The following is a 72,089-nucleotide window of genomic DNA, read 5'->3' on the forward strand; positions in this document are numbered from 1 at the left end:
AGCTAGCTAACCATAGCAGCTAACGTTACGCCGCTGCTATAGCAGTCAGCTACTTTAGCGATGTTTAGCGTTAGCTACATAACGTTAGCAATATATCTTGTGTAGAATCCAGGACCGGCAGAGCAGAGGGAAGTGTCAGGGAGCAGAGACAAACTATTTAGCTAGATGAAGTGAGCTGGTTTGACCATTGAGATGGGATATGCTTGCTTAGCTTCACCGCAGTCGTGTGTGGCCGTGCACTAGTGCGGGACTGCGGGTTAGAGGTCGAGGGGTGTGGCAATGACATCATCGATACGATAAATATCCACAATTCCTCGAATAACTCGAATAATTCGATTACAAAATTCATCGAAGCAAAATTCTTTGCCTCGAAGCTTCGTTAAATCAATGTAATTAAGGTTGTACGGCTCACTGTGTTTCCGCACGGAGGATAATTACTAGCGCACACAACAGTTTGACGCTTCTGTGGACACAAGACCGTTTATATACTGTCTATGCACGAGACTGACGGCCCAGATTACAAATGAAGGAAGACGAAAATAGCGAGGGTCTAAGAGAAGAGACAGGCGAGAGAAAACAACAGAAAGTTTGGGATAATTTTAAGCTGCAAACATGCTACTACATCATCTTTGTAGAAAACATCCAGTCTACTCATCCATTCCACGGAGCAAACCCGACACCAGGTAGCTAACTAACGTCTGCTGCTCTCGTCCACCGCGCTGTTTTACACAACTAGCCTACAGCATGCTACTCTGCAAATAGCGATGTTTTACCAACCAGCTAAAACGAGAGCTGTCGGTTTGTAGTCTAACTGTTTATTAGTTTGCTACTAATCTTTGGAAACTTAGCTGCTGCCAGGAGACAAACCGGCTCCTCCGTCACATTTACCCTCTGGTTAGTGAACAGCTCTTTTGCATATCCAGTGCAAAGAGCCAGAGGCAAGAAGGGGAAGGGGGTGAAAAATATTAACATTTGGGCCACCAAAAATATACTTGGAAATTGGCAATAAAAAATGTTGCTTTTTCAAAAAAAAACTGTCTTTTGGATATAAATATCCTTTTTTTTAGTACACAGCAATAATAAATATTTACTAATGCTGTTTACTAAGTATTTCTTACTAAGTATTTCTTATCCGATTAATCGATGGAATAATCGGTAGAATACTCGATTACTAAAATAATCGATAGCTGCAGCCCTAATCCAGACGAAGCCAAAAGAGAGCCGTCTCAAATTTTTTTCACCCTGGGACCCGGTTTCAAAAAACGTGCGTTTACAGGCAGTGCGTTTACTGGATTCGTGTGGACGAGGGGCCCAAACGATGCTAAAAATGTGCGTTTGCACCAAAAAGCGTCTCCGTGTGGATGGCTCCTAAGACATACTTTTGTTTTATTGAAGAGCAATAATATGAAAGAGTGGTTTTATTTTCAGAAAAAGCTACATTTTTGTTACCTAAATTGCATACAATAATATCTCTCAAAAAAACTAAACCTATTTAGTGCAGTTAAGTGCCATATTACATTGTTTTTAAAGAAAACATTTTCTGAAATTTTCTGCTGGAGCTGCTACCCCCGCGACCCGACCCCAGATAAGCGGATGAAGATGGATGGATGGATGGATTTTCTGAAATGCAATAACAACCTCAAACTAAGGCATACATTAAACATACACATTACCTTAACAGTGCAGTAGGTAAGACTTGTAAAACTAACTTTCTATCATATTTGCTGAAACTGACTACTATGTTCCAGTAGAACTACATGAAACGGGTAATTAAAAAAAAAAAAAATAATCTGGCTTCTCTGGCACCACCGCCTGTAGTGCGATTTGCAAAAATCCACAGCTCCCTGTTCAGATGCACCAATCAGGGCCAGGGGCGGTGTCTAACTGCGTGTCAATCACTGCTCATGCACACACATTCATTCTCCCTTGTGGGGGGAGGGGCTTAGGAGACTGTTTTGGGCTTTAGCAGAAAGGGGGGAGGGACTGAGAAGTTGTTGACGCTCAAATTTTTTGGCTAAGTCCTGGATCTTCCCAATCCTACCTACAGCAACTTAACTTTTAGAACTACAAGTTTCAACCTGAGACTGATCTGTATATAGCAAGCAGAGTCAGCCCGGTGTGCGACAGTAATAATCCTCTGTCCGGAAACACCGTGAGCGATACAATGTTGGTAACATTAATTAAACGAAACTTCGAGGCAAATCATTTTGCATCGAGGATTTTTAATAATCGAATTATTCGAATTACTTGAGGAATCGTTTCAGCCCTATATCTAATTAATTAGACTTCCATGGAAAGGGGGTATCTAACTATCTAACAGCCAGTGTGGGAACTATCGAGTGATGCGGGAGCCAGAGACAGATGAGCTCATGACACCCACACAAGCACTATTTGTTGTTACGAGGTAAGATTTATATATTTAGCAGCCTATACGATTTATTTTTTTATTTTTTTATCAAAGAAGCGGTCTTCTCTCTTCGTATCTCTAACATAACGTCTCTCGCCCAAGTGAGGGAGTGGTACAGCAGCATGTGGCAAATGTTGCGGTCGATTTTGTGACAAGACCGAATTCTACAGCACTGCCGAGGTCTAAACACAGCTCTGCCAACCAGAAGTGCAGGCAAGCAGGGTTAAGAACGTAAACAAAAAGAGAGGAGGGCTAACGTTAGGCTAAGGCTAACTCCTTATCGGCTATCACATCGTGGCATTTTCCTCGCATTTTCGGTCTTTTGCAAACAAAATGGATGATCCTCGGTTGCAGATCACCACTCGTAAATGTATTATGGACTGCAACATCATGATTTTCACATAAACATGGTAACAGTTCTGTGCAACAGCATCTGCGAATGAAGTGTGACGCTACGAAAGCGAGACAAATGAGTGTAGATGGCGTTACCTACCCACGCAGTAACTAATCACTCACAGACCCTCTCACGCACATTTGCCAACTCTGGCAGACTCGCTCTCTCCTCCTTTTCAACATGAAATAAAAAGTCATAACATTAGCAGGTCGCACGAGTGCGAGTAGTTAAAAAAAATGACTTGCACCGTCTCACAAAATGGTCGCCCTGCCCCTTAAGAACATATCTGGAATGACACGCTGGCAATGAAATTATGCGGCGACACATTTTTATAATCGAAAATCGTCGATTATGTCGACTCATAGATAACAATGTTTCTGGCTGTCCTTCCTTGCCATAGAATAGGAAACACTCAGTCTGAGGAACAATTGATGTCCCTGACATTTTTTATTTAATATTAGTTTACTCTTCTTCGACAGTAATTTGTCAAAAACCTTCCACCTTTAAATAATTTCTCCCCAAATCCTATACATCCATTGTAACAAAAGCAAAACAAGGAAATTCATTCATTAGTTTGGTATTTTAAAACACACTTAATTACATCCTTTAAAAAAAGCAACAGGTCATAAATTAGTAATAACTTTATTAATATTATATTAAATACATTTAATCAGGGTGTGATTTGTAAAAACAAAAGGCAGAAAGAGGGATGTTTTTTGATCATGCAAAACAAAACGTGCAAAAATGAATTCCCCCTTTCAATACTACGGATAGTGCCACTCGGCCAGCAATGCCAAAACACTTGAACTTCAATAGAAATGGAAAATAATTTCAAAATGACACGGCACAATGTGGTGTTAACATAAAACACAGCAGTTTCAAGCCGACGCTCACTTTTTCTGGTTAAACTCAACTACCATGGCCCCTGAAAGGAACATCATCTGGCGGTGGCTGTAGCTGGCTCGCAGTGTACCTATTGGCGGCTAAACAACTGCCGCTGGTAGCCGGCGTACAACCAGCAACTGGCGCTCTGATTTTTATCGTTCTATGGCATTATAGACTGTTCACGTTACAGCTCTTTACTTAGTTTAAAATAGTTCTATTTTAGGTACTATATGGTCTATTGTTGAAGTAGCATTGATCACTTTGAGGAGGGGATACATTTTGTCCCCACCGGGATACAAAGAATTCAGCAGAGGCAGGGATATGTAGACCAGAAAGGGGGTAATCGCACGCATCCCGCCCGGAAAATCGCACCCTGCATTTAATAGTAAATCTTGAATTTGAAAAGTGAATAACTCACTTGGAATGAAACATCTGTCCCTCAGTTTCCCTTAAGAAATTGCTTGTCAACATTTGAGGAGTTGCAGCGTCCGCAAAAACCAGCCCACCTGCTTCTCTTCATTGTCATCAGATTTATCTATCATATAAACAATAATATAGTGAGAGTAGAGGGAGGCAGGCGAGTACAGCCTGTTCCGACAGGGGAGAGTTCAAGCCCGATCCGGCACCTCTCTTTAGCCTGCCTCTCTTAGTTATGCTATTATAACTCTAGACTGCTGGGGAAGTTCCTTCCTTCCAAGGACACAACGAGCTGCTCTCTCTCTTCTCTCTTTCACTTGTTTCCTTTTGTGTCCATCATAGTCCCAGAAATGCTTGTTACTAGCCTAGCTCTGGGGAGTTTACTCCCCGGAGTCCTTATGTTTCTTCTCCACCCAGAATATCACCTTGGAATAGGGTGGCACCAAGACCTGGGTCTTGGGTGCAGCTGTCGCTGTGGACCTACTACACCAAGCTACGCTCTGCGATTCCCTGCAGTGTCCGGCTGCATCGTGCTGCGTCCACCCATGCTCTGCTGTGCCACACTACACCCCATAACGCCCTGCTGCGCCCTACTATGGCATGAACTACTATGACTACCATTGTTGTCACTGTTCCACTATCTTTATTATGACTATTACTGCCACTGTTCATCACACTCCCAACTGGTGCCGTCAGACACCGCCTACCAAGAGTCTGGGGCTGTCCGAGGTTTCTTCCTAAAAGGGAGTTTTTCCTTGCCACTGTCGCAATAGCTACTGCTAATGCTTGCTCTTGAGGCAATCACTGTAATAGTTGGGGCTTTGTAAATTACAGAGTGTGGTCTAGACCTACTCTATCTGTAAAAAGTCTTGAGATAACTCTTGTTGTGATTTGATACTATAGGTACTATACTATAGGTGATACTTCAGGTCCTATGGTTAGGTCAAAGTACTTATATTAAACAGTCTGCTTAAATCATCAAACACAAAGTCAATAACATGCTTTTTCATTTTTGCTGTTATTTAATCACAAGGTGAGCATTTTTGCTGATATGTTTCTCTAGCTTACCCAGTAAGAACATTCACCCCATGTTGGCTGAGTCCTGCAGCGGCGTGTGTTCAAATCCGACCTGCTGCCCTTTGCTGCGTGTCATCCCCCTTTCTAGCCTGTCCACTGTCACTGTATAATAAAGGGAAAAGCCCCCAAAAAATAAAATAACTTGATGATCACCAAATGAGCTTTTCATCCAGCGCCATTGTCAAAATGTGTACTTATACTTTGGTTTATAACCAAATACCTGCAAAACTAATGACATTAGTCATTAGACAAAACGTTTTGTTTTTAGTTAGTTGCTAACATGCTAAACTAAAATGGGCAACATTTTAAACAACATAACTGAACACTGAACTGAACTGAAAATAATACTTTGCCTCACAGCAGCTAGCGTGGTGGTCTTTTTCCATCTATGTTTCTAGTTTCATCAATAGTTCATTTGTTTTTGTTTGTTTTTTAAGGGGCATTATCCCCATACAGTACTGAGCAAAATATATCAAAGCAGGGGCTAATGAATAGGGTACTGCTTGGCCTTTCTTTTGCAGAGTATGGAGCTTTTGAAAAGAGACCTAACTGAATGGTACATTGTTCATGTCAATGTTTGCATACAAGAAGAGCTACACTTATTTCCCTGTGCCTGACTGACTGACTGTGTGACAGACCAAACAACATTTTTCTTGAGTCTGCATTAAAAGGGTGGTACAAAAGATGTTTCAAAATCAATCACTTAAGCACAAGATCTAAGCATCAGTTGAATAGATTTTTGTACCTGATATTACCAGTCCAGTTTGAATAGACTATCTTATCTATCATGTTTCTTTCAGATTTTCATTCATATATCTCTACTTAACATACACTTCTTGAAACTGAGAGTCACATGTATGCATATAATTCCACTTATATATATGTTTTATTACATAATATTATATAGTATTTGTTGCTACAGAAATCCAACTGGTATTCATGGTCAGGGCCACTGCAGTCTGCTATTTTAGCAGCAGATGTATTTATTTATTATTTATGTATTTATTGCAAATACTGTTTTGATTACATATCTTTCAGGCTATCCAAACTCTACCTGTAAATGAACTTTTACTCTACACTTAGAGCTATGCTGATTGCCAATACGTACACACCTGTAACATAGATAGATGGATGGATAGATAGATAGATAGATAGATGGACTTTATTAATCCCAAATTGGGAAATTACTCTGTTACAAGTAGCAAGTTACCAAGGACATCTTAGCTGTCCACCGTGTTCGATGATGACGCTTTCTCCAGGGATGGGGGTGGGACAGGTGACACAGGTGACCTGCCAGGCTGATCGGTCGAGTGCCAGAGATTCAAGCTGCGTAAGAGGGATGTTTGCTTGCTTTAGGAGGTCTCTGGTGTAGTCCTTAAAGCACCGCTTTTGCCCTCCAGTGGAGTGCTTGGCACCCATTAGTTGACTGTAGAGGATTTGACGGGGCAGGCGGTGTTCAGGCATGCGTATGATGTGCCCTATCTAGCGCAGATGTTTTTTGGCCACAGCTTCCATACAGATTGAGTCAGTGTTGCTGAGGATATCTGTACGGGGGATTCAAACTTCCCAGGACAAGCTGAGGATCTTCTGTAGGCAGCGGATATGGAAGGTCTCTCGGTTGATGAAGTGCTGGCGGTATGGGGTCTAAGACTCTGCTCCATAAAGCAGAGTGGAGAGACATACCGCGTTGTAAACAGCCACCTTGGTGCTGATCTTCAGATTATGGTTTTCAAAAACCCTGCTGCGTAGGCGTCCAAAAGATGATGAGGCTTTATTTATCCGGATGTGTATTTTTGTGTCGAGGGAGCAGCATGAGGACAAAGTAGAGCCGAGGTAAGTGAAGTGGTCCACTGTTTTAAGTGGAACACAATTTATGTGAAAACTGGGGGGGCGGGGCTAGTGAGATGAGACATGACCTCGGTTTTTTGAATGTTGATCTGTAGGCCAAAGGTGTGGTACAGACTTGATATTGTGTTAAGGGCGTGCTGCATAGAGTCTGGGCTGTGAGCTTAGACGGCACAGTTATCAGCATACTGAAGCTCACAGATTTGGTGGATCTTTGTCTTTGTGTGGGCCTGGAGCCGACGGATGTTGAAAAGGCTTCCGTCAAGTCTGTATTCCACATGGACACCGTCTTCATGTCCCATGACACGGTGGAAGAGGCAGGTGATGGCAGAGAGGAGGATGTTAAAGAGCACTGGAGCTAAGTCACAGCCTTGCTTCACCCCAACGTTTACCTCGAAAAACTCTGACTGGAGTTCTCCCGTGAGCACTCTGGCTTGCATCCCGTCATGCAACTGCTGTAGGATGTAGAGGAACTTGGGTGGTACCCCAAGTTTGGAGAGGTGTTTCCAGAGCAGCTCACGGTGTCAAAAGCTTTGCTGAGGTCGACGAAGGCTACGTGAAGGTCTTTGTGATGTTTTCGGCTCTTCTCCTGCAGCTGCCTCAAGACAAAAACCATGTCTGTCGTGGATCTGGTCTTCCGGACGCCACACTGTGTTTCCGGAAGCACAGCTTCCGAGATGTGCTCAACCAGTCTGCTGAGCATAATCTTGGCCAGGACTTTCCCTGCGACGGAGAGGAGAGATATCCCGCGGCTGTTGCCGCAGACTGCTGTGTCTCTTTTCTGTTTGTAAATGACCATGATGTTAGCATCCTTCCAGTCCTGTGGGAGGGTCCCATGTTCCCAGATGTTTTGGATCAGGAGGTGCAGGCGACGCATGAGGGTGTATCCTCCGTGTTTGAAAACCTCTGCAGGGATTCCATCGGGTCCAGCGCTTTTGTTGTTCTTCATCCCAGCAATAGCTTGACGGAGTTCTGAGTAGAGTGGTGGGGTGTCCAAGTGCATGATTGGTGGCAGGTCGGGGAGATTATCAAGAATATATGGGTCAACAGGGTTGGTGTGGTTGAAGAGACTCTCAAAATGATTTGCCCAACGGGCAAGAATCTCGTGGCGGTCCTTGAAGAGCATGGACCTGTCAGCTGATCAGACTGGGGCAATCGCCCGCTTCCTGGGGCCGTACAATGCTTTTATGGCATCGTAAAAGCCTTGAGTGTTATTGGAGTCTCCCAGTTTCTGGATTTCTAGCGCCTTTTGCACCCACCAGGTGTCCTCCATAGTCCGGAGGGCTCGCTGGGTTTCTGTTCTTGCAACAGTAAAGGTGGTTTTAAGGGTGGGAGATTCAGGGCAGGACAGGAGAGCCTTGTGTGCTTCATGCTTGGTTTTTAGGATTAACTGTATCTCAGCTGAGTTGCAGTCAAACCAGTCCTGGTGACGTGTCCTTGATTGGCCAAGCGCCTCTGAAGCTGTGAATAGCCTGGCGCAGAGCTGGCCAGTCGGTTGTTTCCTCTTGAACTTGTTAAGGTTTTCAGCAAGGAGCCGTTGGAGGTTGTCTTTGGTGGTGAGGCTATTCAGCACTATACAGTTGAGTTTCTTGTTTGGAGCAGTCCTTGGGCCACGGGTTTGAATGCTCATGAGTAGTTTGGATCTGACCATGAGGTGGTCAGTCCAGCACTCAGCTCCGCGCATAACACGGGTGGTGAGGACATCTTGTCTGTCCTTTTGACGGACAATCACGTAGTCAAGGAGGTGCCAATGTTTTGAGCGGGGGTGCTGCCAGGTGGTCTTAAACCTGTTCATCTGGAAGATGGTGTTAGTGAGCTGGTGCTCTGCACAGAGGGCGAGGAGTCTAAGCCCGTTATGGTTCATTTCCCCCACACCATGTTGGCCAATGACTTTGCTCCATACCAGGTGCTCCGTGCCCACTCTAGCGTTGATATCTCCCATGAATATGAGCCTGTCCGTAACCGGGGTTTTCTGTAGAAATCCTCTTTGATGTTGTGCTCGGCATCAAGAGTTGGAGCGTATGCACTGATGAAAGTGGCGAAGGGTTCCTTAGCCAGGGGAATACGCCATGTCATCAATCTTTCATTGATGCCGATGGGGGATTCCGGAATGGGCTGCAGCAATTTAGACTTCACAGCAAAGCCAACTCCATGGTTACGGTGAGTGCCTTCGGGGACCCCCTTCCAGAAGAAGGTGTACCCAGCACCAACCTCTGTCAGGGAGTCCTCTCCATGTAGTCTGGTCTCGCTGAGAGCTGCTGTGTCGATGTTGTACCTTGCGCGCTCCAGGGCCACCAGTGCTGTCCTGCGGTGGGGCCTATCAGGAGTTATGGCCAAGTCCAGCAATGTGTGAACATTCCACGAAGCAATGCTTAGTTTATTTTTCACTTTGATTTTTCGACCGTGAAGGGGGATGCTCCGACGGTTGCGGCTTACCGTCCGGAGTGTGGGGAGCAGACAATTTTTGGACCACCTTTTCCAGGTCCTTCCCCATCACAGGGGTGAGCAGTGTGGGGCTGCTCAGTCACAATGGAAGCTGCGGAAAAGACGCGCTGCTCCATCCTGCAGTCCTAGCGACCATCACTCCATTGCTGCCTGTGTGCATGGTTTGGGGTTTAGGGGTCCGAGATCCCCTACAGTTCAGCCTGGGTCCGCTAGGGCCCAGTTACCGTTTGTGGCCGCGAGGAGGCACTGTAGGAGTCTTGGCGGTGGAGAGGCTATGTACCGACAGGAAGAGACTTACGCACTCGGCTCCTCTTTTTGCCGTTGCACAAGGGCTAGTCGGTGGCAGTAGCTGTAAGCAGAATGTAGCAAGCAGAAGCAGCATGCAGCATGCAATAACTACTAAACTGCTAAACTACAGGCACTACTATCCCAGTACTACTGCCGGACGCATCACACATGCCCTGTGTCAGACACACACACACTACCAAGGACATACATACCAAGGACATACACACATAATCACTCACACACAAACCAAAAATACAAGAAATATACTATAAATAATAAATACGGTTAAAAAAATAAGATGGCAAAGATAAAAAAAATGCCAGAACAACTACTAAATATACTTTTGCCTATACTATTGCTGAACAAGAATGTACATGTATATACAAGTGTAGAATAAAATTTACAACCTACATACATAGTTTATATCACAAAATAAATGATGTATAATATTAGATATTAAATATGAAGTGACCAGTGTGCAAGTAGCATAATAGTGCAATATTGTAATATTATATGTAATGATTGAATGTAATGATGACAATGTAATGAGTACTAGTAAATCATTTGAATAATATCATACCCCTATCACATAGCGAAAGTCATATTTCTTCTCCGACGCTGTCACTTACCAAAGGAAATAGGCTAACCTCAGTCTGGGAACAGCTTGTGCGTATTGTATTGTGTAACAAATATTGATAGCACTCGTATTTTGATGCCCAGGGAACCAAATTCGTAGGGCTAATTGTCAAAATACCTCTTCTACCTCGAGCACTGCAAAACTTGAGGGCACTTGTTTGCCTCTTCTGCTCTGATGATTAAATAACTCCAAACAAGTTTGCAGCCTCAGGAGTGATGGCTCTTACTTCCTTTTATCACTGTGAGATGTGTAAAGCTCTGAACGATACTACTGTGATCTAATAGTGTGTTCTCACCTACACTTACAATGTGTCACATGAAAACCAATGTTGTACATGTGATGTTATGCTTCAGCCTCACACCTGTTTTATAGAGTATGTGCCTCGTGACAAAAGGCCATTCCTCGGTTATGTTGTTAGTGACCCTAAAGCAAATACCCACAAAGCTTAGCAAAGCCACAGTTCACCTGTTTGCGTCACTACCTAATAACGGCTTTGGAAACCTTAGCAGTAAATAAACGGTGACAGGCAGTCAGAGGTCTGTTGATTCAAGTTGAGCATTAGCATTTCTACTCCATGCTAATGGCTGACTCTGTATTCCCCCAGTGAGGACTAGTGAGTGTGCCGGCTCCCAGATAACAGCCTGTGTTAATGACAGGGGGTCCAACCATTACCCCTGCTGTGTCTTGGGCTAATCTGCTTTGATCACCTTTGTTAGCGACTCTATTATCAACAGATTTCAGCCATCAACAAGGAATTACATTAATGCCCCTTCCTGTGACCCAGCTGTACCGAGCACAGACGTGCGTGTGCGTAAGTTTGTTAACATGTGTATTCCCTTGGGAGAATGGAAGAGGTTATGAGGGTGGAGATTTGTAAATGCAATAGCATTCACTATCCTGACATTATGCACTGTCTTGATTTCAGAGACTTGTACGCAGAGCAGAGGCAAGTCACTCACCCAGAGATCACCAAGTTCCCACAAGGCTAGAAATATAAGACACCGCAACAACTCCCTCAGATCATTTAGTATTATTTGTGCATTCGGGGAAAGATGCAGAGCAGGAAATCTGTGGATGTGTGGCAGGCGGGCACAGACACGTCTCTAGTGGCTGTGGGAGAGCGTACCATGAATAAATTTAGCGCTGTCCCCAGGAGATTGCCTTCAATCACGAAGCATAAGGTGTCAATGCTGCGCCCTGTGTGCATGGAGCACCAAATTACCTTCCACCAGATTGCTGAGCTGGGTATAATAGGAATTGGGGAACGGACTGTTGAAGACGGACTGCTAATTAATCTGGCCAAAGTCAGAGTCCATGTCCTGGGTCTGCTGACAACTGGTCAAGTTGAGGCCAGCGGTGCATACTGTGAAATGAGTTTGTGTTTCAAAGACTGGGTTGACGAAAAAGTAAGCCTTGTGAGAACAAACTAACGAAAAAATAATGTACACTGTTGTTTGTGTTTATAAAAATCTTTTTTTGATACCTTTACTAATACTGAATGCTAAATGGTATAAACAACAACAACATGGTGCATTATCTGTCCTCAATCAAATTTTTGACAATCTATTTGTCATAATCAAATATTTAGAACGTTTGTTATGCTGTGCAAAAATGTCTGAAGCTACAGTAATGTGGATCCATAATCATGAAAGCATTTTTTGTCGCGTTACAGCATCAAATGTTCCCAGTGAATCCTATGGTGTATGAACCATAACATTAAAGGCCATATCCAGTATTCAGCACAAGATGAAATATTAACATCATAATTAACATACAAATTTCCATGCATCTAAAAGCACAAAAAAAAAACTCTTTACCAAGCCATTTTCCTATTTTGAATAATAGGTGGTTTTCTGAGATCCAGTTGATTGACTATACAAAGACATGACTAGTGCATTAAAGCAATTGTTTATTGCCACTGAATCATGCTGTATGTATAATTTTGCTGTAAATGGTTATTAACTGATACAGAAACCATGGATTTGTATAATAGCTGGTAATCATTCTACCTCAGGATGTGTTTTCGCCCTCATACACAGGGTTAAAGAATTAGAGTGTAGTCAATTACATTTAGCAGGTCACAGAAATTGATTTACTGCCTAAGGAATGCTTTTTCTTTTTTTTTTCCTGCTGGGCTTCGGGTCTGTGGTGGCATTCTGCTCACATAATCAAGGATGAGCGTTGCCTGTCTACCCAATCTACTACTTGGTCCCACAGGGAAAGATGACTTGCAACAGGAAAACCTGTATGAATACTAATTTACCTACTTGGCTTTAACAGCTTTTGCAAGCCAATCTCATAGGAATTTGTAGAATATGATGCCTTTCCATCTTTTCATATTAATTACCAAACTGAAAATAGGGACAGCAAGAGATGGGGATGGAGGAAGAGAGTGTGAGGGAGGGAGAGAAAGAGAGAGAATCATGGGAATAGCTCTAAGCAGGGACTCTCTGCTCTCCATCCTAAATACGGTTAATTATAATGTGATTTGAAGCATCTCGAGCAGGAATCTGGCAATCTAGGTTTGGAGCTCTGACCACAGCTCCAGTTTGGGTCTCTTCATTATGGCTCTGCATAGTTGGCCCTTCTAGTCCCCTCAGTCTAAGAATCACAGAAATGGACTAGAGGCAGGGGTAAAACTGTTCACAATATATGTTGAGTATTTATCCTGGACTTTTCACTGTGCAAAACATACATCTCATCTGTAGATATACAGTATGCTTGTCTGTTTATACCAGTGTGTTTAAGTCAGGCATCCACTCCAGGCATGTTTGGGGCAGATTATTCTGACTTTTGAACTCTTACTCCTTTAATTCACCGGGCAGGTGAGAACCATGCCTTTTAACTTGAGTCAATCCACCAACACCTGCAGAAGCCAGTGATCTAATTTACTAATTATGTGTTTTGAATGATATTTGGTTTATTTTATTTTTAAAGAATTACATCTGTAATAGTATTCCATTTGAGGGAACATTGAACTGAATTTTGTAACAATGTGACAAGCCAACTAACCAGCTCTGGTGGGGTAATTTTGTCATATTAAGGGAAGGGTTTGATTTCCCAAATACAAGGGCTGTTGTCTTCATACTGTTTGTTCAATTGTCATTGGAAGTGCCAGGGGGGAAAACACTGCATGGGAATATGATACACCACATGCATGTGTGTAGGGAGTACTGACTTAAACACACTTGTATAAACAGACAAGCATACTGTATATCTACAGATGAGATGTGAAAAAGTCCAGGATAAATACTCAACATATACTGGGAACAGCCTTAGTAGAGAGGGAATGTAAGTTGTTTTTTTTGGTTCTACACAGAAATGGAGACTGTGGTATTATTTTACATTACCCTATATATAGCAAAAATATAGTCTTGTAATCAAAAGATCAAAGCCCTATGGACATGTTACAGCAATCCATCAAGACCTGGTATCCAGCTGTAGACGGGTACAACTCAGTGCTTGTATATATGTCCACTGAAATCCTCCATGAAGCATCACCATAATAAGGGTCTTAGGCGTCCATGCTGAACAGATTTTCACTTGGCCCTTTGTGTCGGAGGATCTCACCTGGTCTTTGGAGTGGGGGCAGAGGGGAGAAAACCTTCCTGCCCCAACTATGGAGAGACAGCCTTCCTCTGTAACCCACTCTCATTCACAGACATCATTCATGTGCAAATCATCCTTGGACCTATTGTTCACCCACTGCGCTTTCAGATACTTGCTGAATTAAGTGATAAATGTAATGGCAGGGCTGGAGATATGTTCCATATGGTGAAAAGGTATAATAATAACATAATAATAATAATAATAATAATAATAATAATAATAAGACATAATAATAAGACATCATAATAATAATAAGCACCCAATACTAGCTAGAAGAATATAGCCAACTTAATTTGTTGTGTAATACTAATATTTATTTTCTTTTTTTGACATTGTACGCTTTCTCCAACATGTTTGCTTACAGGATCAAAAATTTACCATTTCTTTGCTTAGAGACAAAAGTGACACATTTAAATAGTTCGAAGTCCGTCATAATGGCTGTTTGGCTATATTACAGTAAATAATTGCAGTGTACAGAAGATGACTTACATAAACAAAATCGATTACTTCAGGGCCAATCATTTAAAGAAACTTATCTATTAGGGCTGTCAAATGATTACATTTTCTTAATCGCGATTTATCGTTGAATTTCTATAGTTAATCGCGATTAATCGCATGTTTTATCACATGATTAAAATTCTATTATTTTGCAGTTTTTAAGTACATATTAACAATGGAAAGCCATTCTTACCAGTGTATCTTGATTGGGAATCAAATGAATGCAAAGAAAGTGACTTTATGAACTTGATTTTAAGATTTGTATTTGTTGTGTTTATTATATATTTAATCTAGTCACACAAATTTGAATTTAATAACAACTTTGAATGCACCACGAGGCTTTAAATTACCAGTTTCATTGAACGCACCGTCTGTGATTTTCCGACAACAGCAACTGCAGATTGTTACATCCCGGTGTCTGAATCCTCTACAGTGAAATACAGATACACTGTACACCGTTTAGCGTTAGCTGTCAGCATTGTAACCGTGTTTAATCCAGCTACTAGCTAGCGGTAGGCTAACGTTAGCTGCTGTCGAGTGTAGTATTAACTAGCGTCATGTGCAGCAATGCTTCTGTTGCCTGTAACGTCTGTTTCAGAGCATCAGAGAGAAGTGCAGACATATCAGTGGAACCAGAATGAGGCACCGAAATCAGCGTTGCTATTCCTGCAGCAGCAGGATGTGTTACGAGGAAGTACGGCAAAATAGTAGGATGTAGCAAAAGCCGAGTGAAGTGAAAATAAATTAATAAATGGCGGCATGCGATTAATACGATAAAAAAAAAATGAACGCATTATGCTCGGCCCTTAATCGCATCGCGATTAAGGCGTTAATGCTGACAGCCCTAGTATCTATGCAGCATTAAAATAATTTAAAGTTCCTATGGTGATTTAATTTGGCCATTATAACAAGACTGATGCATATCCAGACTGCATTAGTATACTATCACTACTACATTATAAACCATAGAAAACAACTAAAAGTATAAGGTAAAATCTCTTTGTAAATGAAACATGAAACACAACATTGTTGGTATATTTAAACAAATAAAATGGTCCATATTAGGGCTGCAGTTATCGATTATTTTAGTAATCGAGTATTCTACCGATTATTCCATCGATTAATCATGTAATCAGATAAGAAATACTTTTGTTTTATTGAAGAGCAATAATATACAATAGTTTGGTTTAGATTTTAGAATATAAAATATTAGTTATACTCAACCTATTTTCATTTATATATTTGATTACAATGCTACACAGCTCTGTTACACTTATGCTAGTAGATCGTTGATCAGCTGTTTCTCCGTGAAGAGAGAGAGAGTGAGAGAAAATGGTGCGCAACAATCAGCTGTTTTTCCGAAGGGATAGTCAACAAGTCGGCTCTTTAGATCAAACTGTGGTCACCACTACGTATTTTCTTGTCTTTGTTTTTGGTAGTTGCGTTTGGTGTAGTTTCATCGTCCATATGACTCTGTGATTTACTTTTGTCGGTCCGCTTTGTGGAATGGATGATTAAGTTAGACTCAATGTTTTCTGTTGAGAAGCATTGACGTCGTGCTATTATTGTGGTAAGCGAGTTTGATTTTGCAGTAGACACACAGTACAGAGTTTTCATAATTTAGAACTGATTCCAAACTTCTTTGACACTTTCTGTCATTTTTCTCCAGCCTGTCTCTTCTCTTAACCCCTCACTATTTACGCTCTTTCTTCATTTTGTAATCTGCACTGTCAGTCTTCATGGCATGTGTCACCAGCAGTGTCAGCCCGGTGTGCGACAGTAATAATCATCCGTGCGGAAACACCGTGTTGGTAACATTGATTAAACGAAGCTTCGAGGTAAATCATTTTGCATCAAGGTTGTTTAGTGATCTAATTATTCGAGTTACTCAAGGAATCGTTTCAGCCCTAGTCCATACGTAATCAATCGGCTGTAAAAAACAAAACAAAAAAACAACCGAAGAGAGAGGGAATATAACCATGTCTAATATTTCATAATTAGTAAAAGAAAAAAAAACATAATACTGATTCTGTATTCAAGTGGACTCTTTGTAAAGTCATTTTGCTTTAATGCCCTAAAAAAGTACTATAGACCTTTTTCATGAAAGACATTTTAAAATGTCACAGAGGGAATAGCAGGTGTAAATAATGAAATTAAAATGGCTGAATTCCATTTAGCTGCTTCCGTTTCAGAGTTCTGAGCTGGGTCCAGAATCACTCTGTCGTTTACTCATTTACTACTTCCTATAAAAGACACTCAATACTTTACTATATATTAATCAGTAAATTGAGATTTCAGACACTTATGAATCATTGTCATGTTGTATAACAAGTGTAGTGTGCTGCGATTGTAATTTCTGAATCTATAACATTTGACACATTGCATTGGGGGATTGTTAGAAGAAAGCACTGTCCATGTCCAGGACACTACTTTTCTCGGTCCGTTGTTGGAATTTTTTAGGACAATATATGCAGCATACATTTTACTCTCCAAATTGGGACAAATAAAATGGCAGGGTACATATGGTCACAGCCCTGGCATTGAAAGGAGCCATTGTTATAATATTAGTAAGACCTGTGCTTTTCCTATACGACAAGATGTCTGCTGTGTGAAAGGCTTCTTTGTACAGGAGCATTTCTAGGGAATCTTGAAACACAGCTCGCCAGGCTGTGGATGTCAGGAAGTCAGTCATTAGATTTAGAGGAATTCTGTCATGAACAAAAGAATTAGACAAAGTGCAAACTTTAACCTGCTAGTGGTGCTACACTGAAAAGTCAGGGATCGTTCAAATCATTGATTCATTCTCTGTGGACAATGAATGTGTACCAAATGTCATGCCCATCCATCAAATAGTTATTTACCAAATTGTTGCATCAACAGAACAGAACTGACTAAGATAGCCATCCCTGCAACCATGACGCTAACATGGCCAAACAGCTTTGCCTAAATAATATGCTGTACTCATGCACATTGCCTGTATTTCTAAATCCTGCAAACACTGTTAGATAGGGGTGTCATGATTTTTTTGATTTTTTTTGATTGTTCGAAATGAGCTTTTGTTTTTGATTATCAAAATCGGAAACGGCAGAATCGGGGATTTCCCCAGCAGGCTATTTTTTCTCTCTCCCCACCCGCCTACGTACTTGCGCACGTCCGAAGAAAAAACAGGCACGTAGCATGCAGCTAAAGACACAGTGTAACGTTAACTTACCAGCAGCCTGCAGCTTGACTGTTCCACCCACTGCCAGAGTCGGAGATGATCCCTGAAGTCACCGGTGTGGTAACATTTTGCCTTCCCCGTGAGTGAGTTATGTAAACATTATGTAAACAAACATCAAAGGTAAAGCATGTGGGCTACACAGGACTCCATGGTGCCTTAAGTTACACGTCGTTAAACTGATGGTGCATTAAATTACGCCAATAAAAAAACCCGGAGAAACTCAAACTGTACCCTTTAGCTATCTAGTCACTCTTATTGTAGCATTGCGGTCCCTGTTAAAAATTAATTGTTTGAATGGAAAATCAAATGGAATCATGGATTAGAAGAATTGTGACACAAGGTTGATACTTGCTGTAGATTAACATAAATGAATGTTACAATTTCAGGTTCAAGATATATTCTTGTCAATAGGCAACCAAATGGGGCGTAGCTGCAGATAAATTGCCCAAATTCGTGATGTATCAGTACAGCGTGACATAAAACAGAAGCCATGGAGACACAGCTTGATTAAGCTTTGCGAACTGAATTTTTTTTGTTTCAAGATTCAAGGACACATTCACTTATCCTCGCCAAAGTAAACAACTTTCCAACAACTGTTGATCGGTAGAAAAGATTGTTTAACTTTATATAATGATGTGTGATCTCTTTGGAAAATCCCCAAGCTTGTGTAATCAAAAGCACAGCCTTTTGTCTCTTTAACACACATACCAAAGAAGCTGGCGAGGAGGCCACATCAAAATGAATGAATATTTAATTGAGGCCTATTGAGGCAGAAGATCAAAATGACCTTGCTCTTAATGATTATTCAGTGATAAAAATAAAAGTAGGGTAGGGGAGAATGGAAGGCGCACACTCGAGAGCCTCGGTTTGTCCAGCAGGCAGGAATATATTACACAAACATGTGAGAGTGAAACCATAACATCGTGGATGAATGTGTTTCACTTTCCCGCTTGCGTTCATCTGTGCCCCCACACCGACAGATAAATTCCTATTCGAACAGAAATCCCAAATGCATTATAAACATTTTTAAAAGAAAGGATTGATAGACTTTTCAAAAAGATTTTTTTTTTACTAATTTATTATGATTATTCATACGCATTAAATCTACTATCAGGGGGATACATCCACTATTTCTGTTACTAGTAAGACAAGTGTCTTGGGTGAACAATTTAGACGCATGCGGGGGACTCGAATGCAAGACACCAATGAAAGAACAGTGACCCCTTCTTATTGGGAGTTGTCTGGACAAAAAGCAGGTCAATCTGGCTTGTGAGGGAGCAAGACCCTCCTCTCAACTTTCCAGACACTCATGGCAGCAATTGGTAAGGTGAAAAAAAGGCTGAATTGATGTGGACCGAACATGAATGGCTTTAAGCTCAGTACTTGATAGCGTGCCAGACTGAAAGGAACAGGCTTCCATACTTAAAAAACAGTAGTTGTTGCGAGTTCACATTCTAAATGTGTTAATTTGTGTATTATGTAACCTTTGTTTGGTCTTTAATCTTTGTTCCAGGTTTTGTGGCACTTTTTATGTGCAACACAAAAATGACATTGCAGGACATATATCTGAAACACTGGCCATATACTTGGATGACACATCATGGCCACAATACACAGCTACAATGAGCTTACAATCATAGTGTAACACAGTGTGTCCGCTCTAAGATATCACTATAAACATCAAATGTGGCTGCAACAAACAATTATTTTAGTTGTTGATTATTCTACTGATTATTTTCTCAATAAATTGATAAATTGTTTTGACCTTTTAAATGTCAGCACATGGAGTGAAACAACGCCCATAACAGTTTCCCAAGTCCATGGTGGGATCTCCAAATGTCCTGTTTTGTCCCAACAGCAGTCCAAACCTGATAGACATTCAGTTTGTTATCATCAAAGACTAAGAAAAACTAAAATAGAAACTGGAACTATCAAACTTGTTACAGATTAACTTTCTGTCCAACAATGCATTTCTCTTAGCTCTAGTGTGAGTGCATCAGAATCAAAGAGCAAAGGTTTAGTTCAAGACTTTTCAACATTGTTCAACAGTCAAACGTGGAGATCGAAGGTACAGTTTCTTTGACATTGGTGGACCATAATTCAACCACAAGATTTTGAATAATGAACTCAGGGTTTCCGCGGGGTCTTAAAAAGTCTAAAAAAAGTCTAGAATTTCAAAATCAAAATTTGAGGCCTTAAAAAGTCTTAAATTCGCTGAAGTATTGTGTTCTAGGTCTTAAATAATTTTCCTACATTCATGCAACACTACCTCTAATGCTCATTGAAATACTTTATTTATTTATTTCCATGGTGTTGTAGTTCTTTCTTTCAATAGTCCAAATATAATTCGCTGTAAATTTACAGATTATTATTAGTCTGTGTCGCTTTTATTCAATTTGAATACATTTATTTACTTTGCAAGTACTTTTGTGACTCTGCATTTTGTTGTACTTTAATGTCATGATAAAGGTCTTAAATGTCATTCATAAAGGTCTTAAAAAGGTCTTGAAACCTGCAGAAACCCTGGAACTGAGTTCATCACAAATGTGATAAGCTGAATACACTATCTTATAGTGTATAGTGTATTCAGCTTTGTTATCCTGTTCTTGATTATTTTTCCCTCTTCCGTACGTTTTTCGGTCGTCTAACTTCTCCATACGTTCAGCTACAAAAACCATTCAACTATTAAAATGTTCAGCTTTTTCAGCACATGTATGCTCATCTTCAACTTTTGTTCTACTATTTATACTTTTTTAAATATTAAGCTTTTAAACATTTTATTTTAACATTAAAGTCTCAGTTTGTCAGCAGAGAAGCAAGAAAAAATACTTTATACACACACACACACACACACACACACACACACACACACACACAGTGTCATTTGTGATTTCATCCATGTATATAGCCAGCTTCTTTTCTTCAATATATTCTTCAATATATTCACTCTCAGCTCTTTAGGGTCATGCTTGTTTGTTCTATGCAATGGATATGTCTGATAATAATACAAAGTATTTATACTTTCAGCCTTTTTAGTCAATTTATTTGAACTTCCACTTTTGACAGTATTACAGTTTAGCTTCCAGCTTTTCTAGAAATGTATTTCAGCTCTTAGCGTGTTAAGGTAATGCAGTTCAGCTTCCAACTGACAATTTTACATTTAATTTTCCAAGTTTTTCAGCAGTGCAGTGTTTCTCACAGCATTTGTAAGTCTTCCATACTTATTCATAATTTCAGTTAGAAAATAAATTCAGACCTCACAACGTTCTACATCGCTTGGCATCGTTGAACTTTTAAAGCCAATAATTCAGTTTAGCGTCAACTTTTCAAAAAACCTTTAAATATACCTTTTATACATTAGTGGTGTTATTCAACTTTTTAATGAAATTCATGTCCATTCATACTTTTCCACCTATTCTCAGTACTTCAACTTCTTCTTTCGGATTTAAGCTATTAATGCAGTTTAGCTTTAGCAATTTAGCTATTCAGCATTCCCACACATTTTCTGCAGGAAATGCATTTTCTAGTTGATGTCTGTTAGCTGTTTGCGATGTGTGGGTTCACTACTAAAATGTTGTGTTGTCATACAGCCTACAGGTTGTTTTTTTACACACTGTATTTGTATATTTAACAAAGCTTATACAAAGCTGCATAGTGTCAGACCTTGACCTTTGTTACATACGGTAGATGTGAGGCTCTATGGGTATATAAAGAACGAGTCATAGCATTTAGTAAAGCCATGAGATGCCTTCACATGTTACCAATAAACATGGCTAAAACGAGAGAGAATAATAAAAAAAAGCTCTTCAAGGAAAGAGAATCTGAATTGAAACATTCTGTATTCCTGACATTGCTTCTCACAGATTTTCTGTTTAGGTAATTTGGCTATTTATTTTAAATGTGCTTGCAGTCAAGCAGTCTGTTAGCCCTTTGCTCTCACATTGAATATTTTAAATGTTACACTATTCAAGGACAATTTAGTCTAAATGCCTTCAAATCTGATAAAAGAGACAAAACCTTGAGTTTCTTAGTCCATGCCCATTCATATATTGTATAATCCATCCCAATGGCATACATGCCAACTTTTACAAAAGTCTGGATTTCTACTACAGTCATCCTTAAAAGTGGGCATGTTTGTATTGAAGGCATAGAACATAATGAATATGATCAGGTATTGCTTTTGTGGACTGTTTCCTTGTCCTTTATTTTTAGCATGAGAATAAACCTCAACATTGTCTAGTGTCAATATAAAATAAATGATATAGCATCTCAGAAATTAGCTATTTGGATTTAAAGATCATAAGGATTATGTCAATTAAGTGTCCTGAAAAGAAATGCTTTAGAGCTGAATAATACTGGGGACTACAATCCATTAACTTACTGAAAACACCAGTATCAGCGTGACATTACAGCTTTAAGGGTTGTGACACTCTTCTTGGTTCTGTGAAGTGAACAAATAATCCAAAACGTGTGGCACAGTTTAAAGACAAAGCTTCTCTTAGATTCCCATGTTCTTTATAGCTTGAAAAAAAAACCCGCATGCTATTATTAAGGAAACCCTCCTATCAGGTTTCTTTTTTTTTTTTTAGGATAATTAGAAGTGTTCAGGAGCAAAATTGAAAAAGAAAACTCTTTTCTGCATTGAAATCACAAGTGGTATTGTAGGACTACCATGAAAAAATCCATTTGTGTTCCATCCTCCCTCACTCTTGAGACAATGTATATCTGGAGACACCATCTATTCAGTCAGAAATAAACATGAATCACCTTCACCAAATCACTGCTACAAGAACTGAGCTGTCTACTATCAACTTGAACATGATGGATCAAGTAATGTGGCAAAGCCGATACTGAAATTGAGTCAGTCACTGTACAGATATCACCCCTTAACTGCAAGATAAAAACATCCACGTCCTCCCATGACTGGGACTGACTACACACGCGCTCTAAAAAGAATCATCCTCATCAACTCTGTGGCATGGAATTAGAAACATTCTTTTTAAAAATGTAACTGTATTAGTACACAGTAGTACAATATATAGCGTCCACTGTGAGCTATCTGTCACACACAAGTATCTGTTGACATGCTCCTTAACATGGATATTATGTTAGGGAGCCTTTTAGCAAACTCCAAATTATTCTGCCACAGTCAGGACTGTCTGAAGCCATTATTTGTTAATGAACGTGGAGTCCTACTTTACAAAGGTTCAGGCATGTAAAGTCACCTAAAGCTGACTAATGGAATCCTGCTGACACTGAATGCCAGGGGCTTTTACCACATCCCAGAACGGCAGTTTTGGAAATTTACATTACAGACATAATGAACTATAAATGTAAACTTGGGAATGTAGCCTCCCACACAGTAGCTCAGAGTTATTGATAGATAGAGAACGTTCAATGTGCTGCAAAATGATAAATTGCAGAAGACTATTGTGTGGTTTCAGCAACAATCCCGCTACTCGTGACTCATTTACACAATAATACAGAGGGATTTAGACATACATCTGTTGTTTCTGTAGCTTTAGCACAATTGACTAAAGAAGCAGCTGGGAGAAATATGCGTTTATTGAAGGTTCTAAATATTTAGAGTTTGTTAGTGCTGCAACACTTTGTGCCCTGGGAGATGGGCCTCTTCAGCAGGTTCACAGGTCGCGCAGCACCGTGCAGAGTGGCCATTGTGCTTTGTCATTTCACAGGTGACTCACATCACTACACTCGAGCATGCTGGAGGTAGAGCACTCGGAGATGCTTGCGGCATTCAAAATGCATGATTTTCAGCCTAGTGCAAACAAATCGCTTTAAAAGATCAGTTTAATCTATTTCGAGCTGTTATTATGAGCGGGGAGAGTTGTTCAGATAAAGAGACTGAAGCAGGGTTAACATCAGAGTGTTGGACAACTCTTCACATACTTTACCCAGCATGAGAGCTGTCAACTTTATTTGTTTTTACGATACAGTGTGCATATGATTTACAATGCAGACCACTAAAATAATGGTCAGGGGGGTGAATTACTGTGAGCCAAACTGCCTGAAATTTTCAGCGATATAATGTAGTGCATTTAAAAAATATCTGCAGGGAAATATCAGTCACAGAAGTCATCAATGTCATCGTTGTTTGTGCTGAAAGGTTGAGGACGTAAGGCTGCTTCAATCTCTGAGTAGCTGTCATCGGATTCCCCCCAGAGAGCTATACAAAAAGTAAAGAAAGATCACATCAGAGCAAAATGTTTACGCTTCCGTGCTTCAAATGAGGTGTAACCTTTTACACCGTCGCCATAATTTCTTTATCCATGAAAGCGTGTAAGTGTAAGCTTACCCTGAGTTTGACTGCACAATAAAAATCTTAACATTCTACCTATTACACAGTCTATTATGTGTTAAATCTATGTATTGGTCACTAATGGTAATAAAATGCATCTTGAAGTGATCTGATCACAGCTATACAAATCTAAATGCACATGAAAGTGTAGCAGCCAAAGTACATACATTGGGCTCCAACTGCTCAAGCCATTTATTTAGCAGCTCAGGTCGAAATACACTGATGTGCTGTGTGTGTCAATTTAGTCTATAGAGCAGTGAAATGAAAGTTGCTACTTAAGAAGAACTGAGATGTAATCTGACACCAGTGGTCAACTGCAATCTGTCTCTGCTAGAACTAGACATTTGGATATATCTTGATTTGGGAAAAAACAAAATCATATACATCATAGCAAAGAACCTTGTCTGGCTACTCCCCATTAGAATCAACAATGATCTTTCATTGCGTTATGTAGAGCAGTTGTTTAAGGTTTGATCAGTGATGTAAGTACTAGTCCTAAAGTAGTTCTAAAATATGACTGTATTTGGTGATTTAGGTAGTGTTTGCTGACAAAATACATCTAAGCTTTCAGTAACCTGGATTTGTCTTTAAGATCATTTTTTTCCCCCATTTACACATCCTCAAAAAGGCATAGCTGCATTTACAGAGCAATTTAATCAAACAGTTGGTGTTCTTCAGAGGCTCAACATTTACAAAATGCTCATGCATGTGAACGCATGAACCTGTAATTAACCTTTTTCTGACACATGCAGTTAAAATGGACTTTATCAATACACACCTTTGGACTGTAGAGTAGAATGAGCCTTTGAGTTAGTTGTCTCTTTCCTGGAAACACAAAGACAGCTATTAGCCTTGTGAAGTTATTACCTTAAGCATTGAAAAAGAGCTGCTGTTTTACACCAAAAAAAGAAGAAAAAAAAGAAGAAAAACAAGGAAAAAGGCAGGTAGAGAGGGAACTTCCTTGACTCCTGTTCCAATTGTGCCAAAAGACTTCCACAAGGCCCTCTTTATTCAAAAATAGTCCAAAGACAGGGTTGCCAGGTTCCCATAGCTCTGGTGATATGGCTATGTAAATGTGTGACCTCCGAAAAGGCTTTGATCTACTTCAATGCATATGCAATAAGGCCCCCCGTTCCACTTTTAAAGGCCTGCTTTTTAATTTACATCATCACAGCGTCTATTCAAAACCCCACAATATAGCCTCATCTTCTCCCAGGTTAGCATACATATCCATATGGCTTATTTGTTTGGACCTTCTATATCAGAGCTGTGTTGGCGCTTTACTTAGAAATAGGAAGAAGAAGAAAAAGATGCAGTTTTAGGCAGATGAGCTCTGGCACACAAAAAACGTGTGGTGCGTTTCTGCTTCTGCATCAATTCACACCCATGACCTCTTTGATTGTCATCCTCTCAATCACCCTCATCACCTCATCTCTCCATCCACTAAGTCCTGGCACATGTGACTGTACATTGAGTATAAGGACCAAATTGCCCTGGCTGCGTTCCAATTGCTATCTTCTAAACTATAGTATTGCTGCTTTGCACCACTCAAGGCAGAAAAAAGATGCAACGCCCATTCCAACTGTGAGCAGATCGCTTGGTGCTGAAAGCAATGTACCATACAGCCAGTATAATCATTAGAATATAACCTTTATGTTCATACAGGACAGTTGGATGATTCTTGCATATGTTCATACAGCATGTTGAACCTCAGGCGCTTATAATGCTCGCAAATTATTATTTGTTTGCTAAAATGTGTATTTTAGTAAATGTATAATCAAATCTTTTGGTGAATGGAGCCTATTTTGAGTCTAAAATTATGGTAGGTACTGTTTTTGGTTTGCAATATCTCCCTGTTATGTTTAGGAACAGTAAATGCTAACTTTTTTACTTGACAGAATCATTTCCGACTGACCAAATCAGACTGACAGACGGCCATGTACAAAACAATTTCGATCAAAGAAAATAATATCATAGCCTTGTACTTGTTTGTGACTGTACGACAGAAGGTAACTCTGGATACATGAATCCTAAAGTGTTTCAGTATACTGGTGGATGGTAAGGTGAGAACTATATATGTATCTATCTTTTTGAAAAAAAAAATAAAAAATAAAAATAAAAAGGCTATCCACATTCAGCTTTTTAAACTGAATAAGAGATAAAGTACAGATGCTGAAGCACAACTAAACCACGAGGACAAAACTGCATCCATTTACTGTTAGGCAACAGCTCTCCAGCAGACCCTGCAGCAGCAAAAATACAGCAATAATCTATACGATTACTTCCTCTCCTTTGCCACAATAATAGCTGATACGGAGAGTAAATTGGGCTTTTCTTTTCTTGAACTTCCCCCCCGGGGATGGGAATGGTCTATCAGCTGTTCCACTTCAGTGAGGGACAGGACTGATTTCAAGACAGGGTTATTACCATACAGAGCCCAGACTGTATCTGACCCCACCAATCTAATATTCCGTTTCCATAAACATTTATGCCAGTTCATCTTCTGCTGAGTTTCCCTTAATTGAGGCAATGATCTGAATATGTAAGACTGGGCTGGCCAGTGTTTTACAAGCTCTGGTAGACAGAGGTGAATGTAATGTGTAAAATGATGCAAATTACAGCTATTGTAATGTCCTCTTTTTTCCAATGCCTCGCTCATTCTCTTTGTATGGCCTTTACAATTCATATTGTTGTTTATCTTAAACAGATTTTGTGTCTGCTATGCTGAGTCCACGACAACCTTTAACATTGTATGATGGTATTCAGACACATGACACAATTGGAGCTTGATGTCAGTAGATCAACTTAATCAAACCTCTGTCTTTTTATCAATTTACACCACACTGGTTTTCTATGAGCTGCGTTAACACTTCTGAATTTACATATTTTGACATTTTCAAACCAGGTTTTAAACAGACAAGGTATGCAGGCTACCAATGCAGTGGTATACAATGTGCAAATACCAATTACATTAATAAAAACTAGGACAATCATTTTACCCCATATCTCAGGCACATTATATGCACAAAAGGATGGAATTGGCACCATTGGTCAGGGACGAAGTGATTTCTTTAAGAATAACCCAATGATTATTCAGCTAGCGCTCCGATGGAAGTTTAAATTCATTTTGAGACTATTCTTTTCATTGGTAGATCCGGTGTAGCACTCCATTTTTGTTATTTGTGACATATTGCTTTGTTTGCTCCTGAGAAGCATCCTGATTCTGCTTTACCAAATCTTTTGCAATATGTTTCAAAATCTCTACTGTGAAAGAAATAAACAAAAACTTCTGACAAATACAAATGTGGTCAGTTAAGACTACCAATCTGTTTTTAATGTACTACAGTTAAAGCAGCAGAGACTGAAATTACACATTTGAACTAGGTATACTCTAATGTCCATTTTATAAGAATGCGTCCAGTGTTAGCAGTATAATTAATAGTATATATTGACAAAAATAGCACATGCATGGACAAAGACACCTTCATTTAGAACATACTGCTCTTTCAAACTGCAGTCTAAAATAATTGCCAAGCCAAGACTAGGATGGGTTTCTTGGAGTCACTGAAGACAGATTTGGGAATATGAGGACTGATGAGAGCAAATAGTGCTTACCAAGCATTTAATGCTGCCTTCCACACACAGATAGCGAGGAAAACTGCTTTTATTTACCCTGGCTTTTTTTAAGCTCCTGCCACCCACACACAAATGCTAATAGCACAATAGCACTTTTGCGCAGCGGCGCTTGTCTAAAGGTAAAGGGAGACCCATCACCTCATCATTCCCATCAACTCCTACTCCCATCCCAGGTATGACCCCGCAGAAACATTGTTTAGGCTCCGTTTAGATGTACTCTTAACAGGCCTGAATGGTAGCAGGATATAGCGCTCAGTGGGGGCAAACAGTGAGAGGCAACTGTGAGTGCACTGTGAGTGGGCACTCTCTAACAAGTGAGTGCTCTCTGCTGGCAATGAGTAAGTACTGCAACTCAGAGGAAGAGGTATTGGGGCCAATGATTTCAACACAGCGCCATTCTCCTCCTGACTGGTGGCAGTCTAGTGGAGACGGCCAATGCAAGGGATGGCTTTGTGCACCATAACCTATGTGAGGGTAAATTAATTTTTACTGGCTTGTCCAGCACACGCACGCACACACACACACACACAGTATACAAGTATGATCAAACATGTCAATGCACATACACACTTGCTCACATAATATCACAGCAAGACTAAACATGACACTGAGGGTCATGACACAAGATGGCCATTCTCTTTACTATTGAATGTGTTGTTGACATCATTTACACTAATAACTAGCAAAACACCACACATTACAGCCTGATAAGTTACCACAGATTTCAAAACAGAATACTATGTCCATTTTCTTTGCCTTTATCAGCCTACAAACAGCTTGAGAGTAAATAAGTCAAAAAACTAAATTCAATTAACATTCAAATACACCAACAGAGCCAACTTCATTTATTATAGGGTAATCAGGCATTCTTTACTGGTTTGAGGTAGCCTATGTAGGACAGTGACCTCCTCTGGTTGGAGCCTCTAAATGCTGCCTTCCTCTAGAGTCACTGTCTTGTTTGTCCTGTTTGGGCCTGGTTGTAATCTTATTTTTGTAAAAAACTGTAAAATGTCAAATGTAAAAAAACATTCAGTATTCCATTTGTTGGCAGTTTTTGAGAGGATATATTCTCCAAAACAAACATTCATAAAGTGCAGACTCAATGCTGCCACATGCCTGATTGTGCATCTACTGCTCATTCATTATTATATTGTCTGTTAAATTGTGTACATGCGTTTCCCTTCGTCACTGTTTGATTTTAGAACAGCACTACATCTTTCACTAACTCTTTGTCCATTACTGCCTCTCTGTCTCCCTCTATCTCCTGCACTCTTTCTACGTCCCCTCCCCTTTAGTCCTTTCTCTCAGCTCATGTCCCTCTCACTCTTCCATCCCTCCTCCCAGTGAGCTGTCAGAGATCCACACACCTCGCCTCCCCATAAGAGAGAGAGAGAGAGAGAGAGAGAGAGAGAGAGAGAGAGAGAGAGAGAGAGAGAGAGAGCTTCTGATTTTGACATTCTGAGTGATTTGAGGTTGAATGCTTGAGCACATCCTGTTGTCCAAGGCAAAGCTGTAAACCATTAATTGTTGAGTCAAGGTTTTTGTCAAGCAGGCACTAGGCACAACAATCATCACACTGGCTGATGGAGGATTTTGTTTTGTGTGTGTGTCTGTGCACATGTGTTCAAGCATTTTTTAAGATCTAAAATGGGGGGGGTGGGGGAGAGATAAAAAGGTATGAAAAACTAAAATAAAACATAAGAAAGGAGTGGCATCTGAAATGCCTACAGTAGAAAGAAGCACAACGATTCTTTGCACGAGAGGAAGCAGTGGCATGCACTCACATACAAAGGGGAACAAGTGGTCTTTACACGGAATGCAGCTGCTTATTAAGACTCACTCCTTCGTGCATTATTCCTTTCATCCTCACTCAACCACAAAGTGATTTTACTTTGCCACTCACAAAGACAGCAAAAGATTTCTAATGGACAAATCAGTCTCTTCCCCACAAGTTATAATACAATAAACAGCACATTTTATAAAAGTATCTGACTGAACACTGTGTGGGAGAGAGCAAGGAAGAGAGAGAGAGAGAGAGAGAGAGAAAAAAAAAAAAAGAATATGAAAGACCTCAATTCTCTCCAACGCCATAATAGTGAAATGAGCACATATAAATGTGTTAAGAGTATCTCTTTGCATCTTGTATAGACTGCATGTATTTAATCTGTAAAGCTTATTAAGGCCCTAGTCATTGCTATGCAAAGCAGCACCCAGTGCTTTTCTCTCGCTTTTCAGCCGAGTGCAGTGTTTGGCCAATAGGACTGGCCCCCCGCCTCTCATTCTGCATTCATAACATGCAACATTTGCACAATGTATCTCTCAAAGGCCCTGAATAGAAGGCCTTAATACTCATGTAAACAACTGCAAACCAATTACTTAATGAATCGGGCACACACATAATGAGGAGCCTCACAAAGGGCTATAAATGCATTTTTTGCACCAAAGCCTCTGCTTTAAACTACAATCCCTCTGCTGTAGTCTAGGCTTAACTAGCAAATCATAATTATTGTCTAAGACAACAGAGAGGAAGCCATTTTTGTATTTTGAGTCCAGCTCCATCCTCCTTTTGATGTCACTCATCAGCTCGCTGACAAAATAAAGCAAATAATTAACAAGTAGGATGGAGAGGAGGGGGAGTGGAAAATACAGGAAGTCTGAGAGAAAGAGGGGCAAATAGATGAAGAAAGGGCAAGAGCGCAAAAGAGAGACAGAGAGAGAAAGGAGAGAAGCAGGGCAAGCATGCTGCAGTGTTATGCTTCTGCTTAAGTGCAGGGCTTCCAGACCACTTGTGGAAGCAACAAAGCACAAGAAGTGACTGTGGTAAGTGGAATGCTTAAATCTAGCGTCCAGGAGAAGCAAAGAAAAGACCAAATTTTTTTTAAAATACATATATTAAAAAGTATGTGTCATGGTGACTGGTAGCTTTGGGTGCTGCTTCCTTCCTAACCCTAGTGAGATTACAGTGCCAGGCATGCATAACTACCCATTTCTCTAATTTAGCTTATGTACACAACTTGTGTCTCATTAATGACCATGTCATTCTCTGTGTCTGTCATAAAAACATTTTCTGCAAATTTTGTTTAATCACATATATTGCGGGCATCCCATGCACATTCATGACGGGAGGTCAGGCACCATCTGAGAGGGTCTGGACCCGAAATTGGCTCATGTTTATTAAAGAGGGTGGTCACTGGGGCTGGCAGTGGCAGACATCAGCAGCTATGAGGACCACAATAGAGCCAGCCCATTAGGCCCTTCCCTGGGCTAATAGGCAGACTGGGAGCGCCTGTTTGCCAGGCCAGGGAGATACAGACTTCAGCCCTTGTGTCAGCGTGGTGCCCAGTAATCACATGAAATCAGAGAAGATTATTCCTCATAACGTTTACCCAGCCATTACAACAGCCCAAATAGGTTTGCAGTGAAGAGGTGCTCTGAGGACCCGACATGCAATTGCAGATTTGATGAAGTCGTGTTGATATTCAAATGTAACCGTGATGGTGTTAGCTTCCACCAAGCTATTTATCATTAGATCTTTTTTCCAACCCACTTAGGGCTCTGATTTGAGCAGCCTAAATGCCTTTCAAGGGTGAAAAGGGAAAGGACATTTGTCCTTGTCAACACTTGAGTCTCCTTCTTCCAAAAAGGTTGTCCCTGATTCTTTTCTTGACGTGATCTGTTTGCCTTCTGACAACAAGCCTGAAGACAGTGAGATTATGACTCCAATTTATTTTTGTGGTGCGCTGTTTTGTTTTTGATTTCTAAAACCTTGCTGAACCCAGCAAACAGTGAGTGAGAGGGGCTTTAGGGGCCTTTTGTCTTTGTAAGCGAGTTAATGGGTGGCGCCCCCTTGATCTTATGGAAATGAACAGGGAATTATGAGAGCGGCCATGCAAATGTACATCAACCACTTTGGTATCTGGTGGCCCATTTCCTGTGGCCCGTTGAATAATAACAATGTTCTTACCGAAGGTAAGGGTCTTGATGTGAGGAGCGTTTGGCCCTCCCCAGGTCCTCTTCATGGCCATGATTTATTCCTTAAAAGAGCAAACAGTGCCAAATAAAACCATTTGATTTGGACATCTCATCACAAGCTAAGCTACAATGCATATTAATATAGAACTATACATATATGTATAATATAATAAGCTATTAGTCTAGGTTTTCTCAACCTAACCTAATTTTTAGTAATCACAGACTTCAACATATAATATAAATATCAGTATTCTCACATAACTGTGTTTATATCACATCCAAACACCAAGGTTGAGATACCCAGTCTTAGCCTGGGTCTTAGCCTAAGACAGTCTTAGAGTCTTAGCCTCTAATAAGCCTTCATTTTTGTATATATATATATATATATATATATATATATATATATATAAAAATGAAATATGATATTTCTATGGTGTCCTTATGTTTCGAGAACATATGGCCATTGTTGACCAACGGTTAGGCTCCCGTTGTTCGCTACTTGCCTAGTAGAGAGGACTGCATCTCTTACCTGAGAGGCCATCGTCCTCCCCCTCCTCCTCTTCAGAACTCCCTAGCCTTTCCTGCATGGCTGATTGTTTAAGTAACTGATATGCTTTTGTCTCTGTACACACACACACACAAACACACACACACACACACACACACACACACACACACACACACACACACACACACACACACACACACACACACACACACACACACACACACACACACACACACACACACACAAATATTTGCTTAAAACCCAGGTTTCCAACTTTCAGAGGTTTCTGTGTTTGATGAGACAACACGCTTCAGTAGCTGAGTCTTTTGGTCTCACAGCTGAACAGAGTGGGTGAAAACACTGTGCTCAATCAGCTAAGCTGTTGATTCTAGCCTACAGTATGTAAGCAACAGTTTCCATGAGACAGCAATCAGCATCTCACATTATCTACCAGCAAGGCAATGATTGATATTCTGTTTTAAAAACACTCATAATTACTTTCCATAACACTAAAGTAGGTATCATTTTGGAGAGGAGCTAAGACACTGCACTGGCAAAAATCAACAGAGAAGAAGTATGTAATAAATGGGCTGTTGTCTAAATGATAAAACACGGATACCAAATCAAATGGTAGAGCAAAAGTGTGATCTTGTAAGACAGAGTCCGATTATTTTACTTGGTTTCATAAGTTAATCATGTTCTAAAAACCATATGATATTTACAGTGATATTTCACTACAGCCCTTTATACAGACATTGCTTTTACATGAAAAAAAAACAACCAGTAGGTAAACAGACGTGCATGTCTTGGCAATTACTATCATTGTGACATTGATGTTGCTCACCACAGCAAACCCTTCCTTGCAAAATCTTGTGCCATGTTTTTTTGTTTCTTTTTGCTGGCTCTTTTGATTAAGTGTAGCTATTGGAAACTGGACTCATTTTGCTTGCTGTGCACTTTAGGGATTCAGACACATGAAACACCCGTAGGAAGTCTGATAGCCAAGGGTAATATAGGATTGCTTTACATTTCAGAGGTGCGGCTTAGGGATGGGCACACCAACTGCTTCCAGGATGCCTTCACATCTAGTATTTTTCAAGTCCAGCCTTTCCAAAGCATTGTTGAGAAGATAATGAGAGACGACGACAGATCTCTTGCGCTTCCCACCCTGGCGTCCTGACAATTAAAGCAGCCGCATTATGTTGGGCCAGCGAATTATCAATTTTGCCAGAACCCCCCAGACCAGGATGAAAACATAGCTAGTGTTTTTCTCGGACATAATTAGAGAGAACTAGCACGGCTCTTCAGGTGGGACTTTGACCCTGGATTCACCTTGATCATCCTGCCTCAGCTATTGCGTAAAAGAGCCCATTATTCACTGCAGCGGGAAGAAAACAAACCACAACATAATGACAGTGTGAATGCTGGGGCACCGGCGATGCCTTTTTACCTCTAATAGGAACACTTTCCACAGGGCTTTCGTCCTGGCTGTCCTCTTCAGTACTTTGTAGTTCTGTAAGAAAGGGAAGCGCATAGTGAGAAGCAGTTGCAGGGAGGAAGGGAGTCTAGGGATGGAAATGGGAATGGGGGGTCTTTCTTTAGCTCTGAATAGAAGCCTGCAGGAAAACTGGGCTGTGAGGGATTAATAAAAAAAAAAAGCTCTATGGTGAAATTGATTTCTTTCATAAAAGCGAAGTTTTAGTTCTCTGCAGAGGTGGTTTGCAAAAACAATATTAGTCTACATCTGTTCCTGTTAATGGTCTTGTTTTATATTACTGTGCAAAGGCAGACTTATCTCAGTGTGGAATGTTTTGGACATTTGTGGGAATCTACTGGCAACTGTAACAAAACTCTTGCTGAGGGGAGAGTTTTTGATTGTTAGAAAATGCAACCATTCCTCCATATCAAATAGCCAAAACCACAGCATTCAAATACTGTAGTCTAATTAGAATATCCCATTATGCCTATTTTAATAATAGTAATCTTCAGTAACCTTGGATCTGTTGCTTCCGTACCGGCCTGGCGGGCTTCACATCACTGTCAGCCAGGAGAGAAGAAGGACCACACGAAGAAGACAAATCACTCTCGTCCTCTGCTGAGGGGCACTCCTCACTGGACCGGGACACAAGTGTCCTCAGCAGCACTTTGGCCTGTGAGCAGCACAAATTAAAACCACACTCTTAATTGTTCCCATTTTGTGAAGGAAGTGTCAAATTGAACTCTCGCTGATTAGGCAAGTCATTTTCTTTGGCCATGGCTGCTCGCACAGAGGTGCAGCTGTAATATGTGTTCAAACGCCAAGGGAAAATAACTTCAAATTCTCTCACTCGTTTAACTAAAAAAAGATTATTTCGCACACTTTCCCGCTCTCAATCACACTTTTTTCTTCCTCTCTCTCTCTCTTCTCATCCATGAGATTAGAGAAGCGCCTAAAGAATGCAATCACCCTGGCGTTAATGTGCAACACGTTCCAGATATCTCCCCTCTTGGCTGAGAAAATTGAGACAAACTGCTCTCTTCCTCCCTCTACAGCTCTTTTTATCTCTGGTGGAGATGAGGATACACAATTAAGAGGAGCTGTTCCGGGAGATGAGGAGCAGGGAGATGCCACACACCGATTTCCTTTCTCTCCCTTTTCCCTCCCCCGTATCAAATCCTGCCATCATCATCTCTCTTTTGTGATCAAAGACTGCCTCTCAGCCTCAGATGGCCATTTGCAACTTTTAATGAGCACTAATAGGGAGGGGATGATCAGGAGGATTTTGACAGTGACAAACTTTAAGTACATTGTAAGTTGTTATCAGTAAGTCGCAGTGAAGATTGACAATGTACATGCTTTCATTTTCTTCGAGGGGAAGAGAGGCAAACACATGCCAATCTGAGCTTGGCACTTGGTATTTGATGTTGCTGCACAACAAAAAAACTGTCTTGATCCTTGTCCCCGATATCTTTCTTTGTTCTTTTTTTAGATTTAGTCAAATGTACTGGGGTTGAGGGCTCTCGCAGACCCACTGCATTTTAAATATCAATGAATGCAACTGTTAGCACTTGAATATTCAAAGGGCCTCTTTGAGTGTGTGCATGCGAGCTGCATGCTCCCATTTGTTGGAGTAGCCAGGCTGTGTGGCATTACGTGAATGGAAATTTCTGTTTGCTCTTGTGTGAGGAGAGTAAGCTGTTGTATGAGAGGACAGAGAGAGAGAGATAAATAAAGGGAGTGAAGGAAACATAGAGGGAGGGAGAGAGAGAAATAGATGGAGTAGATGGAATGAGAGAGATAAAGGGGGAGAAAGATTTTCACTCAGGCTTTTCCTGATGTACTTTGACACAATGATGTAGATGGCCGTGCCTCTCTTCCTTTTGTCAGTTCATATTTTCAAGAGGCTCTACAGTCTCCATCTTTGCTTCTCTCATTGCGTCGGGGACACTGGAGCAAGATCTCTGAGCCACAAGAACCCCCACAAGATGAGCTTGCAAAAATGTTAATAAAAACCGGCCTGTAGTACATATGATCATTCCTGCATATATAATTGTACATTTTCTGATATCTCTTGACATTATCTTTGCATATAAAGTGATATTATATGTTTATTTGTCTTTCTTTGTTTAATTGAGCATGATCTGCACAAGGTCAATGAGAGGGAAATTTTAAGTAATTTTGTTCGTTGTGGAGAAGATCCAAATGGCTCCCTCGTTCACTCGGACCCAGCTGATGGCTATACTTTTGGCTAATGCCAAATTAAAAGCAAGTGTTTCTCAGATGAATACGCCACATGAGATGAAAGAAACCAAGCAGAGGCCGCAATTTGCGATTAGCGCATGGGTCAGGGTTTCCCTTCTGTCTAGGTCAACGTGTGGAGCTATCTGATGAGTCAGCAGCCACGGCTTGGTTTCAAACACCAGACACAAAGAGGGCACTCAGTACCAACTACAGCGCTCTTCTAAAAAACTAAAAAAAACATGCTTAAGAAACAAAAACACTAGCCTTTTTGGAAAAAAGAAAAAAAAAAAAAAAAGGGCATTTTGCTCTTGCAGTCATGTGTGTGTTAATGTCTGCCTACTTTTGGGAGTGGGTCTCGGTGAATGCAAGTGTGTGACCTCCTATTTGTGTGTGTGTGTGTGTAGTGGCAGTGTATGTGTCTCCAACGCTACCTGGTGGCTGTAGGCGGCATGGCGCTCCAGCAGCTGCGGCGTGAACAGCTGGACCAAGCGCTCAGTGCTGAGGACATGGCGCTCCTTCAGCAGAAGGGCGTGCTTGAACCAGCGATCCCACAGCCGAGCGGCATCAAGAGGGAGGCTGGTGCTGTGGTGAGGGTGGGGGGCGGTGGGAGAGAAAGAGAGGCTGTCTTATTTAATACACAGTGGGACATCTGTAAATAAGTCACAATTATACCTCCTTACAGTGACAGATTCTTTGATTATCAAGAAAATTGAGAAATCTTACAAGTTTGCCCATTAGGTGAAACTATAATTCATTTGTGACACTATTTCTTTCATGAAGCATTCTCAAAAGGCTGCTTGCTTGGCGTCCATCCATCATAACACCTTAAAAGATATAGATCATTAATTAATTCCAGTTAACACTGAATAGACACAGACAGCAATATAGCACCTTGAAAACTAGATAAAAAGGTCTAAGAGCCAATAGGCATCTCCACAGGAAAGAGAGGGACACTGCTCAATGTGTTTCTTTGGATTGAGTATATAGCAGGGAAGGTCTCAGTGAAATCAATAGAGTAGTGAAGCAGAGCATGGATTTGGCTCAGAGTATAACTACTCATTATCCAAAGGACTGGAAGTCACAGATAGGGCATTTTAATTTATTCATGACATTCACCCGTGCAGCGCACAAGGTGACAGTAAAGATGACCTTTACATTTATGGACAAGGGAGACCGTATTGAATGGTAGCGTGCAATATCTCAGTAACTGTTGTGTGTGCCCTCTCCCTTACTATTTTGTCCAAAAAAATTAAAAATAATCCACAGGCAGCTATCCACTCTTTCTAAATAGTAGAATTCACTTTAACTGTAAGTCTGTTCTCTGTCTCTCTATGAAAATAAAAGAAAGGTCTCTTGAACTCTAGCTTAGCTTTCAGAGCATTCATATGTGTGCTCTGAATGACTCCATTATAGCACTTCTTGTTAGGGGAGTTGAAAAAGTCATTGTCTACAAAACACACACACACACACACACACACACACACACTATTGTATCATATAACTATTTTTTTCCCCCGGCATCTCAAAAGTTGCAGTTTGTTATAAATATAACATAATGCAAAGTTATGTTATGCAACACTACCTGACTAGTACAGCTGTACACATATTATCAAACCTGATTATGCCATTGTGATTCTTTTTGCAATCCCACAATCATAAATTTCATAAAGCTGAAAAATCCCCACAAATAAATACAGAATAAAAAAACACTGGCATCAGTCTTTGGTGTTGGATTCACAGAGAAACCAGGAGGCCTTACCTTATTTCATTAGGCTCAGTGCTGGACTGGTGAGCTCTCACTAGATCCTGTGGTAGCAGGCAGCCCTTTGCTGTGCTCCATGACAACCTCTGAAGCTCATGAAGGATGACTGCTCCACATGCTTCAAGGTCCTCGTCATTCAAGCCCGCTCCACCGTTACAAAGGCTGTCCAATATATAGAGAGCAGTCAGCTATTGCCATGGAGCCCTGGGCTCAGCCCGTGGGTCAGGATCACATGGAGTACATCCAACAGCTGCTAACACTTGACACACACACACACACACACACACTACAAGTATGATCATACACGTCAACACACATACACACTTGCTCACATAATATCACAGCAAGAATAAACATGACACTAAGGGTCATGACACAAGATGGCCACTCTCTTTACTATTGAATGTGTTGTTGACATCATTTACACTAATGTTTGCATAGATGGGGATAAGTATCAACTGGGTTTAAAACGAGTGAGAAAGCTTTCATTTGCCAGACATTTATCCATACTTTACAACAAGAACTCCAATTATGGTAAATTAATCATGCTATGAAATATGAAAGGCTTATGAAAAAATAAGCCCAGCCTAATGAAACACATTCTCCATCTCCCTGACTCCCAATAACAATTCAACAGGGTGGTTACTATAACAATCCCATGTGTTTGAAAACCCCTCAGAAATAAAGATGTGTGCATGTTGATGATGACACTTCATCTAAAGTGAGAGCCCTTGGCAGAAGGATAATGTTTTCCTCGTCTGCACAAAACTGCTCCATGGCCGTTAAATAAATATACACAGCATTTAATTTAGACAGCGAGAAATAAGATTGTAAAGTCTGGGGAAAGAAAGAAGGTATACCTGATAATTCTATTGAGTTGTCTTCCATCAATTGCAGAATCCCCGTACACAATGGTCTGTTCACCATGAAGTCGTCCTTCAATGTTGTCCAGCAGATTAAAGAGTCCTTCCTGGGAGAGACTAAATACACATTACCCATTAATGTGGTGAAAGGAAATAAAAATAGAGGAGGCCATGTGATCGATAGGCCTGCAGCTGTTTGTACAAGAAAAAGAGGGGAAAAAGAAAAACGGGATCCAATTTGATTCAGAAATCTGTGATGCATTTTTCCAGGCAATTTCCTTGAGGTACTCAAGGACCGCTGGAGGAATCTGATCATTAGAATGGTACTGCCACATAACAGGACTTCAACAATTGATAGGTTGCCACATGTAATGACAGGTTGTATGGGGAAAGCTTGTGAAACCTGGCATTTAAAACTAGAGCTTGTAGAATTCCCTGCCTACAGTTAAAGTGAAACAATAAACAGTTAAATGACAACATGAATAGGTAATATGATTATAAAAATAAACAACTGGAAATATTAATAACTCTGTAACACCACTACCACCATCTCACATTTAAAATGTCCACAAAAAAAATGGGGGCCTCAAGATGATTTTTTTTGGTGAGAGATTTACACTTTAATCTGGTCCTGTGTGAGGCTGCAAACTGAGAAATGGACGCTTAATGCATGTGGATATTGGGAATCCATCTCTTTCTTGAGCATTAAGCTCTGGGTGGCCCTCATTGAATTCTCCCAAGCCGAGAGATCCTGAGCCCCCCGACATAAAAGGGGCCAAAAAGAATTTATGACAATCTGTAATGGGCTCCTGGGTTAGGGGTCAGCAAACAATTGCTCCCTCCTTTTTGCAGGTTGTTTCCTGGTAACATCCTGATTAAGCTGGCAGCTTGAATAATATCCATGACATTCTGTAGTGTGCAAGCCGTCTGTGCTAAGTCCTCTTCAGTGTGGCTGAAGTAGCATAGGCAAAAGCTCTATCTTTTTTTTTTTTTTCTTCTCTCCCTTATCGTCAGCGTGGGCCTTGAAATAGTCATCTTTCTCTTTCCACTTTATTTGTCAATGCTCTTCAAAAAGAGACCTTTAGAGAGGGAGAAAGTGAATTAGTTGTGTTTTTCTGCAAACCTCTCTCTCTCATTGTATTGTTCCCAGCTTTCATGTCAAGGTCTCCATCCTCACTTTAGATGCTGCTGTTGTTTGCATGTCGACATCATCAGGAGAGTATTGTAAGCTAGGAGGAAGAGGCCAGCCTCTCTGCAGCGATATTGCTCTACACAGTGTACAGTACTGGCTCCGGTGTGATTTACCACAAGGAACGGTCTGACAGTTGAGTGGTAAGACGAATCTCACCGTGCTGGCACAGACAGCAAATGTAAACACACAAAGGAATAGAAAAATATACCACAAGTAAACATGTTGCCTGACGAAATTTGGGATATGTCTCACCGCACTGTGAGCACACAGTTAACAAAGTACTGTGTGATAATGTACAATAACTTTACGGAGACTAAACCAGAGAAGACAACTGAGGAAAAGAAAAAAATCAGCTCAACGCCCTATGACATTGCAAAACATTTACATTATTTTTAAGCCTGTACATTTTACATTCTACCTCTAGACTTGTATAAGATTTTTAAGAACTCAACTTAATATTGTATGGCATGCTGTCACCAATGAGGCAGCACCATCTGCACGTTCAGGGATGACATATTTCAGAGCAGGACACAGAGAAGCCATTATGATGAGTCTCGAAGAAAAAACCTGGAGGATATTTCAGTCATATACCCTCACTCACCCCAGCAATGCTGAAGGAGAAATATAATGGGATAATCTAATGAATTGCCCAGGCTTGTTTTTCCTGACTGTGAGCTGAATGGAGGGAGCAATATAAACTCTAACCTTAAGAGAGAGCGAGAGAGAGAAAGAGAGGGAGAGGATAGAGACTGGATGCTCTCTGAGCTTTACATCAAAGGCTCTGGTTTTCTCCTCATACACAGAAGCCCTCCGTGTTAACAATGAAAGCTGCAGCCCCCGCCATCGTCTCCCCGGCACAGGCTAACTGCAGTTCCTCTTGAGGTCACACTATAAACAGTATAGTCGACCACACAGACACACAATCATGCACAAACAAACATGCTAAATTTTTATCCGTCATACTCCTTTTGATACATTTTTAGACAATTTTATAAAATACACTAGATAATGCTCAAAAACAATATAAATGTGGTTGTTTTGAATAACATTATTGTGAGCATATGTGCAACTGGGTACTTAAGCTAAAAAATAAAGCATCTAATATTAAATAAGTATAATGTACGTAACCCAAGAACGGGAACAATACAAAAATGTCCCTGAGACAGTCTGCATGGTGAAGAAAAAAAAAGAAAAAAATACACACCCAAAAAGTTTTTGTCTTTTTCTACTGTATATTGTAGAGGAAATGCAGAGGCTCTGGGCTCAAACATTCACATGGGATTTTCTGTGGCTTTAACCCCATCCAAAATGATCCTTCAACTCAGAGGCCATCATCACGCTAAGGATTTGTGGCTGTAAGTGCTGTCCACATGCCCACCCTCCAGAACACTCTATGGTGCCACAAATTTCCTCCTCCACTGGGGACTTCCTGAGGTCTCTCAAGCAGAAAATTGCTCTGTTACAGCATTATCTTGGATTATGGCAATATTGTTGGTGACAGGTCCTGAGCTGTCCCTATAAGATGCATCACTGCCACTACTGCAGCTAACAGAGAGCATGGTGGCATCGACCGTGACTCCCACAATCCTTTTTGTCAGCCTCTGATGTGATGGTGTCAAAGACCGTACGGTGTCTTCACCCGCTCCTATCATTAACAGCCCTCTGTGGTTCAGCATGGCTATGCAGAACATTCTCCTTTCTCAGCTTGCTTAGCCTTAAATCTTGGGTGAAAAAAAAAAAAATACTGACTGCATTGTGCATTGTTTTAAGAAGTGCAATGCCATAAATCATTTAAAATGTTAGTGTTTTTCTCCATTGACCCTCTTACAAAATTCCAGACAACAAAGTACAGAAGTCATACATACTGTACCTTTCCACGGTCACTGGAGCTGGAGCTAAGGATTCACAGTTTAACTGTGTTATGTTCTTGGACCCATCAGAGTGGAGGGATGATTCAGGACTGTGCTGATTGTGATCATCACTCCCTCCAGAAGTGCCATTCCCCTCAGGTGCCACACCCTCTGGTAGATCCTCTTCCAGCTCAGATTGTGTCAGGGAAATGGACAGATCACTAGCACTGCTCTCCGACAACTGCACATCAGAGCTTGGTGTGCTGACACTCTCACATCTACCTGAATGCAAAACACAATAAAGATGTCAGCAAAGATATTACAAGGTAATAAGCAATGAATAGCATTACAAACCTGGAATATCTTGAGCTTCTTTTTCTAAAGTGGTTTGAGGCATGAAATGACTGTGACCTCTCTCTCCATCTTCCATTATGGGTGGCTGATGAGCCACCTCGCGGGAGTGTTCTGCAGGGGAATTCTTCATGAGTCTACTGCTGCTGGGAGACAGATTCTTCTCAGGCCCCGTCAAGGTCACCAGAGGTGAAGGTTCTTGTTCATCATCACTTCCAAAAGGCACATTGCCAGCTGCGCCTGTTAAGGCACGAACAGATGGGTGCACCGCCATCGTTCTTTCATGTTTGTCACTCAAATTACAGCCGTCAGGGGAATCGTTTGAGCCTGAAATGTCATCTGATAAATGTGCTCGGTTGCTGGCGGCATCCTCTCCGCCAACTCTGAAGTCCTTCAAAAGGCCACTTGGTAGACGTTCGAGGGAGTGCATGCTGCGATTGGGTGAACGATGCAATGCTTGGTGTGAGTGTACACTTGTGGTGCCAGCTTCAGCGTCAGACCCTCTGGAGGTCTGGCGGCCCATAAAAATTACTGCTGGTGGTTGTGTAAAATCCCTAGCTGGGTGAGAGAGGGAGCTGTCCCGGTGCCGTCTATACACGGCTTCAACCTGCAAATATTGGGGGGGGGGGGCGTCAAATACAATTCTTCAAAAGACTTTAAATGCCTTGCTTAAGTTGAAGTTGAGTCAAGGGCAAGGGACTACAGATGAAAAATAGCCTTTTGGCTAATTCTGGCATTTTTAACCCATGTAAAATCATGCGTTTTATTTAATTTTATTAAAATTATTAGTCGTCTTTCATAAATAAAACTGAATTGAATAAGCCTATTTAGAAAGAAATTCAAGTACGCTAACTATCCCCTTTACACATTTGAATCGTGTAGCTTATTCGGGCCAAGGTCAGAATTCTTTTCACAACATCTTTCAGAAGAATCAGGATCAATGTTTTAACTTTTCATCTTATTAGAAATCCTTTAGACAAGTTTTGATTCATGTCTGCAATGTCACCATGGGGTGGGGGGAAGAGTGAAGCAAAAAAGCCTCCCTCCAAACATAATAACAAAAAGCATGGCTTCTGTTTCTTTTCTGATAAGCGTCTTAAATACCAAACAGTTAGCTGCTTAATAACATTCACTGTAAACCATGCAGCCTGCCCAGCAGATCCACAAAGTAGGTAAAAAAAAAAAAGAGGAAAAGTTAATTTCTTGGCTGAGTGATTCCATCAGTAGCTGCAGGGCAAAGTAGAAAGTGTTCCACTAAAGTAGCAATTGATTCTTCTATCAATCTGCGGCACGCGTGTGCTCTTCCAAGGAATGTATTAAATATGAAAATCATATCCCGTTATCATCTGTCTCCAGCTTTCAGCCCGGTAAGCTTCCCTTAATGAATGCTGCAGCCTAAGGGACATTCACACTGCCAGCCAATGGCTTGTATGCATAATGGAGTGACGGTACCATTTTGCTCATTACAATATCGACAGGCTGACGGGGTTTTGCACACAGTTACAAGTGACTGCTCTAGACAGCATGCTCCAAGTTATTATGAGATGTCTTAGACATTTCATCTAAAAGAGCTTTAACTGCTTTAAGTGAAGGGAGAAAGCAGCTATGGACTTGAACTACATCGCTTGTACAGATGCACCAGCTAGGATTAGACACCTGTGCTATTACAGATACACAGTTTAAATGTAGACTCCTCTACAGATTTACCCAGCATAATGTCTACTTTCCTTTGTTATTCTAAACCTGAAAACATAGCTTAAAAGAACTGAGATTTGCATAAACCTTGTAAACATTTAAAAAAAGAAAAAAAAGAAGGATCCAACATAAAAAAACAAGTACCATTTTTCAACCATAAAAAATGGTCTAAAAACACACACACAAACACACACCAGGGGTCACACAATATATAGTAGAAGATGCGACATGTGTAAAGTACATGATGTACAAATATGTTACTTCCAAACACGAATGCTATTTTTTTTACTACACTAATGATATACACTTTATGTTGCAAATATTAGCATTACCTTTTCTGTGCCGAGCTCCTTCTCTACATTCTTCTTTGCTTCCATAAATCTAGAAATCTTTTTGAAAAAGTCAGCCTGTAAGAGATGCAATGACATGAATTATACACAAGGATAAGAGTAAGATAAGAGCAGAAAAATGACAGAAAGATGATAGTCATCATATTTAACTGACAGGCAAACTGACACTTCATGCAAACACTATAAATTGTCTGTTATAATGATGCGATAGTGTTGTTGAATATTATCTGCATATAGTATGAAAACAGGAGGTATGAAAGCAAAAGTGACAACGTCAATCACAACGGGTTTTCTCAAATAAGGGTCATCTGTGTTGCTGCTGACATCCTTTAACATTTATCTGCCCGGCCAGAGTAACTGCCTTAATCCCAACTCAAATTTAAAAAAAGGGCACTTAGATTAGCTCAAAAATGCCAGACCTTTTCATTAAAACAATGGCAGTTTACAGAAGCAGACCATTTAAAAGACAGCTTTCATAATTTCTCGTTTATGCAGTCTTGTATTTGAATGTTTTGCACAACCAATACTCTACTAAAATTGTCATAAATGTATGAACCCCAGCACGTGTAACTTCACTTTACTCACTGTCCACTCCATGTTTTTCATTGCACCAAAAACATCAGAGTTAAACCAGAAAAATCAGGGTGACTTTATACGATGGAAACAGAGAGCAACAGGACAACCAAAACAACAACAAACATGTAGGACTCAAAGCATCAAGAGGAAATAAACCAACTGCTTGAGGGGAGAGAATGACTAAACCTCTGGAGCACTTCAGAGTCTCTATATTGGGCAATTAACTCAGCGAGTCATAATTAGCCAATTTTGTTAATTTGATATTAAGCTGTCAAGCACTGTCGTTGAGTTTTAAGTGATAATCTGACTGGCTCATTGTTTTCTCCCGCGTTTATTTGCTTGTCGTGATGAATTGCACAGTTTGAGGGTTTACTGTTGTCACATCAAGCAATTGCAATGAAATATTTCTACTCTGTGTTAAAATTACAGCACATATGCTATAATAATAACTATATATTTCTCAAAAGAATTATATTATTTGTGAGTATATTGTCCAGTATATTTGGGATATGTGTTTTTTTTTTTTTAAACACAGTATTCAAAAAATGAATAAATTATTATGCAATTTAAATAATAAAAAAGTGTGTGTGTGTGTGTGTGTGTGTGTGTGTGTGTGTGCGCACGTGTATGCGCATGCACGCGCTCTATACCTTTTGTTGTTGCAGGGGGCCATGGTCAGGACTATATTCCTTCATGCTAATTTCTATGCACTCCACATCTCTCAGAAGCTCAAGGTTTCTCATTTTTGCTCGTGCTTCCCTGTCACAGATTTCCTTGAGATAGCTGCGCAGTTTGGAACACTTTATCTGTGAGCTGAAGGCAGTGGAGAACTATTATTCCAAAGAAATATTATCAAGGAGCATTGTCAAAAAATAAGAGCTAGACTTTTCACGAGAAAAGGTTAAGCACAATATGTTTTAAATTTTAATGTTATTTTCAACTCTCGTATCAGCTGTTTTGATCTGGAATGTTAATATTCACAAGAATCAATTTACAGTGAAAACAGGCTGTTCAGCTTACATCCAAAGGGGTTACTGCTTGTAACACACTTGTGGTGATAATATATTGTTGAACAAAAAAACTAATTAAGATTAACACAATTGCCAGGGCCTTGCATCTTACATTTGAAAGTCCAGGTATAAGAACAAGGTATGGTAATCTCTTTTTGATATACAGTAATCTGTATAACGTTAACTTACATTCTATTATCAGATCTGGAGTAAGCAAACAGTTCCTTCTCCAGCTGCAGCCTCCGTTTCTCCCTGCACACAGAAGTCAGGGAAACTGTCACCCACACAGACCACTACAGCATCTCCGTGGTTTTGCTAGGCTAATTGAGGGCTAATTATCAGCATATTAACGGTACTTATTTATTTACTCATTAACAATCTGTATGCTAATGTTGATATGCGAATTAGCTACATAATATCAGCTACATTCGTATGCTAATGTTGATAACGTTATAAGAATTAGCGAACTAACGTTAACGTTTCATACAAAATAAACACGGGCATTAGCTAGCTAGCTTAATGGGAACTTTGGCTAATAGGCGGACGTTAACCTTTCACAGATACGTCAGGTTAACTTTCCATTCATCTAACGTTACATGCAAGAGCAAGTGCAACATTACTGTTGTTAGCTGAAGGTAGCGCCTGAAGTAAACAGGCTAAAGAACAAGCCAGGTATACGGCATCTCCGTCTACCCTGACTTGTCTGTTTAGCTAGCTAGCTAAGTAGCTAGCTAGCCTGTTATCTCCCTGTGGCAAGCGGCAGGCTACCCGGCGGGCAGCAGAGATCACAACTCGAGTCCGCGGTCTCCACTAGGCCGTGTCCCGTAAACCAAAAATAGGGAAACCATACCTTTTATGCATGTTTTGTTGAATCGATGTTATCTTTTCATAATACTGGTCCTCGCTGCGAGCCATGCTTGCCATTGTCATCCGCTTTGGCGCTACTGCAGAGCCGAGACGAGGAAGAGGAGAAGAAGGGCTGCTGTTTACATTGGTTACCATGAGCACCGCTTCCCAGAATACCCTGGTGATAAACACAGAGAGCACGTGATGCGAGCGTAGGCTACCGACGTTCTGTGTATGACAAAAATAATGGTCCTGCTGTCACAGAAGTCGGGTAAATATTTACTGAAACAGATAGCCCCCTTTTAGAAAGTGTAAAACTAAAGTTTCAACGTTCGTGCTTAATGTTAAGTTATATGTCGTGTTTTGTTTACCAGGGTTAAATGATTGATTAAATGATGATTTATAAATGATGCTTCCAGGATTAAATAGTTAATAAAACCCCACCTTTTGCTGACAAAAATTTGTATGTTAACTGACTAGGTTAAATACCAGCCATTAAAAGACTTTCTTTGTCTACATTTGATAAGCTTCCCCCGCTCTATCAGATAGACTGATGTCTCATTTACCCAGATGGATGCTGTATCATCCCCTGGTCTTGTCTTGCATTATCAAAGTTCATCACTGACAGTTCTCATAATGTCATGTTTTGACTGCAGCAGCATGCCATTTTGTCAAAGCGACAACACTACACATCCTTGCTGGGATTCTGAAATTGACAGCCCCATCCAAATGCACACCCTAATCAAGCAATTTTCCCCAATTCCAGTCCCATCAAATTGCTCTTTAGCTGTTGAACTGGGGAGTTTTGTTGTCCTTTTCTAATGCTAATCTGCCCTATTCAGCATCTCTCTGTGAGGCTATTTGTTGTGAAATAAATCCCCTTGTTTGCCCCCTGCTTGTATAATTGATATTGTTGCCAGGCTTTTTGTTTGTGCTGTTGAGAGCTGAAAGGCGGTACTTTGGAGGTGATGAAGAAAATGGGACTTGCAACATTGCTGTTCCAGCTGAGCTCAGCTGAGGTTGATGCCAGTGATCAAAACTTTGTTGGATGTCATACCATGCATTCATGTTTATATTTTCAGCAGATTATGGTTCACACTATAGACACCATTTACAACTCATAATGTTCTCCCCTACTTTGTGTATCAGGCAGAAACCTCCCCAAGATGTACTGACACCAAGTGAGATTGCATCAAAAGTAAAGACACTCAAGTTAAGGTAAATACATATTGGTGAGTATGATTTCAGGCCTTTTTCGTAGATAATGCATAGAAAAACTTCAGGGCTCAGAACTTCTCTTGTTCTTATTTGCATGTTTCTTGAACAACATTCATTTTAACTTTACAGTGAGTTATCTACAGTACAGTTCTTACAGTCTCCTAGTTAGAAAAACATATACAGCCCAAATGGTGCAAAACAAAAAACAGTTTTGATGATAGAGTATAGCCTTTAAGTGTTTTTCAGTAAAAACTAAAAAGTGCCATGCATACATTTTTCAAATCTTACTACATGAATAGCTGTATTGAAAATATTATTTTCCCTATTTGTAGTTTTACACAGTGTTTCTGCACTGTTTCTGCCTAATGCTCCTCAGAAGACATACAATGTGTATGGCCATTGATATGCCCTAACAGAGGTCACAATTTGCATGAGAATTAACAGCTAGTAAATTAAATTGATATTCAGTGCACATCTCTGTTGAATCCTTCAGACCTTTGTTCCCTTGCCTGGCAGAGCCCATGTTCAGCCCCTAGCTAGTCAGAAACATCTGTGCAGTTAATAATTTGATAAACAGCTTACACAAATGCTAAATTATCTTCTCCAACCCCCTCCTTTTTTCTTTCTGCCCTTGTGTGAGACTTGGAACAGTTGGCTCACGGTGTGGTGTTGGGTTTATCTGTCTTTTGTGGCTGTTCTTCCACAGCTCTGGTTTTTATGTCTCTCCCTTCACTACTTTTCACTATCACCTAGATACTGAAGCAGTGTTTGGGGTTAATGCAAATCCTCAATTCTCATCTATGAAGAAAAAAGGCGTCAGAGTTGCCTATTGTAGAGTGTTTAAAAGAACTGTGACATTTATCAACACATTTTAACATTTACAATGCCATTGTGTTTCCATTGAGTTAAAGCCTATTGTTTGCCCAGAACACGGGTGACTTCCTGTGAAATTGCAAATTAAGGTCTGACATATTTTTTCCAGAGAGCATTCTACATCAGAGTGCAAACGCTTTCAAGTTCCATGTGTTAATTCAATGGTCACTTGTTTCTATAATTGTCTGATACCACTAGTGAAAGAGATTTGACCGGGCTTTTATAATCGTTTCCAAAAGTAGGCACTTGTATTTGGCACAGGTATAGTCTGATTTTAACAAAGTTATATTATAAAGATTAAATGTGTCCAGATGATGATATTAGTAGTATCTGTTCAGAACTAGGTCTGATTCAAAATTTAAAAAGGATACAACATCTAATATTTATATGTTTGTGCGTGCATGTGCACACATGTGCCAGCATGCCTGTATATGGTTTATTTGTATATGGTTTATTTGTGTGTCTATGTTTTGTGAGTGCGTTTTTGTCTATGAGAGGACAGCAATTAGTTAAGTGCTATCAAGTGGATGAAAAGCTGCAACAAATCCCCTTTTATAATTTCATGGAAAAGAAAGCTGATAAAATAGAATGGGTTGGAGGGGAACTAGTTTCCAATGCTTGCCTTTTCATTTGTGACTCAAAAAGAAATTGAACACCAAGAGGCTGTGCTAAGCTGTGTTAAGACACTTTTTTTTTTGTCAAATGTAGTTGTTTCTATAAACCTTTTTTCTGTAGATGCTGTCTATTCTATCACTAATGATGAGTGAGGAGATCAAATTCAGCATGATGCTGCACTTGTTGGTTATTTGAATAAACATCAGGGCAGTCTCGAGTGCTGTCTGAGAGCACAATGCTTTAGTGTGGTTTTGAACAAAGACTCCCAGGTCTAACGACAGTGGCTTGTTGTTAGTCCACGCTAGCCTTGTGATGTCGTAGTTTGCAGAGTGAATTCATTCTCTGTTTATTTTTTTATTCTTTCGCTTGAACATCTGCTGCTTTTCCAATCATTTTTACATGCTCGCGGTCCATGGGCAGATCCTGTCAGTAGGCGAGAGAGACAGGAAGGAGAGGATCATCTCTCAGTTTGACAAGAGTCTGTGAGCCTGGAGTTTGACCGACAGCTGATAGCAGGGGCGGTGTGGCTTTGTGACACAGCAGCGATTAAGGGCAGCGTGTGTGGTTTTCAGATGATGAGGTTCATGTGGGCTGGGCTGTTTGGTTCAGGCCTCCCACAGCCAGGGCGTAATGTTTGCTCCTATAGTGGACCTGGTTGGTTACCCTGATCCCTGGCCTTGTTAGGACTGACACCTTCATGTTTACCAGCTCAGGCTCGGTGGTGACGGCTGTAAGGCAGCAGGTGACTTGCACTAAAGTGAACCTATTACTGATGCTGAACAAGAGGTTAGCTTGTGTTGTTCTTGGTCTTGTCTCACAGTGCATTAGTATTCTGTGTGTTCTAAACTAAATGTATTGCCAGGTTTTGAATATGTTAAGCATAGGGTTGGGCATCGTTTGGATTTTAACGATTCTGATTCCAATTGCGATTCTTCCTTTCGATTCCGGTTCTTATCGATTCTCGATTCCGATTCTTTGAGGGGTGGAGTTGAAACGGGTCACATGCTTATTTCACAAATAAAAGGAAAGGCTGCTATACAAGGTGCCACCTGCTCAACAGATAAACATTCACACTCCGATGGCGCAGCAATGGGAGCAATTCGGGGGTTCAGTGTCTTGTCCAAGGACACTTTGACATGGGACTGCAGGGATCGATCCCCCAACCTTCCGATTGGTAGTTGACCGCTCTACACCTGAGCCACAGTCGCCACCTATTTAATGTAGTTGTGGGTCCGTTTTAACTGTTAACTGTTTAACCATAATTTGCAGTACAATTGCAAAAAAAAAATGCATATACAGTAAAACTGCAATAATGGTAGATGTCATCAGCAATTTTGATACAGCATCCTACAGTACCAAGATCTGTGACCTGTCTGAACACCAGAATAGACAAGCAGCCAGGAATAGACAGCTCATTATATGAGCACCTCTTCCTACACCCAAAGAGCCAATCCAGTCCTGGATGACCCATTTGACCCCCTTCTACAGGAGAGGCCCACAGGGCATATGTCACATCCACATTAAGGTATTAGGGAATGCTTTATTTATTTGTGTGAGGGGCATCCTCTCCTGTCTCCTCCGTGGGTCACACTCGTTTGACACTGTTACTGGATTACTGGATTGTGCTTATGTGGGTTTAGTCTTCCAGGTAAAATTATCCTTAGATTTGAACTGAAATTGGGAACGGGAAAGGCAAGGATCAGCTCGGGCCAGGTCCTTACCTCTGTATTAAGCCATCGCAGTGTTGTAAGGCAAACCCATATAATGAACCCTGTCACCGCTACCACTGCACCAATATCCCCACAACACAGCATGCATATTGATTGCATATTGTGAGTGCGAGAACATGTGTGCATGTGTGTGTATGCATGTAATGTATGTGTGCATGCTCGCGCAAGCTCACCTTTTTTCGAGCAAGGGGCAAGGGAATCGTGTTACTCTCTGACTGATTAGAAAGCTCATGCATAGGAAATCACGACAGAGACACTGCTCCCCATCTGCCCGCAGTGCAGGTGAAAACAATTTACACATCGGCAGGCTAATGGATACATTCATAGGGAGCACAGACAGAGGGAAAGAGGGATCAAGGGGGAGAGGGAGAGAAAAACGGAGAGAGAAAAGAGAGGGCTTGTAATGGGCCCAGGCCGATGCAGGCCAGTGGCCCTGCTCATGCGGCCAAGCCAGATAGCAGCGTATCAGATAGCACATAATCACCGGGGTCAGGGACTAATGAATGCGGTCGTGGCCCACCAGAGCAGGCTTTTGCCCGCACTAAAGACACTTGTAAACAATTCGGCTGGGTGAAACATGGCAATAATATGTTGATTCAGCAGGTAATGAGGTTCTCCCTGAATCAATACCCCTGGCTAACCCCTCTCCCAGGTGGGCCAGTGAAGAGCAGAGAGCCAGGTTGGTGAGCGCACACCTCTGCCGATGACCTTTCCATGGCAGTAAGGACACAAGGCAGTCTGAAGAGGACTATTCTCATATTGCACAAGGCGCTGAGTGTCAGAACTTTCATTCGCAGCAAGCAAATGAACAGGCAGGCGCTGCATGCTAATGAGTGGCAGGCTATTTTCCACCTTTTTTATCTGCACATTATGCTCTTGACTTTGGAGAAGGTGGGAATTAGGTTGGACCTCAGTGTCAGGCTGCCTGATGGCTCCGCTCAGGAAAAACTGGTAATTGAAGCCGATGGCTGCCGCGGAGGAGGTCTGAATTTGGAAATAAACAGTTTCAAGCACTGCACGTCATTTCTAGAGAGATGACAGGGGGAATGGAAATGAGCTGTCTGGATCTAATGTGCTTTCACAGCAGGGAAAAAAGGGGGCCATCTTTCAGACAACAATTCCACTCATTAGGACTTCAGTGCCACCGTAATGACAAGAGACCAAGTTGCTAAATTCAGAGAGGACAATTAGGAAATGTTGGCACCCAGACAAACCAAGTAAACAAGGACAGCGTCCTATTGCTGTCTCTCCATTCATTCACAGTTTATATTTTTGGTTCTGCAGTTTTATGAGCTGAGCATTTTCTATAGTATGTATTAATATAATAGCAGATGCTAAACTGTGGAGAAGTTGTTATAGGTACATCAGTGACAGTAAAACAGTGTATAGTATAACAGTAAACTCAATGCAGGAGATGTTGGAAACTTTCTCTAGTACACTCCTCTGCAATTTTGGCAGATGTGGCCTCTTCACCTTCCTCTCATTTGGCCCCAATCCACTGTACCCCCTGTGGCTACCACCAACTTCTCAGGCTCTGCAATGCTCTAGTGTAGCGCGACATGTGTGTGTCCACTGCATCGCTCCCCCTTAGGAGCCACTGCCTCTCCCTATTTCAATTTCCAAAGGATTACCAACAACAATGCATTTCCTCAATAGTTGTGCAAAGTTTCTCCACTCCCCACTCTTACACCAACTCGTCCCCTGGTTGGCTTAACAAAGCCCTGAACCCCAAAATGTAACTTGTGGACTTTTCAAGCCAGATTCCATTAGTTGAATGATAGTTTGCTCATTAAAATCTTTCAGCATGGCTGCTGGGTTGATCTCTCTCTTACTGCATTAGGATTAATCGTTTGTTTATATACTTTCAAATGACAGCAACAGTTAATCTTTGATGCTTTTTATTGTGGCATGTAAAAACATGCAACCTTCCATGGATGCGGCATGCAACCTTGATGTAGCAGGCGAGACCACAGGGGTTTCTTAGAATCCGATAGCCTTCATGCTCATGAATAAAACAGGGGGTTTAGGGGGCTTCCTGTGCAGCTAATTCACTGTGCCGAGCTTCCAATCTGTTTTTATGGTACTTGGGCGGAACAATTTCTCTTCCCCTGCTTCAGGGCTGCATACAGCACAGAGAGCGGATTCTCGGCAGCTCGTACAGGGATAGTAATTTGCCATAATCAGTCATTGTGCACTGGTGAGTTCAGCAAAAGCTGAGACACATGATACTTTGTGGTGTTTCTTCAATTTTATGCAAATAAACAAAGCAGCACAGCTTCTAAAATTGCCCTACATTTCTTACGTGAAAATGTCTGTTGGCATGTAACTGCCAATGCAACTTTCATGTAGCTGTTAGGTATGAGTGATTTATGTATTAGCTAGGCTCTACTGTTCTTTTATACGAGTTCTTGTCAGGAAGTACAGTGATCATTTATGACAAATGACTAAAATTAACACCGTATCCTTTTAACAGAACCTCTTGCTAAAATACCAAGCAACACATCACTCACTGCAATTAGTAATGAGGAACGCTGTTCTCTTCCTCGTGAGTCCTGTTTGCAGACTCATTACCAGGCCCTGCTGGTTTCTCCAGTACTGAGAGGAAGTTAAACAAAGCGCCACTCACAAGCAGCCCCTCCGCGGCGACAATAGGCTCCAGACCCATCGGCAAATGCTGAGAAGTGAAGGGCCTGCGAAAACAAACCACTACGATACCCTTCACTCTTTCTTCTACTCGATCGCACCCTGTCACCGCCCAAGCCAATCACTAGTACCTTGAGCTACATTAAGAACTGAGAAAACAAACCACCGGGCAACAAAGCCCCAAACCTCTCCATCTTAATTCTACCGTGTACCTCGTCATGTCACAGATAACCACCCCACCTTCCTTTCTTGATGTGAAATCAGTTCATCTCTAATTATACTATAATACTTTAATACAACAAACAATACATTGTAATTTTTAATACAGAACGTGTACAGACAAATGCACATAGATACACAGAAGTGGTTGCAAACATAGAAGCAGATGTACATAATATTGATATACTGTGTGTGTGTGTGTGTGTGTATGCACACACACCCAAAGAAGCAGAGGGGCAATTAAATGCGCACAGTGACTGTGTGGACTGGCGTACAGTGGAGCTGGGCCCCAAGCTTCCACAGTAACAGTTCATCTCGGCCAATTAGATGGTGCATCAAAGCCTGGGCAGGCATAAAGCGGTGGGTTCACAGGCGACATTGTTGTGTGCGTGGTCAGCAATCAGCAACGTCCCCTGCTGGGATTTGCCGCTGTTGAAGCCGTAGAGAGAGTCACCTCACAACAGCCAGTACAGCACCGGCCTGCCTGCCTGCTGTGTGATCTTCTCCTGATGTGTGTATGTGACTGAATCACAGGCCTCTGGGTTGGAACTAATGCAATGTTATATATATATATATATATATATATATATATATATATATATATATATATATATATCTGAACCCCCAGCAAGTTTCCTCTTTATTGGTCCTCTTTCAATCAGAATATGTATGAATATGAATATGTGTTTGATCCCCATAGTACCTGAGTGTGATGCAACCAAACTAATGATAAAAAGTAACTTATTTCGCACAGGTAATTAATCATACAAAACTGTTGAACCCCAGCCAGTTTGCTAATTGCTTTATCCTCTGTTTGTACATAGGTCACGAGGAAGACATCCAATGATTACCTTCCTGTCATGAAGCTTCACATTCATGTTTTTCTGATTCAGCATTCCTAATTAGCATAGCTAATTTTCCCATTGACTTCAGTGAGAAAATTAGCTCAAAAAATTTGAAAAAGGTTTAGTATTTTTTCCACTGTTGCATTTTTGTGCAGATGTATATTCTGGGCTCCTATAAATGAAGACGAACATTTCATAGTAAATAATGACACGAACATGCATGGTATCATTTTTGCCATCAAATTTAAATGCATTAGCAAAGATCTCACTCATTCTCTGGTACTTATATCTCAGTAGTCGGCCCTACCGAATGTAGGTACAGGTTATCCTGTAAGAGCCGCACGAGCCAAGAGAATAAATGCAGAAGGAGTGCAGTTAAGAGTAAGTCCAATGTTTAATCTGGGCACAGGTACATTGAGTCTCCTGGTCCTCTCTGAGACTGAACAGCGGTCCGTTTCTCTCCTCAACCCTAAAGCTGTGAGTGACGAGAGTCAGTCCAGGATGGGTTTCCCCGGATTAGGAGGGGGTCAGGGCTGGAGTGCTGCCACTCTCCCTCTCAGCAGCCAAGCCACAGCTCCCTCATTATACCTGAGGAGTCAAAACATTACCCATGGTGCACTGGGACAGGCCCACCCATTGCACCATACGGTGGACTCATTTCCATAATAGTGATGGGGAATAAGCAGATATTTCTTATTTAGTACATATTGAGATAGAAATTAGCCTGTTTGAGCAATAATTCCAAACAGCAGGAAACATTACATTTGATATTGGTGAAACTTATTATGAGCACTTGAGAGCACACTCTGTCCTCTGACTCTCCCTCTCTAACAATCTTGTGAATGTGTCTATTGTAGGTCACAAAGTGTGTTTCAGTGTATACATGGCAAATAGACATCGCCTTCACAACACGTAAAGGCATCCATTAACCAATCACATCAATAAGCTTTTGTTAATTTATGTTTATTTATTTATATATTTTTTTCCCTTTCTTTCAGTGAAACATAATTACAGATTATGGAATGTTTAGGCCTGGCATGTTGATTACTGTCCAGTGTTTGAAAGGCTGCAGTTCTCAGTGAATTAGAGAATGATTAGTGCATGGCAAATGTACTTCATTCTAAATATGTTAATTAACAGTTTATGCAGTGGGTGCAGTAGTTAAAAGCACTAGTAACCTCATACAAGCTTCAAATGTAACCACACTCTAAATTGCTTGCCGTGGGTTTCTTTGAAACACTATATTTAATTAAATGCCATACAGTAGCCATTTCGGGGCTAATGGAACTTATATTATATGTAAGAGATCTGGTGAGGAGTCACTTAACCGTCCATTACGACTGCGGGTTTCAGTTCTGCAACACCGTTTTCTAGCCAACATGTAAATGATGGGGATTAAATCATCTTTCTAATACAATTTAGGGGAGATATGTGAATTGAGAGGAGATTTGCAAACCAGTGAGGTAGATTTCATTGATTGATACCGTTGTTTTTCTTCACTGCATCGCATTGTAACATTCTGTACTTTCTAAAATACACTATTGGCATTGATCTATAATAGCTATCTACCGTGGACCTTTTTATTTTTAGAATATGATTTTTTAATTTTTTTTATTTCAGCTTTAATGTAAGATTTTGTAAATTATATGTAAACACAAGACCAATCCAGTAAGACTGAGTGGCTCCCCAGGACCACTAACAGGGCACAGAGCCACCTAGTGTTAGCACTCAACACACAATAGACTCCTCTAGCAGCCTCGGGTCACTACACTACTACACTGTTGTCACTGAATGGCCTGAAAACACAAATGTTTTAGAGTACATGTGGGCTTACTTGTATGATCATTGTCAAGAAAATCCATTCTAGGTTGACACAGCATACATAGAACCACATGCAGGAAAGTATGCTGTTAATTTAAATGTGTATTTGGGTGCAGTGTTGTTGCTTTGTACCGCTAAGTATAGTATTTCAACTTTTGAATAGTTTTGAGTATAACAACAAACATTCCCAGTCCTATACACACCTCCATGTTTCATTGTGGCAGGCTATGCCACTAATGTTGCATGGTTTCTCATATATTGGTTAAGGGTGCCCCCATCTGGCCAACAGCTCACTAATGTGTGCACAGATTTTGTGAGGCAGGTTTGGTTGCTCCTTTGGTTCCTCCTACCCCACGGCTCGGTCTTTGCACTGATTCCTATTATGGAGGCTAATTGTTAGATGATATGGACAGTGTATGTAAACTACCTATGCTAATTTTGCATTGCATAAGGTGATTTTAATCATTTCAGACATGTGATCATTAGTGTTTATACTGTGGAATTTAAGAGAACAGAAAACACCCAGGAGTTGTGGAAGATTGTTTTTGTGCTCCAGAATTTTAAGGATTTATTACTATCCCTCTCTATTTCTCTCTCACACACATATATCCAAAGGGTCCACGCAGCAACACTTGTTTGGGGGGAGTCTTACTATATTGGGTGAAATAAGGGTGGCGGTGCAGCCTTGCCATAGGAGCCCATTTTCGTGTGCATGGTCACTGGGCGCTGGCTGCTGTTCATCAGTAAGGAAGTCTGTGAGGTTGAGGAAAAATTGTAATGATGGACACTGAGCAGCGGGAATCAGCTGCTCAATAAGCCCCCCTAATTGCTTAGCAACAGTGTTCCAGGGTCTCTCATTTGAGATCAAGAGTTTAGTGGACTGAAGACTCCGCTTTGGAGAAATGGAGCTTGTGCCATTCGATAAGACGGCGGAGAAATGGGCTCTATCTTCTACTTCCTTTGTGCCCTCCCTCCCATTCCTCCACCCCCTTCTTCTCTCTCTCCTTCTCTTTCTCTCTCTGTCTCTCTCCCACTGACCCCCCCCCCCAACCCTTTCCTACCAGGATGATTATGTTACTTTCAACTGCATGATGTATTCAGTTCACTAGATTATTTTCTGTCATCTCAGTTAATTGAATTCTGTCCATCACATATAGATGTTTTCACATTTGCATAAAGGTTAGAGTGGTGAAGAGTGTCAAACTTCAATTTAGACAATGTCACTCAAATAAATATACTGGCCTCTTTCTCTGTCTCTCCCTCTCTCCTTGCTCTCCGGAGGTGGGTATTTACAGATTCTGTCTGAATTTTAATAGATCTGTATTCCTGGGATGCGCTGGCTCTCATATACATGTAAATATGAATATGAAAATTACCGGATGGCTCTCTGATATGGGGTGCGTGACCATGCGTGGTTGGGTGTGTGTGAATCTTTTAAATAATCTGCGCATTCGCACGTTTGATTATATGTGTGTGTGTGTATCTGTCCACATGGTCACCTTCATGGCAGGTCTGTGACACAGACAGTATGTGGGCATCACTATCCTATGCCGTGGCTCTCAGTAAGCACTTCCTCCTACTCCTCTACTCATTGTCAAGTGCCTCTAACGTCCAGCCTACAACTGTCATGTGAAAATGCAGGACCACGGTGGGAGGAGTAAGAAAAGGATGTATAATGTGTGAATGTATCTATACACGTGCACATAAAAGCATGTGGTAACATATATACACATTCTTTTTACACAAACACCCCTCCATTGAGATTTTACAGCAGTTTCTCCATGGCAGGCAATCTGTTAAATGGCTATGACTGACGGAGGGAAACGGCACATAATAACATGTCACACAAGGAAGCATAGCAATGGGGGTGGGGGGGCAGACTTTTCTGACAGACAAGAAGACCCGGGCCAATTCACATTTAATAAGTGTCCCGGAATATCCAATTATGTTTGCTTTTGAAAATTGATTCATGTGTCTTTAGCGGCAATTTTCATATTAGCCTCTTTCAAATAAACATCTATTAGGTTTATGTATCACATTGGTGTGTGGCGACAGCATGCAGCCAGAGCTAAAATAAGTCTGTGTCAGTTAGTCAATAAATGGAAGCGCAAAGACGTGGACAGATTAGAGTGCTTATCTCTTTTCATCAATTCTGAATGCCGGCTGAATTGAAGGTCAATATCTGAGGATTCTCCAAGCCGAGCAGATGTCTAGAGAGTATGGATTGGCTAGTGCTTGCAGCGCCTCTGTCCGTCTTTGTAGGCAGGCCAGGGCCAATTTCAAATGTGTCACAGCCGTATTTGAGCCAACAGTTACCTGGACAAAACCAGTATATGTTATACTACATTCCTTCTATACACTCCTTCCCCCACCACTCTCGTCTTTATTCTTTTTTTCTTCCCTCATCTTCTCCGAGTCCTCTACGTTGGTCTAGATATGTCACACTGTGGGCTTTGTCACGTCTAGTGACGCATGGTGTGAGTTATCTGTGGAGACTGAGGAAATGTCTCCTGAGAGTCAAGCAAAGGTGGGTTGTTATTTATGATAACACGAAAGACAATTGTGCGCTGGTATTGACTGGGAGATTTGCAATCTTTTTCAGGAACAGATGCAGTCAGGAGCTCAGCAATGGAGAAAACTTCTTTTTTGATTGTAAATTAGAAAACACAAATATAGAAGGAAAGTACGGAAGGTGAAACCTGCATCCTTTCAATAGGCCATCTGTTTACAGCCATTTTTAAGGTTATTTATTTATTGATTACATCTCTATTTCTCCTCCCAGAGAAACCGTCCAAAAACACTATAGATAAAGAACTATTTAAAACTTACTCAGGCAGGGTACGACTCTATCTTGCTTCTTTTCTCTCCCCTGGTTTGCAATGAATGCAGAGGCTTTCCTGTTGGAAATTGACAGTGAAAGCCGTGATAGGCCATGAACGGGGCAGATGGCGCTCTGCTCTCGCCTCCGGCTCCCAATGTTTGTGTTTGAGCTTAGCACTCTGTTCAAACTTTAAAATCACACAAAAACAGTAGATAAAACAACATCAGCACTCATGTGGTGCCACACATAAACATATGCAGTGTGTTTGTGTGTGTGTGTGTGTGTGTGTGTGTGTGTGTGTGTGTGTGTGTGTGTGTGTGTGTGTGTGTGTGTGTGTGTGTGTGTGTGTGTGTAGTTGAGGTTGGTCACGAGAGTGTGGAGGTGGCGTTTGTATATTGAAGGGTCTTGTCCAGTGTGTCAGAGGGCCCTTTCGGCTACTCTCTTCTCAGACAAAGCTTTGGTGAAGGGGCTCACTCCAACAGGACATGGCTGCTGGGGGGGGGGGGCGGGAAGAGAGCAGCAGCAGCACTCCAGACCTGCTCGCCTGCAGGAGGAGGCTATCTCGGCCACCTTGTCCACTCCTTAGGCTGGCTCCACCACCAACACCCACGGGGAAGGCCATATCTGACCTTATCTCAGCATGTGCACAGTTGTCTAGCAACACACACTGGGGAGACCACAGAAAACAACCTTTCCTGGAGAGTATATAGGAAAATCACAAAATTGTCAGCGCATAAATGTGTACACAGCCTGGCCACTTTTGAAACTGGATATTACAGAGTGAGAAAATTATATTGGACAATCACTGGTCTCACAAAATCAGTGCTAACATTGAACACAATAAACAAAATTGCAGATACGACATGAATTTGTTTTTGTACTTTGAAATAAACTGCACAAGAAATTCATATACTTTCGGGGCACTGAATAAAGAGATGGTGCCTGCTGAGTGTTACAAGGAAATGAATGGCTGGCTTTATTTGTGTATGCATCTGTAACGTTATTGTGGGCATTTTTATTCACGCAGGCAAAGTTGTGAGCTCACCCTTGGCTTTTATTTACATGGTAGTCTTTCGTCTGCTCAACGGGAGAGCCTAGCAAGCTGTAGATAGGTCCTTTCAGATACTTACAAAGGCCGCTTCAGCAGCTTTTTGTTGCCGTAACTACCTCTTTCTTCCTCACATTTCAAATATCTTTGGTTCAAACCTGGTGGCCTTGATGAACAAGGTTCTATGGAATCAATCAACTGCTTCTCTCAGAAGATCTTAACATGGTTTAATGTTGGCCTTGCCACATTGTCCTTTTGAGATATAAACCTCATCTAACTTGCGCCTGAGATCCAAGTTTCTTTTCTGAGGGGTCTTTTTGTGTAGAGTGGATTTCAGAGCGGCCTCAGTGTGGGGGGGAAAACACAACCAGAGAGAGAGCCAAGCAAGGCTGTGGCATATTGTTCTCACTAATAATGAATGGCAGCATACATAGTATTTTTTGGTGACTTATTCATCCACCACAGTCAAAAAAAACATCTTAAAATCAGTCATCTTCAATTTATATCCAACCTTTTACGCAAACTATATACGTGCTGTATGAGTACATGGCTATTATATGAAATGTGTGCATTCCATTATATACGTATTTAAGTTTGACTGCAATTCACCAATTGAATCTTTTACTTCCCATTTAATATAATATAACACCAATACATAGAGATGTCCACCAGTTATATATTTTCTTAGGACAAAAAATACATCTAATATCTACAGCGATGTGCTGAAAAAACAACAAATATGTTTTGTGAATATTATATTTCCACTGTATTTGATCAGATAGCAAATAACACCTGTATTTCTTTATTTTTTTGTCATGTGCAGCAGGAGGCATTGTTAGTGAAACAGACAGCTATTCATGGTAGACATATGTGCAAAGCACCATCAGCGTCTACAACCTCTCCCAGCCTCAGTAAAAAAGCAACATCTGCCTTCAGTTTTTTATAGCCCACAACATATGTCCCTTCTTTGGTGACAAAGCTGGCTAAGGCTCTCATGCTGTTCCTGTCCCCTAGTCTAAACATACATCTTTAGATACCTGTCAGCCTTTATTATTCTGTCCTCTGTCGCTGCAGATAAGGGAAGTTAAAGTTTAATGAAATGCAGCCCGGCTACAGAGGCCTGGCTTTTATAATTTGTCACAGGCTGGGTGCTGGGAGCCCACTGCTATGTAAACACGGAGGCAGTGGTCACGGCCATTACTTCTAAATGACGGAACATGAACGAAGTGGCAGAAATGTCACTCCGCACCAGCCATTTTCCTGTTGTTGCCTTGCGCTGTGCCTCCCCCATAAACCAAGATGGAGACATCAAAATTTGAAAAACACAAATTCTCATAAAGCTGACGGCAATGTTTTCACAGCAAATTACCCACAGAAACTGTATCCAAATGCAGTCATCTTCCGTCTGTATTTTCACATAAAATTGATAGCCAGCATGTTTCTCAGGCTGTGTTCTGGGTAGTCACGGATATACGAACAAATGTGGTAGTTGTAGGTGTGATGAGTGTTGAAGCTTCCAGAGCCCTGCAGCAGTGCTCTCAGAGACCATAGCCAACATACCACACTTGGGCCTGGGCTAGAAAAGACAACCTATTATCTGTCTCACATATTAGGGCCACAACAGTACTTACACTGTGTCCACCTATATAACCCTCATGGTAAATGAAGAGGCCCAGGATGCCTGCAGCTATGGTGGTCAAGGAGCTCTGATGCACTTTATATCACTGGACTGAAGAGTCTTCTAGCTAACTACCTTGAAGTATTAAATGTTTTAAATGTTTTTAGGCTTATTTTTTATTTTTTTTTACAGATGTGTTATAGAAAAAGGAGTGGTCATTGTGTATTATTAAAAACTACCTTCTATTCAAATGGTCATTATCCGTTATCTATTATATCCGTGTTATTAGCAGTGCAGTTCATTGGGCCATAGACAATGAGCAGCACAGTGTGACATAAGAGAGACGAGAGAGACATCCCTCTTCACTGGTTTGTTCTGCACTAGACAGAACTCTAGGAAACGGCTTATTCTGCCACTTCCATTTTCAGCTCCATTTTAGCCTGGACTGCAGTCGAGCTGAGAGCAGGGGTCCCCATAGCAGAACAGACACACACACACACACACACACACACAGAGCACACACATACACCATTCGCACTTCAGCAGCAGTTGATGTCTTAATACAGGCAGGATCTAATTTAGCTGATCCTCTGACATTTATCCGTTAGGTAAACTTTAGCCCTCCCCTCTCAGCCCCAGTAGAACCCGTGCCAACAAAACGGCGCAGGCATATTTTAGAGCACCCGCTTCACACCTCAAAGTGCCCTCAGGGACACTCGGTGTCTCCTCTCCGGTTTCTAGTGAAATACTCCACATTTGATGTTATTTCTCGGGCCCTTTGTAGGTACAGGAAGTTAACTGAGAGTACACCCTTGATGAAAAGAGTGGGGCTGTTGTATATTCTTGGATGCAGCCATTTTCAGGTGGTGCAGAAATTGATGGGCAGTGGTACATAATAACATATGCACTCACTTATGGCAAGGCATACCAACAAAGCTGTTGAACAGACATGCGCAAACATACTCAGAGGTGGGCTGTGTGTGTGTGCGTGTGTGTGTGTGTGTGTGTGTGTGTGTGTGTGTGTGTGTGTGTGTGTGTGTGTGTGGACTGGTAGGGGCTACAATCAGTAGCTCTGTGACAAGGGAGGGAGGTGGTGGCTGGCGGGAGGGACAGAGGGACAGGAGTGATAACAGATTGAGCGACTCTGATAACTCTCCTCTAATGGTTCTGCCTGTCCCTCTCCCCCTCTTTCACTGGCGGCGGATTAGAAACCTGGATAAGGAGAAGCAAACACTGGCAGCTTCTCTGAGTAAGCAACAGAAAGAGGGAAGCAGAGGAAGATAGAGAGAATGAGGGAGAGAGATGGGAGGAGGAGAGACATGAAGAGAATGAAGGACAGAGGGAGAGAGGCAGAGTGGGAAGGAAGCCGGAGAGGATATTCAAGGAGTGGCACTTACCCACAGCCATCCGTCGTTTCTCCTACACCCTCCCCCCCCTCCCACCCTCCCACCCCATTCCCCTTATAGCCTCCTGCTTTATTTTTGCTTTCTCGGCCCTTGACAATGCAGTAACTGCTTACGGAGCACTGGAACTGCTCTTTGAGCCTGAAGTCGATGATGGGTTCAAGTGGTGGGTTGCAGGAGGTGTCAAACACGGCCTAATTCTGTGTGGTTAACGGCTAGGCGTGACACGTGCAGGACAGTGTAAACATGGATTAGGTTGATGTCTCAATCACAGCATGGCAGACTGACAGACAGGCTGCTGACAGTGGCAGCAACAAGGGGGAAGCTGCTTCAGGTTCATGCAGTGGTGCATATACTGTCCCTAATCAAAACATGAAATCATCTTCTCTTCACTGTTTTGAGCATTCAGTTTTATTTAACTTAATTTTTTACCACACCCATAGTCTTCTGAAAAAGTTTGAATACTGCAATTAAATATGGTAGTGTGTTTTCTTAAAAGTCTGTTACAGTTATTGTGGCGTCCACCCTCCATTCTAGTCCCCAGCTTTTATTTGATTGAGATAATATGTTTTTATTGAATTGGAGAGCTTTACAAAAATCAAAGCAACACTTTGCTTAACTTAAATAATTATTATTTTTTTTATGTTGAGTTGGATGACTTGGATCATAGTAGAACTTGGAGCATACATTCAGCTGCTGTTTAATTTCCCACGAGTTGAGAATGTATTTGTGCTAGATCAACCTGAGCGGGGGGTGGGAGGTGAAAACAGCACTGATTTCACAGAAACACATGATTCACAAGATTCCACAATTACTCTGCACTTTCAACTGCATTTCCACAAAGACCTTGTCGTATGAAATGTGCTATATAACATTTTTTGACTTGACTTTGAATGAAAGAAATACTAAATTCTCAAATATAAATAATACATATTTGATTGAAGGAAACAGTGAATACAGATTTTTTTTAATGGATGTGGCAATTCTGTGTGAATGTGCCTCCTGAATAAATTCTTTATACAACAAATGCAATGTTATCCGTAGCTTTAATAAACAGACAGTGACTTTTAGATTAACAGCAGTGACCACAATGTGGCCCGACTAAGCATCAGTAAAGAACCAGATATTTATCAAGTGAGATGCCGTGTTTTATTGAATATGGATGGGTAGAACCCCACGCCTGGCTGCAATTCAACTGAAACGAGGCTCAAAATAGAGAGGATAATGTAACCATGCAAAATGAAAAGCAAATAATTATATCCAGCTTTAAAGCCTCTATTAGTGCAATTCCTGACGAACAAATGGAAAATTGCACACTTAGTAATTTGTCCATTTGATTATGTCTGCTGAGTATGTGTGATTAAAATAGTGTAATTATATATACTGTATTGCATTCATGCATTGAACAGAACATTGAAATATTGGAAAACTGTAGTGACAGTTTGATTGACTGGACACAATACCATATACTGCAGTAACTTAATTGAATGTTCCATTTGCTAAATTGATCCATGAAAATTATTTATCCAGCGGAGCTGAAAGTTCAAACTGCCCATAGCTTTCACAGTGCACCAGGGATCAAACAAATAAAAAAAATGTTTCTTTTCAGATTGTGTGAATATGAAAGAATTAAAGCACCACTCCAGACAGCAGTAAAAAAAAATCCACTATCTTTAGTTAAACTCTTCCTACAATGTCAAAGCAGAACTAACAGAAATCACTTTACACTGGTGGCAATAATGACGAGTAGCATCCTAGTCGACAGGGTCGTCTTTCTCTGCACACAAGACAACGTCACGCTTCTGAGGACCAGTGAACTTGACACTAGAATGTGAGGCTGAGAGAAGCCTCACATTCTAGTGTCAAGTGCTGCAAACAATATACACTCACAGCAAGCACTGCTCGACTCAGGAGACGACATGCTCCAATGATTGTTCCTTTGCCACAACTATTTGTGATTGACAAAGGCCCGTGTAACTCACCATTGATTTTACCTCACAATCTGGTATCTGCGTATATCTCAGCGTGAGAGCAAACAAACGAGCAGTAAATATCTGGCTCACTCGGTCCCCGCGGGCCGTCAATCAAATGGACAAGTGTACACTACGCTGTGTTAGAGAGCTCAGAGCTGAACTAATCCAGTAAATACAACAAAAGCCCCGACCTGAGAAAAATCCTGTCTGAAGATCCAGTCTCAAACCACAGGAGGAAAGCTGGGAACGCAGAATCTAATGACTCCAGAGCAGGCATGAAGTGTGAAATCCTACTATTTCCAAGGAACAGCTGAGACTGCATGTGGGACAAAGCTAGTAACATTTGCAATGATAGATATTCATATTTATTGATTCACTAAGTGGAGTCATTAGCTAGTTAACAAGGCGCTACCATAAATATTAGCCATTATTGTGGAAAGCAATGTTTAAAAGACTGTCACTTGAAATTCCTAATAGCCAAATAAACAACTATTGTTGGGTATTGAAGTCTTTGAATAGCTGTCTTTCCATCATGACATCATACCAATGCATTACACTGAACAAAAGAGCTAAAGAGCAATTATTGAAAGATCCACATAAACTAGCAAGCTAGCTAAATATTGTTAACTCTAGCCAAATTCCCAATCTTCCTCTATTAATTAAGCCATTTAATCATCCACCACACTAATTGCATAATTAAATCACTGCCTCCTGGGTGCTACTGATGTGCAGTGGGTAATCTGGCGCAAAAATACCACTCATCAACAATGTGGGCTGGTTGATAATGGTAATGGATGGCTAGGACCATAGCAACTCAACAAGGACAACTTGCTTCACAAAAGGTTATGGTCAGTTTTTACACCATTGTGAAAAGACCTGGATATGACATTATTAGAGCACATGTTGGGGAAGAGGTTTTATTTACTGCCAGAGTAGAGAATGATATTGTGTTACCAATGCATTCCTGCATTTGTGCTACTACTCATGTTTAACAAAGTATTCAGATTGAAATATTTGTACAATTAAAACTCTAAATCAAAGAAAATACCATATTTTCTGTTTAATAATGAGGCAAGTACATGTGTGACCCTCGATGTTTTTTTTTTCTTTATATTATCTTAACACTGTAAGCATTGGAGTAAACAGCACTTATTTTAATGTCTTTGATGCTTTTCTTTTTTTTTTACTTAATTTTCTTTTTACACATATTTAATTAGCATTGTTGGAGGAAGCCTGAGATCTAAGCAACAACTGCTTCTCTGTAATTGTTGTGCATATGACAATAAATAACTTGAACTTGAAATAATGTATTCACTGTTTAAAGTAACCTATGGCCAGAATGAACATGCGTACGTATGAAGTATTGAAGTTTGAAAAACATTATTTCAAGCATTTCTTATATGATGGCACAATGTGTATCATTATTTTTGACAACACATTTATTCAATTAATTATTATATTATATATATTATTAGTCTAAAGAGAACAACTTTGCATTAACAGATTCAAAACTACAAATAAAAACAATTCACATCATTAAAAAACATTCCACTGCACAAAAGATATAGCCCCTCCAAATACAACATGTTGTAGCCCTCCAATTTAGCACAATTGTGGTGAGTCGACATGACTGTGACCAGCACAAACACCTTGTGTTGGCATTGTTGGGTCTGCTTGTCTCAGCACAAGACTCAGCGGCTCCAGCCAAGTGTTTAAATTCCTGAAGAGCCTCCAGAAGAAATTAGTATGTAATGGCCACACTCTGCAAGAAGAAAGACCCATTATGGCTTTCCACTGACTGTACTTGGCTTTCATTTGTGAGCTAAATGGATGCGTGTGAAGGTGAGAGTTCACTAGCTATTCAAGTATTTGGCTTTAACTGGCTCCAGCACTCTTGCTTTAATTCAAGCAGAAGGACAAGTATGAATAATTGCCCTGGATAAGACTCATCACAACCAGCAGCATGAGCCCCCCCCCCCCTCAAAATGGCTGCTGAAGCTTAATGACAAAATACCATTTACATCATGCCTTTTAATTTGCAATTTGCCTGCTTTTGTTGCTGCTATCTGATTTTGGTTTGTTAGCTGCACACTGTATTATTTTGATGCAAATTTCCTCCCAGCTCATCTCAACTGGTTCTAATTTCACATTTGTTTATCAGAGCTAGAGAAAATAGCTAGGGAGAAATGGGTAACTCTAATCAATGTAAAATAGAACACAAAATATCCAATGATTACGGATCCACGAAGGCTGGCAGATTGTGCAGAGAATAGAGGCTGTAGGATGCAATAGCCCGTGTGGTATTATGGAGACAAAGAGACCACACCCAGCTCACACTGTGGGGATGAGTTGTAAAAACATTGAGGTTTTGAAGAGAAATGTCTGTCATTGGGCCCGGAATGAAGCAGAGTATTTTTTATTTAAATACAGTGGAGTGTACAGCCAAAACTGCTAATACCAGGCCCCAAGGGTGTTCATCTCATGTAATATATGCACAGGCTAATTTATTACACCAGGACTAATTTCCATTGCTTGTGCTTGGAGTTGCCTTGCTAATTATAGAATGTTTTTTTCTTTTAACCATTTTTTTTTCTCCCTGATTCATAATTGCACATTCACATTCAGGGGCACCATCTTTGCAAATGAGATGAGGCCTTGCCATTTGGCATTCATGGCCCCCCACACCCAGGTGAGCCCACAGCCCACACAGGGCACAAGCAAGGCTCCATTTCCTTCCAAAAAACATACACCCACCCACCCAATCACCAATGCTTGGATCTTTGATAGGCTCTGCCCCCAGAACTGCTATGACCAGCTCAGAAATATCAGATAGGCTGGTGTGTAATTAGACTTGGGACTTTAATTAGGAAAAGTTAACTATTAGATGAAAGCTGTCACATCTGTGATATGTACTGCTGGTTCAGTGGATGGATCCCAGGGGGGTCTGCATCAAAAGGCCCTTCCCTGCTGAGCAGGCCCACTCTAGCATGTTCTCATGCGCCAAATCAGGCCCTCTGAGTGGCAGCGGATGTGAGGGGATGGAAAAACAGAGGCACATATACACCAGTTAACTGCAAAGGAGAGACGGAGAGGAGGAGGAAGAAGGAAAAGGGAACAGAGGAAAAAGAGAAGAGGGAGGGACAAGAAAGGGAAAATATCGCCGAGCCGCTTGGCTGCTTTTTTGTGTGTCTCGTTAAACGGAGAATACAGCACAGACACAAAGGGATCTGAGGGACAACAATGTCGCTTAACAAGACATCACTGGCTCATCATTAGCAATTTGCTGAGGGCATAATTTTCCCCTGCCCCTTGCATAATAGATGCCCTGGGATATTGCCGACACTTTTGTCTGCCCTCATTTGGCTATTTATTTACTTGGCTGGTGTCACAAAAGAGATCTGGCCACCTCGAGCAAGAGCCAAGATTACGGTGTTATGGCTCCACAGCACAGCCCTATTAAGATGGAGCTCCTTTAATTGACTCCCCTAGCTCATTGCCTGACCTGGAGTCTCACTGATCCCACCCAACCAATAAGAGGCCTCGTCTCAGAGGGCAAAGCTTCGAGAGAATGTGGTGTTTTATTGTAGTTTTGGCTGGTGTAGTGTCAAATGATCTTTGGTATTGGGTGCACTTGTTTGTGTTTATGCATAGCGCTCTGAGTTAGGGTGCTAATATAGGAATATTCAGGAGTGATTCTGTATTTTGATTGAGCTGCTCTCTGTCTTGTGCTCTCTCTCTCTCTTTGTACTGGAAAAAAATACAACAGCTGTAGCAGTGTTAAATATGGTGAAATGGCTTGACGGATATCACTGCCATTAATCACAAAAGCGAGGAGAGAGAAAGAAAAAGCCTTATAATTTCATTGTGTAAGTTTCCTGTTTACCCATCCCCACAGATGGTACTGCCAGCGCTCCACAGTGGAGCTCTCACACTGTTGTTCCGTCGCCCCCGCTTTCTGTAACCCTTTTGTGACAGTATAGACACAGAGCTGTCATTTACATTCAATAGACACATACACTGCAGATGGATGGATGGTCGAATGGATGGATGACCCGAGTCATGGCAACAACGTAGCTATTTGGAAAAACAAAAAGCAGTTTTTCTGGAAATGGAAAGAAATTGATGATGCTAGCTTGGTGCAGCGCTGACAGATTGCAATGAGTATAATGATGTGCATACACTATCTAAGGACTTCCTGTGGCTTGCCCCTTTTTCCACTCATCGTTCTGCTTGAATGACAGCATTCACATTAGTGTAACTGTAATACGATTGTCTGTGTTGTTGAGGAAATGAAAATCAAGTATTTGACCTTTGTATCTTACAAGTGGCTTAGTGTTACCCGGCGGTGGCCTTCAGACTGATCGTGCAGTAGCATCCTTGCATGCCACCCCTCTCTCTTTATTTGTTTCATAATTGTTAAGCCTTGATATCAAGACTAAATAGCTTTAATGTATTCTGTCCATAGCATAGCTGGAATTTGCATGAATTTATCAGGCTTAAAGCCAGGCTGCGTGTTCTTAGCCCTTCAATGCGTGAAGTGTGTTAAATGTACGCACATGCACACAGCAGCCCCATGTCTGCCGCTTTGACATAAGACTGTGCTTTGGCAAGGCCAAATGAGAAGATAGTGAAATCGATTTCCACATTGTATTTCACACCCTTTCATCAGGCCCAGCCCTCATGGCTGGAATGCTTGTGATTTCAAAAGCACTTAACATACGCCAGCCCCTTTGTTCAAGAAGCAAACTACTTCTGAGGAGACATCAATGCAAATAAAACCAACTAGCAGAGCGAAGGGAAACTCAAGCTGAAGAACAACCAAATTACCCGTAGTTAATACGTCTTCATTACAATTTCTCTCTCTCTCTCTCTCTCTCTCTCTCTCTCTCTCTCTCTCTCTCTCTCTCTCTCGCTCTCTCTCTCAGCATACCAAAGATTCTCAGAGCTAATGATTTTCTGGGTATTAAAGAGGCACCCACTGCTGTCACTCTGGATATGAAACAAGAAAACAGATTATTGTCGAGATCACCCACTGTGAACACCCAAATGATACTTAAAAAATAATGATGTTCTTAACCATACTCATTAACCGCACAGTGCAGCAAAAGAACAATACTCTCCTCCAGGAAAGCCAAACAGATTTCAAATTAGAGCATAAAGCAGAGAGGCAATCAGTTTTGGGAAAAAAAACACTGAGAATGGAAATAAAGCAGACGGTGTGGTGATATTGTGTTCCCACGCACAAGGATTTGTGTACGCCAGCAGTGGTTTAAAGTGACTGAACATTTGGCCATGGGTATTGGTGTAAACGCTGCATCTTTTGTGTATTTTAATCACAGCTAACACATGAAAGGCATCCATTGAAAATATAATCCCATATAGTAACTTAATGCAACAATTGTCGACTACCTACTATCTGCACGACGTGCATTTAGTTGATGCCAAACACATCAGATCATAATAATTATTATTGTTCCCCCACTGTTCTTAACTTCAAACGTCCTCTGTTTACGTACTGTATATTAATACACATCTGTTAAGTTTTCCCTGCTGAAATAATTGGCACCATACTGTAAGAACTGAAAGCTGTAACCAGGATGGCATGTAAGTGATGTTTTTTATTTGTGTAATTTAAAACTGTAAGGTTAGGGCTCACAGTTTGACAGGAAGTCCATTTCAAAAAGTTGCCAATGAAAAAGCCTAATTTCCATTACATAGGAGAATGATTCAAATGTTGGCCTATAAACAGACAGTAAAGGAAGTCCAATGTTCCATAACTCAACCCCTGTAATGGCGTACTTTCATGAATAGGACAACTAGGGACACAGTGGGATTGTTCAGTTCTCGCCAAGCCAAAACGATTCTTTGTCAGCCAGGCATAAATAACATAGTGTTGATTGTTCTGTCAAAGTTAATCTGACAGCTCGGGGAAGCAGTCATTTATCTAATGACGACAATCGATCCTCCTGCAGCCTGGGGAGAGAGAGAGTGTGTGTGTGTGTGTGTGTGTGTGTGTGTGTGTGTGTGTGTGTGTGTGTGTGTGTGGTGTGTGTGTGTGTGTGTGTGTGTGTGTGTGTGTGTGTGTGTGTGTGTGTGTGTGTGCGGGGTGCAAAACATTTGCCATTGGCTGTTACTTGAGCACAGTAAAACACATTCAGGAACAGGGGACAGGGATGCTTTGTAATGATTGTCCTTATAGGTATTACTTTTATACATTCTTAAGCTAAGTCTTCTTCTTTGGTCTTGTACTTGCAGAGTGCACACTATGTGAAATGTTTGCAGGTATCTTAAAGCTAATACCTTACACACAATAACAATACATCACAACACCACAGCATGTCTAGTGTCCACCAGTGAATTTGACCTGATATTCTGACCTAACATTATTTTTTGCATAACATTGTCAAGTCAAGTCAAGATGTCAAACATCTTTGTTTTTGCATTTTTCTTCTAAAGCAGGTGGATCTTTCAAAGCTTCCTAGCAACAGGCAACAATATCATAAAAACATATTTTATATACATAATATTATATGGGGGAGTCTACATCATTCACTCATCGTAAAAGTTTTTAGTGATGCACAGAAAGTTAGAAATTAGAAGTTAGAAAATAAATAGAAATTTATCCTAGTTATTGTCGCATTTAGAATAATTAGATTAATAAAATGAGCTTATGTTGAATTTATTGTGATACACGTGGCATAATTCTGATATTGTTCTCAGTAATATGTAAACATATTCAAAGGAATTATTATCTAATTTCATGATAGTATGTTGTGCACCCCTATAAAGTCTGAAAACTTGCATTTTTTACACCACCAATGCAAAATCGTTTTGTCTTGCTAAAACGGCATTAGATCTGTTCCTTTTTTGACTGCATCTCTTTTCACTT

General features: G+C 41.0%; 1 protein-coding gene across 3 annotated transcripts; it reads right to left on the bottom strand.

The window, feature by feature from the left end:
• Positions 1-23,269: 23,269 nt before the first annotated feature.
• Positions 23,270-46,549, bottom strand: kiz (kizuna centrosomal protein). Of its 3 annotated transcripts, XM_078277456.1 has the most exons (15): positions 46,378-46,549; positions 45,717-45,779; positions 45,168-45,330; positions 43,924-43,998; positions 41,900-42,503; positions 41,566-41,827; positions 38,501-38,620; positions 37,638-37,802; positions 36,310-36,460; positions 34,151-34,307; positions 33,608-33,670; positions 32,179-32,271; positions 31,642-31,711; positions 24,820-24,866; positions 23,270-23,909 (listed from the first exon to the last, which is right to left on the bottom strand). In XM_078277456.1, exons 1-15 carry the CDS (start codon positions 46,527-46,529, stop codon positions 23,806-23,808), a joined length of 2,289 nt encoding a protein of 762 aa, XP_078133582.1. In that variant the 5' UTR covers positions 46,530-46,549; the 3' UTR covers positions 23,270-23,805. The 3 variants fall into 3 exon arrangements, with proteins under 3 accessions (XP_078133582.1, XP_078133581.1, XP_078133580.1); XM_078277455.1 differs by lacking the exons at positions 45,168-45,330; positions 45,717-45,779 and having other exon boundaries at positions 46,378-46,449; XM_078277454.1 differs by lacking the exons at positions 23,270-23,909; positions 24,820-24,866; positions 31,642-31,711 and adding an exon at positions 33,185-33,333 and having other exon boundaries at positions 32,178-32,271; positions 46,378-46,539.
• Positions 46,550-72,089: the final 25,540 nt, after the last annotated feature.

Source organism: Sander vitreus, chromosome 20 (assembly GCF_031162955.1).
Source record: "Sander vitreus isolate 19-12246 chromosome 20, sanVit1, whole genome shotgun sequence".
Classification (NCBI taxonomy): domain Eukaryota; kingdom Metazoa; phylum Chordata; class Actinopteri; order Perciformes; family Percidae; genus Sander; species Sander vitreus.

Bases quoted from the DNA above. Each gene is read 5' to 3' on its own strand.
- kiz (XM_078277456.1), bottom strand. From the start codon at position 46,529: ATGGTAACCAATGTAAACAGCAGCCCTTCTTCTCCTCTTCCTCGTCTC. The intron at 36,461-37,637 runs GTAAGGCCTCCT...CCCTCACCACAG, and splicing joins ACTGAGCCTAATGAAATAAG to CACCAGCCTCCCTCTTGATG. The intron at 34,308-36,309 runs GTAGCGTTGGAG...TGCTGCTCACAG, and splicing joins ATGCCGCCTACAGCCACCAG to GCCAAAGTGCTGCTGAGGAC.